The sequence below is a fragment of the Oncorhynchus tshawytscha genome, linkage group LG13 (genome assembly GCF_018296145.1).
Source record: "Oncorhynchus tshawytscha isolate Ot180627B linkage group LG13, Otsh_v2.0, whole genome shotgun sequence".
Classification (NCBI taxonomy): Eukaryota; Metazoa; Chordata; class Actinopteri; order Salmoniformes; family Salmonidae; genus Oncorhynchus; species Oncorhynchus tshawytscha.
In genome coordinates, this window is record NC_056441.1 from 31,507,695 (window position 1) to 31,568,833 (window position 61,139).

General features: G+C 39.2%; 2 protein-coding genes across 2 annotated transcripts; both read left to right on the top strand.

Annotated features, from left to right (window-relative positions):
- Window positions 1-28,759: 28,759 nt before the first annotated feature.
- LOC121839054 (GATA zinc finger domain-containing protein 15-like) lies at window positions 28,760-31,821 on the top strand. Its single transcript, XM_042295518.1, has 3 exons — window positions 28,760-28,932; window positions 30,575-30,641; window positions 31,293-31,821. The coding sequence occupies exon 3, from the start codon at window positions 31,300-31,302 to the stop codon at window positions 31,645-31,647; it is 348 nt and encodes a 115-aa protein (XP_042151452.1). The 5' UTR covers window positions 28,760-28,932; window positions 30,575-30,641; window positions 31,293-31,299; the 3' UTR covers window positions 31,648-31,821.
- Window positions 31,822-32,302: 481 nt separating this feature from the next.
- On the top strand, window positions 32,303-36,975 carry LOC121838941 (mucin-5AC-like). Its single transcript, XM_042294909.1, has 2 exons — window positions 32,303-33,969; window positions 36,630-36,975. The coding sequence occupies exons 1-2, from the start codon at window positions 32,414-32,416 to the stop codon at window positions 36,973-36,975; spliced, it is 1,902 nt and encodes a 633-aa protein (XP_042150843.1). The 5' UTR covers window positions 32,303-32,413.
- The last annotated feature ends 24,164 nt before the right edge of the window (window positions 36,976-61,139 follow it).

A 61,139-nucleotide genomic window follows, 5' to 3' on the forward strand; every position in this document is an offset into this window, starting at 1 on the left:
GTCCCAACCAAGAACCCAAGCCAACTGGCTAAAGTTGGCTAGTTTGCTATCAAGCTACTTCCAGACACAAATGAGAGAACACCTCACTGACCATTTTACTTGCCCTAGCAGAGCTGGTTAGGCTGTTTACATGTTATCTAGAGTGTTCGTGACAAACTATTCCTTTTTTTCTTACGTTTATTGACACCGGTCATATTCAGCAAATGTTGTGCGTTTGGCACCCAGAGTGCTCTAAAATCAGAGTAGATAGCCAGAGTGAATTTGCGAAAGCAAGAGACATGCTAACTGTATAACACAGTCATTCACGTTCTTGCTGGCTAACCAAATGACACCTGCATCTCCAGCCACTGAAAAATGATATTAGGGAAAAGTTGATGACCATATTTTGGGTACTGCTAGTGGCATTTTTTATTTAACTAGGCAAGTCAGTTAAGAACAAAATCTTATTTACAATGACGGCCTACACAGGCCAAACCCGGACGACGCTGGGCCAATTGTGCGCCACCCTTTGGGACTCCAAATCACAGCTGGTTGTCATACAGCCTGGATTCAAACCAGGGTGTCTGTAGTGACCCCTCAAGCACTGAGATGCAGTGCCTTAGACTGCTGTGCAACTTGGGAGCCAAAGTTTAAAGTTAGCCTAGGCTATTACCCCCTAAACAGACAGGATCCAAACTGAAAATATGTTAAAACATTAGTTTGATAAAGACAAAGAGCGTATTTATCAGAATCATTCATCCTAGGCCAACTAATCAAACAGATGTTGTGGCCATAATTCATCCCCATGCCGTGTTCACTGTAGAATTGTTAATCCATTTGCAAAATTCCAAGGAACAGGCAAGCTAAATTTGAACGCCTGTATATCAAAAGACGACATTTTGGTTTGTAACCCTGAAAAATGTGTCTTTCAACTTGCCAAATTAAGCCCCGTTTCATATGATCACTCTGAGAATAACTATTCAAGAAGCGAGATGCGAATCACTTCACACTGTTCTATTCCCTTATATTACATTATATTTTTACTATAAAATCAATGTCTTGTCTGTTATAAGGGCTCCAGAAATAAGTGTGTCTTGTCTGCTAAATTAACAAAACAAGGCTATGACATTGTACAGCCATAGGCTTCTACAAGCAAGCTCCACACTGGTGAGGTTACTACCTTTTTGTTCCAGGATATAACCAGTTGACATTACAGTTTCATTAAATTAATCTTCAATGGTACTCGTTTTTTCATGAAATTAATATATAGTACCAGTCAAAAGTTTGGACACACCTACTCATTCAAGGGGTTTTCTTCATTTTTTAAACTATTTTCTACATTATAGAATAATAGTGAAGACATCCAAACTATGAAATAACACATATGGAATCATTTAGTAACTAAAATATATTTTAGATTCTTCAAAGTAGCCTACCTTTGCCTTGACAGCTTTCCCACTCTTGGCATTCTCTAAGGAGGAATGCTTTTCCAACAGTCTACTGCCATTAAAAGTAACTTGTTACATTACACGGTTACTTACTGTGGAAGGTAACTCGTTAGTTGTTACATTACTTTTGCGTTACTAAAAAACAGCGGTGTAAAGTACTTCAGTAAATATACTTGAAAGTACTACTTAAGTCATTTTTTGGGGTAGCTGTACTTTACTATTTATATTTTGAACAACTTTTACTTTTACTCCACAACATTCCTAAAGAAAATAATGTACTTCCTACTCCTCCCTGACACCAAAAGTACTTGTTACATTTTGAATGCTTAGCAGGACAGGAAAATGGTCTAATTCACGCACTTAAAGAGAAAATCCCTGGTCATCCCTCCTGCATCTGACCTGGTGGACTCACTAGACACAAAATGCTTTGTTTGTAAATTATGTCTGTGTTGGAGTGTGCACCTAGTCATCCGTAAAATAAAGAATAATCATTGTGCTGTCTGGTTTGCTTAATGTAAGGACTTTAAATGATTTATACTTTTACTTTAGATACTTAACTATATTTTAGGATTTAATTTTACTTTTGATACTTAAGTATATTTAAAACAAAATACAAGTAGGATTTTTCTGTGTGACTCACTTTTACTTGAGTTATTTTCTATTAATGTATCTTTACTTTTACTCAAGTATGACGATTTGGTACTTTTTCCCACCAATGCCAAAAACAGAAAAACCTCTTAAAATGCCTTGGGGGTGTTAGTCATTGTTATGCCCAGTAGACCACCCTACCTTAGAATGGCTTGCCTACTTAGTACTCGCGGGGTATTCAAAGTGGAACGTTACGCTCAGCACCTAAAGGGTTGTCAATGCGCCACACTGTAGGCAGCACTGATGTCATCGGATATCACGGGAGAGCTCAAGACCGAGATCTCTGTCAGATTTCTCAATAGTTTTTTCAGTTCTATAAGTAAATTGAAATGTGTATTTTGCAAGAAACAATGTCATGTTTTCTTTATCTCATTATTATTTGGCATTTGTAGTTCAGCAGCCTATTGAAATGTAACTGTTCCACAAAAAATGTGTGATGGAGGAGTATACAGATTATGATAATAAAGAAAGATGTATGAATAATAGCCTTTGTCCAAGTGTTCTAACAAAATTCTACATTAAACCATCGACTGTCTGATGAATGCAAAGAAACGTGTTGCATCACAACAAAATAAATCTTGCAAAATCCAACACATCAAAGGAACATTGTCCATGAATCAGAAAACCCGTCATACTCAGCATCAACGTCAAACGGCTGGCGTGGGTCTTTCTCCAACAGTCTTGAGCTGTGCTTGGCCTGAAGGTGCTTCTTGATATTTGAAGTTGGTTTTATTGTTTTTCTCATTTTCTAATACCAATTAAAAATAATGTGAATACTTCCACGGTGTTAAGGCTGTTGTCTCTGCCATCTTGCTAGCTGGCTTCCCGCCACAGCGTTCTTGAAGAAACAGGAAGAGCGTGAATTTCAGGGAAAGGATAAACATTTTTGGGGGTCCAAAATAATAAAAATGGAAATCAGATTTAAAAGTAACTAGTTATTTTAAATGGTAACTAATTACTTAATTATGGCTTGAGTCCCGCTAACGGGATCGATATGACAACAGCCAGTGACAGTGCAGGGCGCCAAATTCAAAACAAAAGACATCTCATAATTAAAATTCCTCAAACATAGAAGTATTTTACACCATTTTAAAGATAAACTTGTTGTTAACCTCTCTGCGCACCAAACCCGTTAGCGGGATTAAATTTGACAACATATGGTGATCGCTACATAAATAGTCATATTAAACATTCATGAAAAAAACAAGTGTCTCACATGGGTCAAAAGCCTTGAATCTTGCTAATCCAACTCCGTTGTCAGATTTAAAAAAGGATTTACTGCAAAAGAATACGATGCGATTATCTGAGAACAAAGCCTCATAAAAAATAACTATTTCAACCAGCACAGGCGTAACATCACAAATTGCAATAAAATAAATTGTTTACCTTTGACGATCTTCCTCTGTGTTTTTGAAACACAACCAAACCTGATGGGTCAATTCGCGGGACGTATTGACTAAATTAATTTGATTGGAAGACAACAAGTAATGACATCATCGTGCACTAATGATATGACCGCTGTTTTCGTTGATTGGCTGTATTTTAACCCAATAACCACTGATGGTCTTGAAATCTAGCTGGGTAGATAGCCAATGAGCTGAGGTAAACAGCAATATGTAATGTTTATGTGTTGGAAGACCAACCTATGTAGTAAACTCTGGCATAAAGAGGTTCATTCGCCATTGTAGATTCATACCGGAAGGAGCCACGCATGTTACGCACAGCGTTGTTTTGGTAAAGCGCATCTTCAGCTGTTTATATACAGTGGGGCAAAAAAGTATTTAGTCAGCCACCAATTGTGCAAGTTCTCCCACTTAAAAAAGATGAGGCCTGTAATTTTCATCATAGGTACACTTCAACTATGACAGACAAAATAAGAAAAAAAATCCAGAAAATCACATTGTAGGATTTTTAATGAATGTTTTTGCAAATTATGGTGGAAAATAAATACTTTTTTGCCCCACTGTATCAATCAGTATGGCGACTAAGTCAGGGAAAGTTAAATCTAAGTCTAGATATACAGATGTACACACCATTTTAGAAGAAATTGATCGGTAAAGTGAGACAGATTGTTGGAGGACGATTAGTTTAGCGATTCCCAAATGGAGGAATATTTTTTGAACGGAGAGGACATCGTTTTGGACTGGTAATGCCGTTGTTTGAAATTAATAATATAAAATATTATTTGTGAAATGAAATAGCTTATTTGAGGCTGTTGAGAGGAGGGCAGGCCCACAACAATGGCCAAAGTGAAATGGAGACAGCTGGTCTGTTGTAATATAATAAAGACAGTTGATCTAGCTGGTCTGTCATAATATAATAGAGACCGTAGATCTAGCTGGTCTGTCATAATATAAATGAGACAGTAGATCTAGCAGGTCTATAATAATATATTCAACCTTATGATCCCTGTACTCTATATATATATCTGTTTATTATACCTGTTGATACAGGGCTCATATGTGAAACTATTCTAACTGAACATTTTCTTTCACAGTGACACCGACTCCAAATGGGAGCCCCCAGTGCCAAGGTGTCCATCCCCCACTGAAGCTGGTTCATCCAGCTCCTGCCACAAGTGGTGTTCATCTGCCCAAATGTATTTCTGCAGGCATGGATGTGCCTCAGGGCCAAAAGGGCACAGCATCGCTGTGTTCTTTTCAAAATGAAGTCCTCCATCACCTGCACCACATGCTTGGTGACCCTCTGCTTTACAGCAGAAAGAGACTGCTATGGCACCTGGCATCTGCAGCAAAATATTGTGTAGGGGGTCTTCCAAATATTGAAAGTGTTATTTTGTAAATGTATATATATTCTTTTCATGTTTTTTCTCCATTTTCTTTGGGAGGGGGTGTGTTAGAATACCATTTTGGTATTTCATATATAGTTATTCCATTCAAAATGTATAACTTCACCAATTTGGCCACTTGGGTACATTTGGGCTACTTGTGTGGGACACCTGGGTGACTTCATTATAAATGTCATGTAGCACACTCATTTTGGAAGTTATCATTCTGAAACTTTGCATAAGTACTGTTGCCCTCTTATGTTTTTCACTGAAACTGTCCCCATCATCCTATCGGAATGTTTGTTTTGTCTTGTTCATTTTAAAGATTATTCAACAATAGAAATGAAAAAACATATGTTTTTTTCATTGTATTATCTAAACCAGATCTATTGTGTTACATTCTCCTACATTCAATTCACATTTACACAAACTTCAGAGTGTTTTCTTTCAAATGAAATCAAGAATATGCATATCCTTGGTTCTGAGTCTGAGCTACAGGCAGTTAGATTTGGGTATGTCTTCAGGCGGAAATTGAAAAAAAGTAGAGGGGTTAATCTACCCATCGTGTCCGATTTTAAAAATGCTTTACAGCAAAAGCACAACATATTAGATTATGTTAGGTCATAGCCCAGTCAAAAAAACAAAAAGCAGAAATATAGATAAAATGAATCACTAACCTTTGATGATCTTCATCAGATGACACTCATAGGACATCATGTTACACAATACATGTATGTATTGTTCGATAATGTGCATATTTATATCCAAAAATCTCAGTTTAGTTTGGCGCGTTACATGTAGTAATGATTTGATTCCAAAACATCCGGTGATTTTGCAGAAATAATAAACATTGATAAAAGATACAACTGTTATTCACAGAATTAAAGATAGACCTCTCCTTAATGCAACCGCTGTGTCAGATTTACAAAAAACTTTACGGAAAAAGCATAATCTGAGAACGGCGCTCAGAACCCAAAACACCCAGAGGAATATCCGCCATTTTGGAGAAGTTAGAAATTACACCATAAATATTCACTTACCTTTGATGATCTTCATCAGAAGGCACTCCCAGGAATCCCAGTTCGACAATAAATGACTGATTTGTTCCATAAAGTCCTTCATTTATGTCCAAATAGCCACTTGTTGTTAGCATGTTCAGCCCAGTAATCCATCATCATGAGGCGCAGGCACTTTGTCCAGACAGAAACTCGGAAAGTTCCGTTACAGTCCTTTAGAAACATGTTAAACATGTTAAACGTAACTAGTCAGAAATAGCATTATAAATATTCACTTACCTTTGATGATCTTCATCAGAATGCACTCCCAGGAATCCCAGTTCCACAATAAATGTTTGATTTGTTCGATAAAGTCCATCATTCATAAATACCTCATTTTTGTTCGGGCGTTTAGCCCAGTGATCCAAATTCATGACACGCAGGCCAGACGAAAAGTAAAAAAGTTCCGTTACAGTCCGTAGAAACATGTCAAACGATGTATAGAATCAATCTTTATCATAAATCTTCAATAATGTTCCAACCGGAGAATTCCTTTGTCTGTAGAATTGCAATGGAAAGCAAGCTACCTCTCACGTGAACGCGAGTGGTCAGCTCATGCCTCTCTGGCAGACCTCTGACTCAATCCCATCTCATTCGCCCCCACTTCACAGTAGAAGCATCAAACAAGGTTCAAAAGACTGACATCTAGTAGAAGCCTTAGGAAGTGCAATATGACCCCATAGACACTGTGCATTTGATAGGCAATGAGTTGAAAAACTACAAACCTCAGATTTCCCACTTCCTAGTTGGATATTTTTTCTCAGGTTTTGTCTGCCATACTCACAGACATCTTTCAAACAGTTTTAGAAACTTCAGTGTTTTCTATCCAAATATACTAATAATATGCATATATTAGCAACTGGGCCTGATTAGCAGGCAGTTTACTCTGGGCATCTTATTCATCCAAGCTACTCAATACTGCCCCCAGCCATAAGAAGTTAAATTGAAAACTAAAGTGTTAAGTTACTTTGGAACATGTCACTCCAAACACTAAGAAACTTATATGAAGTAGTTCTAAAAATCCCTTATGGAAAAACGATTGGAACCATTTTCGGGCTTTCCCGCCAGGTTTAATGGGTATTATTATTCATACTTTGGTACTCAATTCAGATGTGCCTTTTGTTAAGTAAATCAGGTGTTAAATGAGGTGAAAAGGAGACTGGAGTGCTGTCGTGTATTGATGTGACGTACTGAGAGAGGATGCCAACACATCAGTAAAGGAATGTGAGGGGATTACACGAACATTGATGGAGTAAAGACATGCTGAAGTTTACCTCCGAGTCTTGTTGATTTAATTCAGTATAATATCTTAACTTAGCACGAGTTGTAAGTATAAGATTGAACAATAGCGATGAAGATAACGTTTGAAAACATTAGTCAAAACTGAAAATTCAGTTAGTGTCATCGAGATGGAAAACACTGTGCCAAAGTTTGACTGCTACAGTGAGCCTTCTACACTGGGTCCACGCTGAACCAGGTGTTTGATGGCGTTTGAGCTGTTCGCGGATGGTAAAGAATTAATACTGTCCGATGAAGTTGATGCGATCAAAAAACAACGGAGGAGAGCTTTGCTTCTACATCATGCTGGGACAGATGTTCAGGACATTTTCACCACACTCGCAGACGCCGGAGAACCAACGGACTATGTCAGGGCTGTGGCTGCGTTAAACGCGTGCTTTGTGCCACAGGTGAACACAGCGTTCGCGAGACAGTTTATCAACTGACATAGAAAACTGGTGAGACAGTTCAGCAATTTGTTTCTCATCTTAGACAAGCAGCTAAAGACTGTCCTTATCTCCAGCAAAGTCACAATCAGATTAGAGATGTCTTAGTGTACTACTGAATATGTGCGCCAAAAACTATTGGAGGAGGTCATTAAAAGGTCACATTAGCGTGGTCACTCGAGCTAGCCTCACAATGTGATAGAATTTAAGTGCAAATGGACACCATGAATGTGAGTACAGATGCTAAAGATAACGAGACCATGCATTATGTTTTCAAAAAGGAGAGGAAATATCACAAAAATGGGCTGAGACAGAATGCAGAAGGAAAGTACTTATCAGAAGGTGTAACAATCTTCATCTTCATCGGATGAGGAGTAGGAAGGATCGGACCAAAACGCAGCATGGTAAGTGTCCATGATTATTTATTATAACAGAACACGAAAATAACAAAGTGAATGTAAGAAATGAAAATCGAAACAGTCCTGAAAGGTGAAAACAGGAAACAACTACCCACAAACACCAGGTGGGAAAAGGCTACCTAAGTATGGTTCTCAAGCAGAGACAACGAGACAGCTGCCTCTGATTGGGAACCATACCAAACCAAACACATAGAACAGAAAACATAGAAAAACAACAGAATGCCCACCCCAACTCACGCCCTACCAAACCAAAATAGAGACATAAAAAAGGAACTAAGGTCAGAGCGTGACAGAAGGTGTGATATCGTTGTGGACATTTAGATCATCTTGCAAAGCCTCCTGCTTGTCCAGCACATTGGCAGACCTGCAAGAAGTGTAATGGGAAGGATAATTCATGTTAATTCAGAGGAACAAAACAGAGACTATGCATTTGTGGTAAATAAAAACTGGAACTCAGACAGGACCACTTTCTCAGTGGGAGGGGTCAGTTTATTCATGTTAATTGACTCTGGGGCAATGAGTAATATGGTAGATGAGATCACATGGGAAATGCTGAAAGCCAAGAATATAAGTTTCTGTTCATCACTGACTTATAAAAGGCTATATACATACTCATCAAGCGAGCCATTACCAGTAAAAGGGGTTTTCACATGCCATAAAAAGATAGGCAAGTGCAGCACACAGGCTGAGTTCACTGTGATATGTGGACGCAGAGTACCGTACCTAGGTAAAGAGAATGCCATTAAATTGAGTGTGCTAAAAGTTGGCATGACAGCAGTGACAGATGTAAAAACTCAGATCATACAACCTGAGGTATTTCTGTTTTAAGGGGTGGGAAGCTAAACACAAAACAGATCAACCTACATGTTGATAAAAACGTGACACCAGTAGCACAGGCCCTTAGGCGTTGTACCATTCCACCTGAGAGAAGCTGTGGAGAAACAGATAGAGGAACTACAAAACATGGACTTAATAGAGAGAGTGGAGGGCGCTTCACCATGGGTGAATCTAGTAGTGGTAGTTCCAAAGCCGTTGAGACATGAGACAAGCGAACACAGCAGTCATACTTGGCAGGTAACCAATCCCCACAGTAGAGGAATGAATTTTCGGAGATCATGTTCACAAACATTTTCAACAAGATACCACACACTGTGATCAATAAAGAGGGAAACAATGTGGTTGTTCAATCACCAACTGGAGCCAGGTATTCAAGGAATACAACATTTGTGAAGTGGTATATAATTGAGGAGCCGGATCCACAATCAAAGGACAACACACGGCTGAAAGAGATTGTGCAACAGAGTCCTAATCTGAGACAGTACATAGAATCCAAACAAGAGACCATCTGTGAGGGATCACCAAAAAGACCACAGATACACAAGCCAGTCAGGAGGCCTCACAGAAAAATTAAACTGCCACAGAAGTTAACAGACTTTGTCATTAAATAATTATCATGTGGGGAAAGGGGTAAAGAAAACCAGTATAAACTGAAAAATATAAAAGGACAAATGGGAAGACTGAATGTGAGTTATGTTGTGGAAAAAAAGGTGCAGAATGTTTTGTGGAAAAAAAAGGAAAGTCCATTATGAGAACAGAATAATAAGACATTGAACAGATTTCAGTTGTTTATTGGTAACATAAAGGTTGCTATACAGATAAAGAATAAGTGCTGTTGTGTATGTCAGGTTGACATTGAAGTTCATATCCAAGTAAAGGGGGGGATGTCGTGTATTGATGTGACGTACTGAGATAGGACGTCACCACGTCAGTAAAGGAATGTGAAGGGATCACAGACAGTGATGGAGTAAAGACATGTTGAAGTTTACCTCTGAGTCTGGTTGATTTAATTCAGTATAATATCTTAATTTAACACGAGTTGTACATTTAAGACTGAACAAGTGCCACTTTAACTCAGTCTCCTGAAAGGTTTATATGTGAAGAAATGGTGAATGTACAAAGACTGCCTCCATCAGTCTGACAAAACAGAATATTTCATCATTGTAGCCATATTTTGTCTCTACAGCAAGAGGGCGCCAACTAATCAGGATCTGGTGAGTTTGAAAAGTATTGGGACAGTGACAAATGTCTTGTTGTTTTATCTCTCTACTCCAGCACCTTGGATTTGAAATGATAACAATGACTATGAGGTTAAAGTGTCAGCTATAATTTGAGGATATTTTCATCCATTTCGGGTGAACCTTTTACAAAATTACAGACCTTTTTGTACATAGTCCCCCATTTTAAGGGACCAAAAGTATTGAGGCAAATTCACAGTAACACTTCCTTTTAAGGGGTCCTTAGAGTGTATCTACATGTGTATTACACTAACAAGTGTTGTAGCGACTCATTGTTACAATGTAATAACAACATGTACCTGGTAGTAATTGCGGTCTGTAATTACAGAAGTGTAACAACGAATGCTTGTTACCATGCTTATTACAAATGGGCAGTGTTCCACTAAATTCACCAACTTAGTGTTTTGCTTTTTCCCAGCTGCATTCGATCCATTAACAACTGTGACAAAGGTTTGGATATCTTGTGGATTCATTGGTTGTCTGAGAGATTATAGCCTATGCAGAGTAGGCTCTGATTACTTAACCATGAATGTGAACTGTTCAAAATCTATCTCCAGTCAACGTTGTTGCTAGCACTTTCCTCCAAAATAAGGCGTACCTTCTGGGTTAACTTGGTTGAGTGGTATGGGGAAAAAAATGTATATGAGTGTCATCCCAGATGAGGAATAAGACACTATTTTAAAGCACATGTAATGTTTGCCTAAGTAGAATGTACTACACAGGATTTAGCTAGTGAGAATTATAGTACATTACCTATCCTGGCAACCTGTCCCTCATTTTGAAGCTTCTGGAAGTGTGATCCAAGTGGGATAATAAACACATTTGCATAAGTATAACGTGATTACTAGTTGTTACACAGGATGTAGCTAGTTATAATGAAGTTTACCTTGAGGGGTACTTACTTGTAATTATAGTGTCCCAATAGTCATTGGTGGAAAAAGTAGCCAATTGTCATACTTGAGTAAACGTAAAGATACCTTAATAGAAAATTACTGTAAAAGGGTAAAATAAAAGGGTAAAGTCACCCAGTAAAATACTCCTTGAGTAAAAGTCTGAAAGTATTTGGTTTTAAATATACTTAAGTATCAAAAGTAAACGTATGAATAATTTCAAATTCCTTATATTAAGAAAACCCCATGGTAAAAATAACAAATATAAAATATTTTGGATAGCCAATGGCATACTCCAACACTCAGACATCATTTATAAGCAAAACATTTGTGTTTAGTTAGTCCGCCAGGTCGAAGGCAGTAGGGATGACCAGGGATGTTCTCTTGATAAGTGTGTGAATTGGAATATTGTCCTGTCCTGCTAAGCATCCAAAATGTAAGAGAGAAAATCTCAGCCATTTTCACGCACTGAGCGACGGGTATAGTGGGTACTGTTTACTAAATACGGTAGTAATGTTCTGCAAAGAGCCTATAAAGGGAAGGTTATGAGTGTAATGGAAAAAATGGGTTCACAAACGGCTCATATCAAAAAAGTTTCGATTGTCAAATAATTTAATGGGGGATTTGACAATGGGTCAATTGCTTTAATCATCAATAAAAAGTGACACATTACTAATAAACAGTTATGGTTACAATTCTAAGATAGTATTTGTGGTTGCCAAATTGCAAGCTTGGTTGAATAATGGTTTAAAAATGCACTTTAAAATGGTCATAAGACAAACTCTTATTCCATCATGTAACCTTGCAATGTTGAATAGCATTCTCGCTTTTGGATGTGATGCATTGGTGCAATTATTTATTTATTCCAGGCATGTCAAGTAATAAACGTTTAATGTCTCCCAATCTGTGTCACACTTTTAAAATAACAATGACCTCGAATGTTTGTAAAAGAACAGGGTCAAGAAGGTCAATTTGAAAAATCTAGACATGATAGATTTCCGCAAAAAGAAAAAAAAAAGTGTTGTCGACGAGACAAAAACATCAAGCCATGAGTACCCTTTCCATGCAATTTTTTGTTGTTGTTGAGTTTTTTGGGCGATACATTAATTCTGCTGGACAATTTAGCATAGGAAGTTACCCATCTAGCTGGCATTTTCCAGCCACCTATCCAAGTGTTGGTTAGCTAGCTAGCTAACTGCTGAGCCTTAGCTAGCTAAGTAGAAAACGTTAGCCGGTGTTTTTGTTAGTTATCTAGACTAGTTGATAGACCTAACAGTGAACAAAAATATAAACGCAACATGTAAAGTGTTGGTCCCACGTTTCATGAGTTAAAATAAAAGATCCCAGAAATGTTCCACAAGCACAAAAGCTTATTTCTCTCAAATTTTGTGCACAGATTTGTTTACATCCCTGTTATTAAGCATTTCTCCTTTGCCAAAATAATCCATCCACCTAACAGGTGTGGCATATCAAGAAGCTGATTAAACAGCATAATCATTAAACAGTTTCAACTTGTGCTGTGGACAATAAAAAGCCACTCCAAAATGTGCAGTTCTGTCATACAACACAATGACACAGATGTCTCAAGTTTTGAGGAAGCTTGCAATTGGCATGCTGACTGCCTAGAATGTCCGCTAGAGAATTTACCAATTTTATTTCAGAGAATTTGGCAGTACGTTCAACCAGGCTCACAACCACATGTAACCACGCCAGCCACGGACCTCCACATCCGGTTTCTTCACATGCGGGATCGTCTGATACCAGCCATCCAGACAGCTGATGAGACTGTGGGTTAGCACAACCAAAGAATTTCTGCTCAAACTGTCAGAAACCGTCTCATGGAAGCTCATCTGCTCCCTCATCGTCCTCACAAGGGTCTTGACCTGACTGCAGTTCGGCGTCGTAAGCGACTTCAGAGGGAAAATGCTCACCTTCAATGGCCACTGGCACCCTGGAGAAGTGTACTCTTCACAGATTCAACTGTACAGGGCAGATGGCAGACAGCATCCATGGCGTCGTGTGGGTGAGTGGTTTGCTGATGTCAACTTTGTGAACAGATTGCCCCATGGTGGTGGTGGGGTTATGCTATGGGCAGGCATAAGATAAACGGAAAACAAACACAATTGCATTTTATCGATGGAAATTTGAATCCACAGAGATACCGTGACGAGATCCTGAGGCCCATTATCTTGCCATTCATCCGCCTCAAGTTTCAGCGAGATAGTACACGGCCCAATGTCGCAAGGATCTGTACACAATTGCTGGAAGTGGAACATTTCCCAGTTCTTCCATGGCCTGCATACTCACCAGACATGTCACTCATTGAGCATGTTTGGGATGCTCTGGATCGACATGTACGACATCATGCTCCAGTTCCTGCCAATATCCAGCAACTTCACACTTGAAGAGAAGTGGGACAACATTCCACAATCGACAGCCTATGTGAAGGAGAAGTGTCACGCTGCATGAGGCACATGGTTGTCACACCAGATACGGACTGGTTTTCTGATCCACAACCCTACCTTTTTTTAAGGTATCGGTGACCAACAGATGTATATCTGTATTTTCCAGTCATATGAAATCCATAGATTAGGGCCTAATGAATGTATTTCAATGGACTGATGTCCTTACATGAACAATAACTCATAACATCTTTGAAATTGTTGCTTGTTTTTTCAGTGTAGTTAACATAGCACATTCTACAGAAAACACTTTCCATGCAATCTGTTGAGTTTTGTTTGGATTAGGTAGCATTCTAGCTAGGGAGCTAGATTTCTAACCTTGACAAGATATTTAAATTACCTAACCTAAAGCTGGCATATAGCTATGTTATGGTTCCTAATCCCTAGCTAATTAGCTGGCTAGCTGGGCTCACGTTTGTGTGAAGCTATCCACAATAACGATTAGCCACAACAGTATAATTTAAGGTAATTAATAGTAATAATTATAGTCCCCATTGAAAGTGATGTAATACCAGCATGTTAACGTTAGCTAGCTATGTGTGTCAACAGACACTATGAGTACCATTAGTTTATTTTCAATATAGCTAAACACTAGCTAACTTATCAGTGTTAGCACAGATAGAGCAATGGTCCAGATGTTTCACCTCAAGTATCAATGTGAAGCATCAGGTTGGAGTTTCCTCTCCCTCCAAATATGGTGGGAAGAAAGCTCAGTGGCCGGCAGTGGGAGAGTATGGAGCGAGATGGAACTGTGCTGACTGGAACTTGTAATGATTTTCTCATCTATGAAACATTTGATTTCAATACAGTTTTCTATTAACAAAACTGGAATATTTTACAAACAGAGTGGACTCCCTCTGCCAACTTTAAAAAAAAATGGCAATGTTTATTTAGAAAGAGTGCAAGGTCGAATAAAGTTATTGCACATGTGCAATTCACAGACCCTAATGTAAATATGCAAATACATGCTAGAATGTGCCAACAGGATCTTGCAAGCACATGCTTGGCTCTGCCCACCTCCTTGCTTGTTTTGTCCACTCAAATCACTAACTTCACATTGGAAACAACTGGGTGTGGTCTATCTTGGGTTAGTTGTACAAATCTTTGGCGTTAACATGCACTTTTATATCTAGCTGGATAACACAATAACTATCTAGGTAGCTAGCTAGACCTAACTAGCTATAGGCCTAAACTATAGAAACCATAAAGATGATAACTAGTATAGGGTAACATAGTCTCTAATGCTACATTTTCAAAAAGTCTTCTTCTCTACAACATATTTTCACAAGGTCTCAGACTCCAGGATTGGAAAATCCTGAAGACAGAGATTTACATTGTTACCTGTAATGTTAAAAGGGAGAAAGACAATCCTAGTTTTCCAAAAGATCTATTTAGGCTACTCAACATTCAATAGGTGTCAGGATGGTGTATTGGAGGCGAAGTCAAGTGCAGGAGAGCAGATTATAATGAATAGGCACACTTTTAATATAGTTCCAAAAAAATAGAGCACTGCAAGAATCAAATGGCTCAAAAAACGGAACATAAAAGTAGAGCGCGTAAACTAACACTACCTAACATGAAAACAATTACACACAAAACATGATGGGAATCAGAGGGTTAAATACAAGTAGCTTAATTGGGGAAATGAAAACCAGGTGTGTATGGAAACAAGACAAGACAAATGGATATACGAAAAATGGAGCGGCGATGGCTAGAAAGCTGGTGAACGTCGATTGCCGAACACCGCCTCGAACAAGGAGAGGGACTGACTTCAGCAGAAGTTGTGACAATAGGCTACAGATTTGAGTTACCACTATTGTAGTTGTAACTTTGTTTAATTTAATTTACCAAATGATCAATCCAACAATAACAATCCTTACTGTTTTGGAAGAAATGGTGGTGCAATAAAGTAGAAGCTCATCTATTGTTTGTAGGTATTTTCACTTGGTAATGAGTAGTAGCCCTAAGTAAATACATGGAAATTGCTCAATCCTGTGTAACGCCAAGTAAATGCATTGTTTTTATGCATGTTTTATAAATGTTTTATTACATTTATTCTGTAGTGTACTAGTGTGTTTATTTCTCACTTGGATGGCACTTTCAGAAGCTGAGAATTAGATTGTCAGGATGGGTAAAGTACTTTGTAGGTACACTATAATTATAAGTACCCCTCAACATACACAGGATTTAGCTAGTTAAAATTCACTGTAACAACTAGTTATTACATTTACTCTATGGTGTACTCGTGTTCTTATTCTCCCACTTGGATGGCACTTCCAGAAGCTTTAAACTGAGGGCCAAGTTCTCAGGATGAGTAATGTACTATATATGTACATATTAATACAAATAACTACTCCTCTAGGTGCACTTCATTTTAACCAGCTAAATCCTGTGTAACAACTAGTAATTACGCTGTACTTAGGCAACCATTACATTTGCTTTGAAATCGTATTAGATCTGTTTTCATAAACTCAACCAAGTTAACCCAGATGGTAGACTTAATTTTGGGGGTAAGTGCTAGCAACAACATATATTGGAGATATATTTTGAACAGTGCATACTCATGGTTGTGTAATTAGAGCCTATTGAGCATAGGCTATAATCTCTCAGACACCCAGTGCATCCACAAGGGATCCCAACCTTTGTCACAGTTGTTAATGAATTGGATGCAGCTGAGATGAATTGAAACAATAGTTGTTTAATTTAGTGGAAACCTGCCTATTTTTAACAAACATGGTAAGAAGCATTCGTTGTTACACTTCTGTAATTACTGACCGCAGTTACTACACATTACTTGTTGTTAGTACACTGTAACTATGAGTTGTTGTTGTCAACTACAATACTTGTTACAGGGTAATTACAGTGTATTGAGGACCCATTAAAAGGCAGTGTTAACAAATTCACTTATATGTTTATTAATAAAGAAGTAAATGGTTTATTAGTTGGTCCCATGCAATAATTACATCAAGCTTGTGACTCTTTAAATTAGTTGGATGCATTTTCTGTTTATTTTGGTTGTTTTTCAGAATATTCTGTGACCAATAGAAATTAGTGGTAAATAATGTATTGTGTAATTGGAGTCACTTTTATTGTAAATTAGAATAGAATATGTTTCTAAAAAAAGTCTACATTCATGTGGATGCTACCATCATTACAGGTAATTCTGAATGAATTGTGAATAATGATGAGTGAGAAAGTTTGATGCACAAATATCATACTCCTAAGATGTGCTAACCTCCCCCTAATTTTGGGGAGTGTGATATTAGTTAAAAAGACAACCATGGATTGGCATATCTATTGTTTTAGTTTCAAATTAATTAAATATAGCCATTGATTCTTAACACTTCTATATTAATGTGAGTGCTATCATGATTACGGATAATCCTGAATGAATCATGAATAATGATAAGTGAGAAAGTTACAGATAATAAATAATAATAATCTGTAAACACAACCAAAACAAACAGCAAATGCATCCAACAAATGTGTAGAGTAACAAGCTTGATGTAGTCCTTGCGTGCAATGAATATGGGACCAAATACTTACCTTTGTACTACTTTAATACACATAAGTGAATTTGCCCCAATACTTTTGGTTCCTTAAAAAGGGGTGGACTATGTACAAAAAGTGCTGTAATTTCTAATCAGACACTCCAATATAGATATAAAAATACATTCAAATGAAACCTTCCCTAACCTCAGTCATTGTATAATTTAATATCCAAAGTGTTGGAATACAGAGTCAAAACAACAAAATTGTCACTGTCCCAATACTTTTTGACCTCACTGTATAGGCCCAGACAACAAACATAGAAAATGCATTCTTAAATGTCTGAATTTATGAAAATTAGTATTAAAAGTTTTCAAAGTTCCATCCTGTACCATTACGTAGAGTGCAGGCGCTTGCAATGTCACTGTTGTTGGTTTGGTTCCTACTGGAGTGATCCACACAAAAATGCATGCATGCTCTACTGTATGTTTCTTTTGATAAAATAATCTACTAAATTATATTATAAACTAAGCACTAATACCATTTAACAAAGAGGATGTCCTTGTTATGGATGTTATAGAACAGATTCTAAAAGAAACTCAAACACCTTAAACGTCATACGAGACGTCAGGGAGACGTCAGGGAGTGATACAACTCCTAAAAAACATGCCATCTTATGATATGTCATCTAATGACAAACCAGACCAGTGTTTAATCAACCATGATTTCTTAGGGTGTGGCTAGTCACAGAACAGTGTAGTTATTGGTGGACAGCAACACCTAAGACAACAATAAATCATCAGAATCACAGTTCAAACATCCAAATAGGGTTAAGTGTAAGAGTAAGTTGTACAATTCACATCTGATAAATATAAGTTGTTACGATTGGGTCAATGCAAATCACTGATCTAAAGACTGAACCACGAAGCAACTTGCCAACACGCTCTGACTGGGGATTTTTCCCTCTGCAAGATGACAATACGTTTTCTCTAAACTGAATACATTTATACCAGTACATGTGTTAGTTTAGTTTACTATAGCAAGTAGCCATTGTATTAACAGGTTGGAGTTATATGAAAATAATCCACTTCACAGAGGTGTAAAGGAATGCATCAGGCCAATTTCGTTAGTTGAATAGTATAAATAAAGGTTATATATGCACCTGATTGGTTAAGTTTAAGGAAACATCTTGTATATCCTGTATATATCATATATTTGTATATGATTCTGACTCCAAATCTGGATGGGCAAAAGTTGTAAAACCGATAAAGGGCTTTTCACATTGCTGAGCTGAACAGAGCTGCACTCACAGCACTGTCTCCGTGAATAGGCTGGTGGAAAATGAGTCTTAAAGCTAGTCACACCCTAAAAAAGAAAACCACACCTTTGACGATAAACATACTCTCTAAAACCTGTGATGTGTTTACACCTGGCAGGTATAACTGTAAAACACATGCATACATTCATGGCAGTCAGTCCGTATTATTCAAGAAGGCTTGAGACAGTAACAATTAGACATGTTGAGTCAGGCATCACACCCAGGAATGTACATGTTCACAAGTGATACCCACATGCTGCTGGTTAGAATGAAGTGTAAATAAATAGTTTGTGTAACACTTTGTGAATGTTAAAACTATCATGCATAACAACCTTCATATTTTAACATCATTCACAAGGAACCTTCATTAGTTATTTTTAATTCCAGTAAGTAATTATTAAGTTAAGTTATTTTAAATCAGTATTGTGAACAGTATTGTTGCTGGTGTCACTGACTGGATTAGTGCTGTGCACCACAAGGCTGTATTAGTCTTTGCTGAGCTAAAGCCAAGGCATAAGCTTCTGGCTCGATGAGGTTTAGTAAAGCTATTCCCGACCATCACTGATGTGAAAAGGGTTTTATAAATGAAATGTGATTGATTTGATCTAATACATGTCTTCAGGTATCAGGCAAAGTTACTCAACACGTTACAATAACATCAATTGCTCTGACCTGGGTTCAAATAGTATTGAGCCTGTCTGGAGTGAGTGCCAGAAAGATGGGGTTTGCTCTTATGGGACTACTACAATATTTCCATTGTGCCGGTCAAGTTCAATCACCGATCACAGTGCGTTAGAATATTTGAAATATATTATTTACAGCCAGGTCTGGTTCCAACCCTTCTGCCTTTGTGGTCTTGAGCAAGGCACATAAACTGCTAAACTACTACCCGGGTACTGCTCTGAGACTTAGCTGGTGCTCCCAGACTGTTGTGTGAATCGTATGTCAGAGGGTTGGGTACTGTGACAGAAGAAATACAAATGTTATTTGTACTGATATATAAAGAGCTTTTCGAGGGGACTTATGTTTAACAAATAACTCATAAATGATGCTGACGAAATGTGTTATAATAGTTATGAATGTATATACAGTATATATATTTTTACCTTTATTTAACTAGGCATGTCAGTTAAGAACAAATTCTTCTTTACGTCGGCCTACACCGGCCAAACCCGGACGACGCTGGGACAATTGTACCCCTTCCCATGGAACTCCCAAATACGTCTGGTTGTGATACAGCCTGGATTCGAGCCAGGGTGTGTGTAGTGACACCTCTAGCACTGAGATGTAGTCCATTCAAATATATTATTTTTATTAATACAATTAATGAAGTCCAACTCCATGTAAAACTAGAAATCAGAAATCCAAGATAATTTCCTCCATTGTTGGGCTCACCATGTGGGGTCATTGTGACCCTCAATCATAGTTACCAGTTGATTACAACAATCACTTTTGTTAGAGATTTATAAACTGAATCTACCTTTAAAATAAATGTTGTGTAAAAAGATATGGGAAGTAGCACATGTGTGTGTGTAGGACTGATAAATAGAAAAAGGATGACTGCTTACATTAGGCCATTGACTACAATAAATGAATGGCTCAAAGTTAAGGCAATTAAGTACAATGAAGCACATTTCTGGCTAATTGTATTTGTCACCTAAACCATTTACAATAAAACAAGGTCAGTACATAACTGTTATTATACTCTCATTCTTTACCCCTCCCTTTCTTTCAATTATTTTTTGTCCTACCTACATTTTTTGTCAGAACACCTAACCAGTTTTCCATACCACGTCAGTACCTGGGGATATATATTTTTTTTAAGCTAAGTAACTCTGACATGCATTCCTCTGTCCCTCCCCTTTTTCGTCACCTTTATCTTATTATCTTTGGTGCCTCCCAAAATATTACGTCACCTGAAAGACAGACAATTTGTGGCATCAAACCAGCCCTATAGTAATATAAACTAGAAATACATTTTCATGACAGTATGCCTACTGTATCAACAATTGTAAGCTACCTCAACCCCATATTGTTATTTATATATATTTTTTTGTTGTTGTTGTTGCTTTTTTGTGTTGCTCTTTTGCACCCATTATCTCTACTTGCACATCATCATCTGCACCTCTATCACTCCAGTGTTAATGCTACATTGTAGTTATTTCGCCTCTATGGCCTATTTATTGCCTTACCTACCTAATCTTACTACATTTGCACACACTGTACATAGATTTTTCTATGACTGATTGTAAGTTTGTGTTGTGTTATTGATTGTGTTGTTTGTATTGTGTTATTGATTGTAAGTTTGTTTGTCCCGTGTGTAACTCTGTGTTGTTTTTGTTGCACTGCTTTGCTTTATCTTGACCAGGTCGCAGTTGTAAATGAGAACTTGTTCTTAATCGGCCTACTTCGTTAAATAAAGGTGAAATTAAAAATACATTTAAAAAAAGCTTGAAATGGTTAACAGAACTAGAAAGATAATGAGATTTTAGAGTAGATATAAGCTAGATATTGTGATTGGTTAAAGACAAACAAAACCTTCCTCAATTAATATTTGGAGAAATTACAGAAATAGAAGTGTTTGCTGTAGGTAAGTAATAACCTTTACTGTGTAATGGAATATATACATGGAAAGGTTTGATAACATTTAAAAAATTTAAAAAATTGCACACAGTACAAAACATAGAAATACATACAAATATATCAAGGTAAAATGGTCTTATAAGAAAGGATAAAAATCCCAAATTGATAATGTAAAGCAAAAACATTGAAACTTTGAGGATTATGGTTATTATGTATGTGTTATATGTGAACACCTTTACACTTTTGATGAACTACACCTACTATTCTGTCACAGAATATGGATAGGATTCAGAGTGACTTGCTGGCAGACCATTTGAAAACTTTAAATTACTTCCTCTTTTTTTAAAGTAACAGTTACATGATTTACAGTGCCTTCAGAAGGTATTCATTCATACCTCTTGACTTATTCCACATTTTGTTGTGTTACAGCCTGAATTCAAAATGGATTAAATAGAGATTTTACAACATTCTCAAACAGAGAATTAGTGAACATAAAAGTTAAATCAGGAGAAACAACAGTACATTTTAATGACCAAAAACATGACATTTCACCTTTAAATTTTGAGGCATAGAGAAAGTCAAGATATCAGACCAGGGAGTTGATATAAATAATACTCTGAGCAAAAGAGAATGTTTTGGGATTTTCACCCTCCAGATATGAAATGCCCATACATTTTATGTACATGTGAACATGAGATAATGACGCCACTTCAGATCACTCTGACGGTTTTTGTTGTTCAGTACCCAATGATTTATGAAAACGTCCTTGATAGGTCGATGTCCTCATTGTGGTTTCACAGTCTTGTTTAATACATTTTATGTACACACTTTATTAGAATTATAAGAATACTTATGAAATGCACATTGATATGTTTGCTAACATGCTTGTTTTCCTTAAACTCCAATCCCATTCAATGCATTGAACGGATGTGGGTGGAGCAAATTAAAAAAGTTCTGATCAAGGCCTTGAGGCCGATATGTACAGCTTAATACAGAGCAGTGATATTAGAAAGAGCAGTGTGCGGGTTTCTTATTTTTTCTCATCTTTTGAGGAATATAGAAATTGGATTGGTAAACTTTTGATAGCCAAGATTACTTATGTTTTTTAAGCAGTAAAATGCTGATATCTCTTGAAAAATTACAACTCTAATGTGGAATATAATATATTATTTTATGTATTATATTTTATATTTGAAACATCCACTTTGATGAACTACACCAATTACTTTCACAGAATATGTATAGAATTCAGAATTAGTTGCTGGGAGCTGGCAGACCATTTGAACATTTGAAATTACTTTTCCTCTTTTATGAAGCAACATGATTGACGTGATGCAGTAATAGGCTGATTTCTCATGGAAAAAATGCAATGCTACTGGATTTTACTCTGTAATTTCACTACGGTGCATAAATCCATGTTCACAGCAGTTATAGTGGCTATTGTGAAATTATTCACACCCTTGAAAACCTTTATTCAATGAGATGTCTTGCATCCATAGTTATTCACACCTCTTGATCTGGCACAACAAAATGAGTTCAAGTGCATATATTTGCTTAACAAGTGTCGTGGCATTTTTCTGCTTTACCAAATGAGGAGAGTTACAAACTACACACCAGTCAGTTATACTTAAATTACATATTTAATAATAATAAGAGCTTTGCAATAGCCTTTTTTCACTTTCAATGATGCGCTATCTCTAATTAACCATTAAAAAGTGACTACAGAAAATTACATTATCACACTGCTGTAACATCTATTAGTTGAATTATATTACCACACTACTGTAAAAAAAATGCGACTCAGGTGTGGTAATCGCAATAAGGTATTATAGGTAATATTATTAACAATTAAGAGAATAATTTCAGTATTTAATTTATGTAGCTATAAATTATAATTGTTTATTGTATATAATAAAGATGTAAAAAAACTGCACCATGTTGATGAAGGGTAATCTTGGAAATAATTATATTGTGCACAATAAACAAATTAACCTTTCATCTCATAAACCACAGTGTTTTTATGGTGGATTATCCTTGGAGTTCTGACCACAACTGCAGTTGACACATCTGTAGCTCCTACTACAACGGCCACAACTGAAGCTCCTACGACAACTGTAGCTACAACTACAACAACTATAGGTCTTATAACAACCACAACAGCACCTTCTACTGCAGATCCTACTACAACAACGGTAGATCCAATGACCACTATGAATGCAGTACCTACTACGAAAACTACAACTGCAGGACCTACAATGACAACTGCAGGTCCTACAACAACTGTATCTCCTTCGACCACTACGACTGAAGCGCCTACTACCAAAACTGCAAGTGAAACTCCTATGACAACCACAACTGCAGCATCTGCTACGACAACTATAACTGAAGCTTCTAAGACCACTACAGCAGAATAATCTACGGGTACAATGACAACTGTAGCTCCTAAAACAACTACAACTGCAGCACTAACTAATAACCAGTACAACTGCACATCTTCAGGACCGACAACGATCACAAGCCGGCGCCACACTGCTGAGGTTACCTTTCTGTTCCAGGATATAACTAGTTGATATTATAGTTTCATTAAATGAATCTTCAATGGCACTTGTTTTTTTTTATAAAAATGGATATATAGTACCAGTCAGAATTTTAGACAGACCTCCTAATTCCTGGGGTTTTCTACATTGTAGAATAATAGTGAAGACATGAAAACTATGAAATAACACACATGGAATCATGTAGAAACTAAAAGTGAAAATTACAGGCCTCTCATCTTTTTAAGTGGGAGAACTTGCACAATTGGTGGCTGACTAAATACTTTTTTGCCCCACTGTATATGATGTAGTTTTAAAATCCCATATGGAAAAAAAACATTGGAACCATTTAAAGGCTTAACCGCTAGGTTTTATGGGCATTATGACTCATACTGTGTTACTCAATTCAGATGTGCCTTTTGTTAAGTGAATCAGGTGTTAAATGAGGTGAAAAGAGGACTGGAGTGCTGTCATGTATTGATGTGACGTACTGAGATAGGACGTCACCACGTTAGTAAAGGAATGTGAGGGGATACAGACAGTGATGGAGTAAAGACATGTTGAAGTTTACCTCTGAGTCTGGTTGATTAAATTCAGTATAATATCTTAATTTAGTACAAGTATAAGATTGAACAATGGCGACAAGGATAACGTTTGAAAACGATAGTTAAATCTGAAAATGTCAGTGTCGTCAAGATCACAGTGGCAAAGTTTGACTGCTACAGTGAGCCTTCTTACAATAGGTCCACGCTGGACCAGGTGGTTGATGACGTTTGAGCTGTTCGCGGATGGTAAAAGATTAATACTATCTCAAGCCCATCAGACTACTAAGTAGCAATCACTAATTCAGAGAGGCTGCTGCCCATATTGAGACCCAATCACTGGACACTTTAATAAATGGATAACTAGTCACTTTAAACAATGCCACTTTAATAATGTTTACATATCTTGCATTACTCATATCACACGTATATACTGAATTTTATACCATCTACTGCACCTTGCCTATGCCGCTCGGCCATCGCTTATCCATATATTTATATGTACATTTTCTCATTCACTCCTTTAGATTTGTGTGTTGTTGGGGAATTGTTAGATTACTTGTTAGATTTGTGTGTATTAGGTAGTTGTTGGGAATTGTTAGATTATTTGTTAGATATTACTGCATTGTTGGAATTAGAACACTCACATTAACATCTGCTAACCATGTGTATGTGACCACAATTAGATTTGATTCATTTTCCTACTTGGATGGCACTTCCAGAAGCTTTAAAATTGAGGGCCAGATTCTCAGGATGGGTAATGTACTGTATAAGTACATATTCATTGCAAGTAAGTACTCCTCAAGATACACTTAATTTTAACCAGCTAAATACTGTGTAACAACTAGTAATTACATTGTATTTAGGCAACTCCTCAGTAAGGAAAGTAGCTATTGGCTGTCCTAAAAGTCGCTAAATGACGTCATCGCCTAATTTGCATAATTGGCCATGTAATTGTGATGGATGCTGTAGGAGAGAGGAATAACATCATGGGAGAGACAAAAAGTGAGTAAAAAACACCTGAAATATGTTTAGAACTACAAAATAACTTTCTTCTGTCGATTCTTGTTATTTCCAACCCTCCTCCTTTATCCGGCCTTGGGACTGGCAAAAGTGACCCTCTGGCAGAGTTACTATGTTTTTTACTTGATTTTTTTTAGTTCTTAATTTGGTTTGTTTTTTAACCTTATGGTCCACTTATGAGCCTAAAACAAGTCACAGTAAAACATGAACATTTTTAACCATAACATTTTTCACATTTTTGTTGTATACAATCTACATTAACAATCTACATGGACCAAAAAGAGACAATAGAAAAAACTGTCAATGGCAATGTGAGAAAATTATGGTAACTAGTCTGGCCCTAATTCAGGTTAATTGTTTTTTTTAATGCAAATCACTAGATTTTTTTGCTAGTTGCTTTTTTGAAAATGTGTTGCTAGAGGGGTCTGAATACTCACTAAATATAGCAACAAAGTTGCTAAATTGGCAACACTGGATTAGATCTGTTTTCATAAACTAAGCACTAACACCATCATCCATGTCATAGCATTCAAACATAAAACAAGGAGGATGTTCCTTGTTATGGATGTAGAGGTATGTTCAATAGAACAGATTCTACAAGAAACTCAAACACCTTTCAACGTCATGGGAGACGACAGGAAGACGTCAGGGAGTGATACAACACTTGAAAGAACATTCCTTTTTATCATATGTAATCTAATGACAAGCCAAACCAGTGTTTAATCATCAATGATTGTTTAGGGTGTGGCAAGTCACAGAACGGTGTAGTTATTGGTGGAGGGCAACACCTAACACAACAATAAATCATTAGAAAACATTAAATCACAGTAAATCAATATCCAAATTGTGTTAAGTGTAAATTGTACAATTCACATCTGATAAATATACATTTTTATGATTGGTTCAATACAAATCGTGAGTTGGTGTAATGTGGACGCTATGAATCGGGAAGCAAGTATAGGGAGTTAATTTAATAATAAATAAAAAATAAAAATAAACACAAGTAGCTTAAAGCCACAAAACACAGTAACAGAATCAAAAACACCTGGGGAAAGAAGGAAAGGGAGTGACAGATATAGCTGAGGTAATCAGGAAGGTGGCAGGTGTGCACAATAATGAATACTGGCGACGTCGAGCGCCGGAGAGGGGGAATGGGTGTAGACGTGACAGTTGGGATGTGTGCCCCAAAAATCACAGGTCAAAACACTGACACGTGAGGCACTTTTTGACTGGGGATCGTGCTCTCTGCAAGATGACAGTACATTTTCTTTAAGATTAATACAGTTCTACCAGTAGTTAGTTTAGTTTAATATGGCAAGTAGCCGTTATATAAGCAGGATGGAGTTCTATGGAAATAATTCACTTCAGAGGTATAAAGGAACGCATCAGACCAATTTTGATAGTACAAAAGTAAAAATAAAAGGTAATAAATGCGCATTGCTGGTTAAGTTTTAGGAAAAATCCAGTATATCCTGTATTATAACAGTCCTTATTAGTCAAGGCGGCATGAGATAGTAACATTTAGACATTTTTTAAAATTATTTATCTAGGCAAGTCAGTTAAGAACAAATTCTTAATTTCGATGACGTCCTAGGGCATGTTGAGTCAGGCATCACACTCCAAATCTCCATGTTCACAAGTGATACTCACATGTTGCTGGTTAGAATGAAGCTCCTCACCCAAAATGCCAAATAAGTCGTTTGGGTAACACTTTGTGAATGTTAAAAGTATCATGCATAACAAGCGTCATATTTTAACATCATTTGTAAGGAACCTTCAAAATAAGTGATTTTGTCATTACAGAAAGTTGTTAAGGTATTATGAAGTTAAATTGTTTTAGTTGAAATAGTCTGGTCTGAGTGAACAGTATTGTTGCTGGTGTTATTGACTGGGTTAGTCCTGTGCACCACAAGGCTGTATTAGTCTTTGCTGAGCTAAAGCCAAGGCATAAGCTTCTGGCTTGATGGGGTTTAGGTCGGTATCAGTAAAGCAATTCCTGACCAACACTAATTTATAAAGCCCTTTTTTTACAGCAAATGTGATTGATTGATTTGATCTAATAGTTTTCAGATATCAGGCAAAGTTACTCAACATGTTACAATGCCATCAATTGCTCTGACCTGGGTTCAAATACTATTGAGCCTGTCTGGAGTGAGTGCCAGAAAGATGGGGTTTTCTCTTTGGGACTACTACAATGGTTCCATTGTGCCAGGCAAGCTAAATCACCGACCATAGTCAGTTCGACTATTTGAAATATATTATTTACAGACAGGTCTGGATCCAACCCTTCTGCTCTTGTGGCCTTGAGCAAGTCACGTAACCCCTAATCTGCTACCTGGGTACTGCTCTGAGGCTTACCTGGTGCTCCCAGAAAATTCCCCTTGGTTGAGAGGAACTCCCTGAGGAAGACAGGAAAACTGTGCATCAAGGTTTAACCCTAAATAAAGTGATACTGACAGTCAGCTGGAGAGGGAAAGATCCACATTAATGTTGCCATGAACCTTGCAGACGTAAAATGTGCACCCAGAAATAGGTCAATACTATTATGCATTTACTTTTTGATAGCTTTACTAAAGATTTTAGTCCTTAGTCCCTGAGTCCTTAGTGGGGAAATCTGGGATTCAAACAACAACGCTGACACCCCACCACTTTAATAAACGTAATCACTCTCAAATTCATAGATGTAGCAATGGATGCAAGGACTGACCATCCATGATATCAAAATGATGAGGACCAAGGCACTCTTCAAAATACTGAAACACTATTGTAGTGTCATGTCAATGTTCAATAGAAAATATAAAAAAATAACTTGAGCATATTTCATTATCATAGATACAAGTTTTTAAATATGTATTTTTTTATCAAGTCACAAGATACAGATTTTTATTAATTTCTCCAAATATATCAACTGTAAAGTCCAAAAATGTAAGGTATTTCGCACACAATATTTTATCAGAAATTAATTTGTTATATTATTATACATTTCTTTCTTTCTTTTCAGCAGGTACACACAAATGTTTAGGTGTCATTCTTCATTGTAAGCAATCATTTAAAAATGATTTTAGCATCTGGAAAATGCTCCATCATCAAATGCTCCATCAGGAATTCCTCCATTGTTGGGCTCACCATGTGGGGTCATTGTGACCCTCAATCATATTTACCAGCTGATTAAAACAAATCTTGACATCACATTTGTTAGAGATTCATAAACTGAATCTACTGTTAAAAAGAAACAACTATGTTTTTAAAAAGATATGGGAAGTAGCACATGTGAGAGTGTAGAACTGTTAAATAGAAAAGGCTGACTGCTTACTTCAGGCCACTGATTAAATTAAATGAATGGCTCCAAAGTTAAGTTAAGTCAATTAAGTACAATTAAGCAAGATTCTGGCTACAGAAAATCTTTTAAAAAATGTATTTGTGACCTAAACAGTTTACAATAAAAGGTCAGTACATAACTGTTATTATACTCTCAAACACATTATTTTCCCCCCTCCCCTTTTTCAATTATTTTTAGTCCATCCCAAATTTTTTGTCAGGACACCTAACCAGTTTTCCATACTACGTCAGTCAGTACCTGGGGAAAAAACAAAAACATTTTGAAGCTAAGTACTTCCCACTTGCATTCCTCTGTCCCTCCCTTTTTCGTCACCTTTATCTTATTATCTTTGGTGCCTCCCAAAATATTACGTCACCTGAAAGAGACAATTTGTGGCATCAAACCAGCCCTATAGTAATATAAATACAAACTAGAAATACATTGGCCTGACAGTATACACGGGAACAGTTCAATTGTAAGCTTGAAATGGTTAGCAGAACTAGAAAGATAATGAGATTTTAGAGTAGATATAAGCTAGATATTGTGATTGTTAGTTGTCATTAACCAAGACCTTCCTCAATTGATATTTGGAGAAATTACAGAAATAGGTGACTGGCATTGAAGTATTTGCTGTAGGTAAGTAATAACCTTTACTCTATAATGGAATATATAAATGGAAAATACTTGATAAATATTTTTTTTAAATAAATTGCACACAGCACCAAAACAATTGAAATATCATATACAAATATAACAAGGTAAAATGGTCTTACAAGAAAAGATCCAAATCCAAAATTGATAATGTAAAGGCAACAACATTGAAACAATGAAGATTATGGTTATTATGTACACGTTATATGTAAACATCCATACACTTTTGATGAACTACTAAACTGTCACAGAATATGTATAGGAATATGTAGTTAATTGCTGGCAGACCATTCGATAACTTTAAATTTATATGATTTACAGTGCCTTCAGAAAGTATTCATACCTCTTGACTTATTCCACATTTTATTGTGTTACAGCCTGGTCTTAATGATGAAATGCCCATGCATGTTATGTAAATGTGAACATGAGTTAATGCCGCCACTTCAGATCACTCTGACGGTTTTCTTGTACAGTACCCAATGCTTTATGAAAACTTTCTTGATAGGTCGATGTCCTCATTGTTGTTTTACGGTCTTTTTTAATACGTTTTATGTACACACTTTATTACAATTATTAGAATACTTATGAAATGCACATTGTTATATTATAGGGGTGGCAGGTAGCCTTGTGGTTAGAGTATTGGGCCATTAACCGAAAGGTTGCTAGATCGAATCACAGAGCTGACAAGGTAAAAATCTGTTGTTCTGCCCCTGAACAAGGCAGTTAACCCAATGTTCCTAGGCTGTCATTGTAAGTAAGGATTTGTTCTTAACGGACTTGCCTAGTTAAATAAAAAATATAAATATTTGTAACATATGTTTGTTTTCCTTATACTCCAGGATTTTGTGAGTGTTTTTAATTTGCACCCTTATGTTGACATTGCTCCAGCCACATCCGTTCAATGCATTTTATGCTTGAGGCCTAAATTAGAATTTAATAGAGCAGTGATATTAGCAAGAGCAGTGTGCAGGTTTCTTATTTTTTCTCATCTTTTTAAGAATGTAGAAAATGGATTGGTCAACTTTTGAAAGCCAAGTTTAAATACTTATGTTTATTAAGCAGCAAAATGTGGATTTCTCTTGAAAAATTGTAATGCTAATTTGGATTTTACTATTTCATGTTTTATATTTGAAAAAACATGCATCTTTTGATGAACTACACCGATTACTTTCACAGAATATGTATGAATTCCTGGTCGCTCGCAGACCATTTGCAAATTTGAAATGCACTTTCCTCTTTTATGAAGTAACATGATTGGTGGGATGCGGTAATAGGCTGATTTCTGATGGGGAAAAATGCAACGCTAATCTGGATTTTACTGTGTAATTTCACTAAAGTGTATAAATCCATGTTATAGTGGTTATAGTGACCGTTGTGAAATTATTCACAGCCTTGCAAAGTTTTCACATTTTGTTTCCTTGTTTTTTACATTATTCTTCACAAGCTAATTTTGTTCGCAGCGATGTCTTGAATGAATAATTATTCACACCTCTTGATCTGGCACACCTAAATGAGTTGCATAAATTTGCTTAAACAAGTTACAGATTAAGTTGAAAAGTGTCCACCCCTGAACATTAATAGTGGCTTATGACCTGTCAATAAAATGTATATTTTCCTTTCTATTCAGAAAACAACTGCATCAACTGAGTCCAAAATGAAGACACAGAAACTGACAGCTACTTTATTTACCATGGGTATGTAGTACACTGAATTTCATTCTGTGTTCATGTTTCTAACTCATTTTTTACTATTTGCTAACTTCATGCCAACTCGTGTATTAATCCTGAATTAAAATATTAACAACCAAAAAGGCAAGATGGTGACAAAATAGACCATATACATTTGGATAATGTAATTAGAATAATGAGCAATGATGTACATGCTGTATGCATATGATGTTACAATGCTTATGATTTTTCTAAATATGTTTATTTTGACATTTCATGGGGGCAATTTTACATTTTGCCAAGGCTACTTTACTGTCAAATGTCTCCCCTCGATTAAATACGTTTCCAAAATATAAAAAGGAAAATGACTCAATTGTAAGCGGTAAACATTATCACACTGCTGTAACATGTATTACTTGAATTATATTACCACACTACTGTAATGAAAAATGTACCCTCTTTTCAACAACAACAAAAATAGAACTCAGGTGTGGTAATCTCAAGGTATTATACGTAATATTATTAACAATCAAGGGAATAATATGTAGCTATAAAATATAATTGTATATATTACATAAAAAAGATGTCAAAAACTGCACCATGCTGATGAAGGGAAATCTTGGAAATGTTGATATTGTGCGCAATAAACATATTAACCATTCATCTCATAAACCACAGTGTTTTTATGCTGGAATATCCATGGAGTTCTGACCACAACTGCAGCTCCTACGACAACTGCAGCTCCTACGACAACTGCAGCTCCTACGACAACTGCAGCTCCTACGACAACAACTGTAGCTCCTACTACAACAACTGTAGCTCCTACTACAACAACTGGAGCTTCAACGACAACCAATGCAGCTCTTCCTACAACTGTAAGTCCTACGACCACTACACCAGCAACCACAACTACAGCACCTTCTACGACAGCCACTGCAGCTCCGACCCCCACAACTGCAGAACCTACAACGACAACTGTAGCTCCTACGACCACTACACCACCTACTTCGACAACCGCTGCAGCATCTGCTAAAATAACTACAACTGACGCTTCTACGACAACATCTTTAGCGCCTATGACCACTACAACGGCAGCACCTACTTCAACAACTACAACTGAAGCTCCTACGATAACCACAACTGCAGCACCTACTTCAACAACTACAACTGAAGCTCCTACGATAACCACAACTGCAGCACCTACTACGACAACTACAACTGAAGCTGCTACAACAACTGTAGCTCCTACGACCACCACAACTGCAGCTCCAACTACGACAACTACAACACCTACTACGACAACCACAGCACCTACTACGACAACCACAACTGTACCTCCTTCGACAACCACAACTCCAACTACAACAACTGTAGCTCCAATGACCCCCACAACTGCAGCACCTACAACTACAACTGCAGCACCTACTTCAACAACCACGACTTCAGCACCTACTACAACAACTACAACACCTACTACGACAACCACAACACCTACTATGACAACCACAACTGTAGCTCCTACGACCACCACAACTGCAGCACCTACTACGACAACCACAACCGAAGCTGCTACGACAACCTCGACTTCAGCGCCTACTACAGCACCTACATTACCTACTACGACAACCACAACACCTACTACGACAACAACAACTGCAGCTCCAACTACCACAACTGTAGCTCCTACGACAACCACAACTGCAGCTCCAACTACAACAACTGTAGCTCCTACAACCACCACAACTGCAGCACCTACTACGACAACCACAACACCTACTATAACAACCACAGCACCTACTATGACAACCACAACTGTAGCTCCTACGACAACCACAACTGCAGCTCCAACTACAACAACTGTAGCTCCTATGACCCCCACAACTGCAGCACCTACAACGACAACTGTAGCTCCTACGACCACAACTACACCACCTACTTCAACAACCGCTGCAGCATCTGCTAAAATAACTACAACTGATACTCCTACAACCACATCTGTAGCTCCTGTGACCACTACAACTGCAGCACCTACTTCAACAACTACAACTGAAGCTCCTACGATAACCACAACTGCAGCACCTACTACGACAACTACAACCGAAGCTGCTACGACAACCACGACTTCAGCACCTACGACAGCTACAACACCTACTACGACAGCTACAACACCTACTACGACAACCACAACACCTACTACGACAACCACAACACCTACTACGACAACCACAACTGTACCTCCTACGACAACCACAACTGTACCTCCTACGACAACCACAACTGTACCTCCTACGACAACCACAACTGTACCTCCTACAACAACCACAACTGTACCTCCTACGACAACCACAACTGCATCTCCAACTACAACAACTGTAGCTCCTATGACGCCCACAACTGCAGCACCTACAACGACAACTGTAGCTCCTACGACCACAACTGCAGCACCTACTACGACAACTACAACCGAAACTGCTACAACAACCACGACTTCAGCACCTACTACAACAACTACAACACCTACTATGACAACCACAACACCTACTGTGACAACCACAACTGTAGCTCCTACGAAAACCACAACTGCAGCTCCAACTACAACAACTGTAGCTCCTACGACCACCACAACTGCAGCACCTACTACGACAACCACAACCGAAGCTGCTACGACAACCACGACTTCAGCGCCTACTACGACAACTACAACACCTACATTACCTACTACGACAACCACAACACCTACTACGACAACCACAACTGCAGCTCCAACTACAACAACTGTAGCTCCTACGACCACCACAACTGCAGCACCTACTACGACAACCACAACACCTACTATGACAACCACAAAACCTACTACGACAACCACAACACCTACTACGGCAACCACAACACCTACTACGACAACCACAACACCTACTACGACAACCACAACACCTACTACGACAACCACAACTGTACCTCCTACGACAACCACAACTGCAGCTCCAACTACAACAACTGTAGCTCCTACGACCACAACTGCAGCACCTACTACGACAACTGTAGCTCCTACGACCACAACTACACCACCTACTTCAACAACCGCTGCAGCATCTGCTGAAATAACTACAACTGATACTCCTACAACCACATCTGTAGCTCCTGTGACCACTACAACTGCAGCACCTACTTCAACAACTACAACTGAAGCTCCTACGATAACCACAACTGCAGCACCTACTACGACAACTACAACCGAAGCTGCTACGACAACCACGACTTCAGCACCTACGACAGCTACAACACCTACTACGACAGCTACAACACCTACTACGACAACCACAACACCTACTACGACAACCACAACTGTACCTCCTACGACAACCACAACTGTACCTCCTACAACAACCACAACTGTACCTCCTACGACAACCACAACTGTACCTCCTACGACAACCACAACTGTACCTCCTACGACAACCACAACTGCATCTCCAACTACAACAACTGTAGCTCCTACGACCCCCACAACTGCAGCACCTACAACGACAACTGTAGCTCCTACGACCACAACTGCAGCACCTACTTCAACAACTACAACTGCAACACCTCCTACGACAACCACAACTGCATCTCCAACTACAACAACTGTAGCTCCTACGACCCCCACAACTGCAGCACCTACAACAACTGTAGCTCCTACGACCACAACTGCAGCACCTACTACGACAACTACAACCGAAACTGCTACAACACCCACGACTTCAGCACCTACTACAACAACTACAACACCTACTACGACAACCACAACACCTACTATGACAACCACAACTGTAGCTCCTATGACAACCACAACTGCAGCTCCAACTACAACAACTGTAGCTCCTATGACCCCCACAACTGCAGCACCTACAACGACAACCACAACCGAAGCTGCTACGACAACCAAGACTTCAGCGCCTACTACGACAACTACAACACCTACATTACCTACTACGACAACCACAACACCTACTACGACAACCACAACACCTACTACGGCAACCACAACACCTACTACGGCAACCACAACACCTACTACGGTAACCACAACACATACTACGGCAACCACAACACCTACTACGGCAACCACAACACCTACTACGACAACCACAACTGTAGTTCCTACGACAACCACAACTGTACCTCCTACGACAACCACAACTGCAGCTCCAACTACAACAACTGTAGCTCCCACGACCCCCACAACTGCAGCACCTACAACAACAACTGTAGCTCCTACGACCACAACTGCAGCACCTACTACGACAACTACAACAGAAACTGCTACAACAACCACGACTTCAGCACCTACTACGACAACTACAACACCTACTACGACAACCACAACACCTACTACGACAACCACAACACCTACTTTGACAACCACAACACCTACTATGACAACCACAACTGTAGCTCCTACGACAACAACAACTGCAGCTCCAACTACAACAACTGTAGCTCCTATGACCACCACAACTGCAGCACCTACAACAACAACTGTAGCTCCAACGACCCCCACAACTGCAGCACCTACAACGACAACTGTAGCTCCTACGACCACAACTACACCACCTACTTTGACAACCGCTGCAGCATCTGCTAAAATAACTACAACTGATACTCCTACAACCACATCTGTAGCTCCTGTGACCACTACAACTGCAGCACCTACTTCAACAACTACAACTGAAGCTCCTACGATAACCACAACTGCAGCACCTACTACGACAACTACAACCGACGCTGCTACGACAACCACGACTTCAGCACCTACGACAACCACAACACCTACTACGACAACCACAACTGTACCTCCTACGACAACCACAACTGTACCTCCTACGACAACCACAACTGTACCTCCTACGACAACCACAACTGTACCTCCTACGACAATCACAACTGCATCTCCAACTACAACAACTGTAGCTGCTACGACCCCCACAACTGCAGCACCTACAACGACAACTGTAGCTCCTACGACCACAACTGCAGCACCTACTTCAACAACTACAACTGCAACACCTCCTACGACAACCACAACTGCATCTCCAACTACAACAACTGTAGCTCCTACGACCCCCACAACTGCAGCACCTACAACAACTGTAGCTCCTACGACCACAACTGCAGCACCTACTACGACAACTACAACCGAAACTGCTACAACACCCACGACTTCAGCACCTACTACAACAACTACAACACCTACTACGACAACCACAACACCTACTTCGACAACCACAACACCTACTTCGACAACCACAACACCTACTACGACAACCACAACACCTACTACGACAACCACAACACCTACTGCGATAACCACAACTGTAGCTTCTACGACAACCACAACTGCAGCTCCAACTACAACAACTGTAGCTCCAACGACCCCCACAACTGCAGCACCTACAACGACAACTGTAGCTCCTACGACCACAACTACACCACCTACTTTGACAACCGCTGCAGCATCTGCTAAAATAACTACAACTGATACTCCTATGACCACATCTGTAGCTCCTATGACCACTACAACTGCAGCACCTACTTCGACAACTACAACTGCAGCACCTATTACGACAACTACAACCGAAACTGCTATGACAACCACGACTTCAGCGCCTACTACGACAACTACAACACCGACTACAACAACCACAACACCTACTATGACAACCACAACTGTAGCTCCTACGACCACAACAACAACACCTACTACGACAACCACAACACCTACTATGACAACAACTGCAGCTCAAACTACAACTGTAGCTCCAACGACCCCCACAACTGCAGCACCTACAACGACAACTGTAGCTCCTACGACCAAAACTACACCACCTACTATGACAACAACTGCAGCTCCAACAACCATAACAACTGCAGCTCCTACGATCACCACAACTGCAGCACCTACTACGACAACCACAACCGAAGCTGCTACGACAACCACGACTTCAATGCCTACTACGACAACCACAATTGTAGCTCCTACGACAACCACAACTGTAGCTCCATCTACAACATCTGTAGCTCCTATGGCCACTACAACTGCAGCACCTACTTCAACAACCACTGCATCTCCTACTACAACAACCACTGCAGCTCATACAACCACTACAACAGCAGCACCTACGACAACAACTACAAATGCAGCTCCTACGACAACCACAACAGAAGCCCCTACAACAACAACTGTAGCTTCTACGACAACAAATATATCCCCAACCACTACAACGTCAGCAGCTACTGCGAAAATAACTTCAGCTCCTACTACAACAACTGTAGCTCTTACAACCACAACGACTGCTTCACATACTACAACGATAACTAAAGCTCCAACGATAACAACAATTGCAGCACCAATTACGACACCTACATCTGCAGCACCTACTACGACAACTACATCTGCAGCACCTACTACGACAACTACATCTGCAGCACTTACTATGACAATTACAACTGTAGCACCTACAATGACAACTGTAGCTCCTATGACCACTACAACTGCAGCACCTACTACAACTACAACTGCAGCACCTACTACAACTACAACTGCAGCTCCTACTACAACAACTTTAGATCTTTCGACCACAACAGCAGCAGCACCTACAACGACAACTGAAGCTCCTACGATAACCACAACACCTCCTACGACCATTACAACAGCAGCACCTATAACAACTTTAGCAACTACTTCGACAATCACTACAGCTCCAGCTACAACATCTTTAGCTCCTACGACCACTACAACTGCAGAACCTACTTCAACAACCACTGCAGCTCCTACTTCAAAAACCCCTGCAGCTCCTACTTCAAAAACCACTGCATCACCTACAAGAACATCTGTATCTACTTTGACAAACACTGCAGCACCTGCTACAATAACTACAACTGAAGCCGCTACGGCAACCACAACACCTACTCCGACCATTACAACAGCAGCACCTGCTACAATAACTACAACTGCAGCTCTTACAACAACCGCAACTGCAGCTAAAGCTACAACCATAAGTGCACCTCCTACTATAACATTTTTAGCTCTTATGACCACTACAACAGCCGCACCTACAATGACAACTGTTGCTCCGACGGCAACTATAGCGCCTACGACCACTACATCTACCATACCTACAACAACTAAAGCTCTTACTCCAATAACTGTAGCTCCTTCAACCAGCACCACAAAAGCTGCTATGACAATCAATTCAGCTCTTACTACAACAACCATTGGTCCTACCACCCCTACAACTGCAGCATCTACTACGACAACAACTGCAGCTTTTACGAAAACCCCAATTGCAGCTCCTACAACTGCAGCTCTAACAACTGCAGCTCCAACAACTGCGGCTCCTAAAGCTGCCACTGCAGCTCCTACAGCTGCAACTGCAGCTCCTACAACTGCAACTGCAGCTCCTACAACTGCAACTGCAGCTCCTACAACTGCAACTGCAGCTCCTACAACTGCAGCTGATAATGCTGCTCTAATTACAACAGCTATAGCTCCTACAACCACTACAATGGAAGCTCCTTCAACAACCACAACTCCAGCTCCTTCGACAACCACAACAAAAGCTGCTACAAAAACCACAACTGTAGCTGCTACGACCACCACAACAGCAGCACCCACAACGACAACTGTAGAAGCAACCACACCCCCTCCTACTCTGTTGCTGACCACTCCTTTCAATACCACAAGTGGAGGTTTTCCTGGCTGGGCTCTGGCCATTATCATCCCTTGTGGCATCGCTATCATTTTGGTACCTCTGTGGATCCTGCTATGTGTACGTATAGTCTTGTGTTCACTTGTGTACTGTGTATACTGTTCACATATTTATTCAAAAAATATGCTACATTTCTGCAATGATTTAATTTTACATGTGAATCATACTTCTCCATCTTGTTTTGCAGTGCATTTTATGTGGCGGATGTGCAGCTATAAGGAGACGCTGGCACAGACGCAGATCTTACAATGTACAGTACACCAGAAGAAACGGTCTCTTCTGAGGTGACAACGCTAACATCTGTGGCCAATTGTCATCACAAGAACAGCCAATCATCTATATCTGCTAATTTAATTCATGGAAAATCACTTGGCACTTTAAGATGCAAATGGAAAATCATGGAAAATCACTTGACTACATAGCAGCATCTGTGCAAATCTGATATCTGAAGACTCAAAAATCACTTGACTGAAAAAGATCAAGTGAAAATTAATAAGCTTAAAAGGACATATGTTTTTTGTGCAATGTACTACTTTTTATATTATGCATCTGATTGTTAATCAAAGTTACAGCTGAGCTGAACAAAGTATGTTTATATATTTATTAGTCATGTCATTTGTGGTTTCAAGCTGTGCTGTCCACTGACTAAAACGGTTATCATTTATTTATTTTATTTATAATAAGCTTCATTCCATTATTTATTTTTTGTTTGTTATTTCCTCTCTTGATTAACTATGAAGTAATTTATTTTGAACTGCAATACAGTACTTGTTTCTTCAACTTACAGTTTGACAAATGTAATGAAGATACAACCCAGTATTATTTTATGAAAAGGTTTGACTAAAGGGTGATTATAGACAGCACATCTACACATCAAATGTAGTCAAAATTGTCCAACCTGGCACCTTAATCTATGCAAACCTTATTAAAGACACAATTAATTCAAAAAACGTGATTTTTTTATGTTTTGTATTCAGTGCCCTCAGAATGTATTCACACCCCTTGACATAAAAATGGTGTTACAGGCTGAATTTGAAATGGATTAAATTGAGATTTTGTGACAAATGGCCTACACACAATACTCCATACTGTCAAAGTGGTATTATGTTTTTAGATTTATTTTTACAAATTAATTGAAAAAGTAAATAAGTATTCAACCCCTTTGTTATGGCAAGCTTACATAAGAAGTCACATAAGTTGCATGGACACACTCTTTGTTCAAAAATAGTATTTAACATGATTTTGGAATGACTTCCTGTCACGACTTCCACCGAAGGTGCCTCCTCTCCCTGTTCGGGCGGCGCTTGGCGGTCGTCGACGCCGACCTACTAGCTGCTACCGATCCCTTTTCCTTTTTCATTTGGTTTTGTCTGTCTTGTGTTCACCTGTGTATAGTTTATTTAATCTCACCCTACACGCTAGGTTTTGTGCGGGATTGTTTGCATTACTGTCGTTAGTTTGGGATGTGTTTTTTAAATTTTTTAAACTTTTAAGCAGGTGTATTTTCACAGGACTGTTTTGCCCACACGTTAGTTTAGCAGAGGAGTGTTACCTCCGTTTTGTTTACTAGACTGCGTTCCTGTGTTCTTGTGGCTACGTTTGTGGTCATGTGCCTGTTGTGTTGGTGGACAGTAATAAAACGCCCTTCTTGGATATTCTTGCTCTCCTGCGCCTGACTCTACACCCACCTCGTGGAGGGAGAATCTGACACTTCCTCATCTCTGTACAACCACAAACACCAGGGAGGTTTTCCAATGCCTCGCAGAGAAGGGCACTTTTTCATAGATGGGTTAAAGAAAAAAGACAGACATTGAATAGCCCTTTGAGCATGGTTAAGTTATGAATTACACTTTATATGGTGTATCAATGCACCCAGTCACTACCGAGATACTGCCGTCCTTCCTAACTCAGTTGCTAAAGTGAAAGGAAACCGCTCAGGAATTTCACCATGAGGCCAATCCTGACTAAAACAGTCACAAAGTTTAATGGCTGTGATAGGAGAAAACTTAGGGTGGACCAATAACATTGCAGTTATTCCACAATACTAACTAAACTGACAAGAGTGAAACGAAGGATGCCCGTAGAAAATGTAGCAAAGCAATTCAGTTTTTGTCCAAAATACAAGGTGTTATGTTTGTGACAAATCCAATACAACACATTACGTCAAGGACTTGGAAGTTTTTCGGAATATAACATAAATGGAATGTAGCTAAGCACAGGTAACATCCAAGAGGAAAACCTGGTTCAGTCTGCTTTCCACCAGACATTGGGAGATGAATTCACCTTTCAACAGGACAATAATTCGAAAACACAATGCCAAATATACACCGTCTCTTGGTGTCTTTCACATACATATACTGTACATATACATACAGTTGAAGTCGGAGGATTACATACACCTTATCAAAACACATTTAAACTCAGATTTTCACAATTCCTGACATTTAATCCTAGTAAAAATTCCCTGTCTTAGGTCAGTTAGGATCACCACTTTTTAGAATGTGAAATGTCAGAATAACAGTAGAGAGAATTATATATTTCAGCTTTGTCATGGTTTTCTTTAGGTGAAGTAGAGGCGGACCAAAATGCAGCGTGGTTGTTATTCATTGTACTTTAATAAAGAAACTGTACACGAATAAACTAACAAAAGTGCAAAAACCTAAAACAGTCCTATCTGGTGCAAAACACAGAGACAGGAACAATCACCCACAAACACACAGTGAAACCCAGGCTACCTAAATATGGTTCCCAATCAGAGACAATGACTAACACCTGCCTCTGATTGAGAACCATATCAGGCAAGTCATAGAAATAGACAAACAAGACATCCAACATAGAATGCCCACTCAGATCACACCCTGACCAACCAAAACATAGAAACATACAAAGCAAACTATGGTCAGGGTGTGACAAGCTTTTTATTTCTTTCATCACATTCCCAGTGGGTCAGAAGTTTACACACACTCAATTAGTATTTGGTAGCATTGCCTTTTCCTCCAGCATCTTCACAGGGTCCTTTGCTGTTGAACTGGGATTGATTTGCACTTTTCGCACCAGAGTACGTTCATCTCTAGGAGACAAAACACCCCCTTCCTGAGTGGTGTGACGGCTGCGTGGTCCCAAGGTGTTTATTCTTGCTGACTATTGTTTGTGAAGATGAACGTGGTAACTTCAGGCATTTGGAAATTGCTCCCAATGATGAACCAAACTTGTGGAGGTCTAAACATTTTTTTTATAGGTCTTTGCTGATTTCCCCAAGATGTCAAGCAAAGAGTTTGAAGGTAGGCCTTGAAATACATCCACCTCCAATTGACGAAATGATGTCAATCAGCCTATCAGAAGCTTCTAAAGCCATTACATAATTTTCTGGAATTTTCCAAGCTGTTTAAAGGCACAGTCAATTTAGTTGTATGTAAACTTCTGACCCACTGGAATTGTGATGCAGTGAATAATAAGTGAAATAATCTGTCTGTAAACAGTTTTTGGAAAAATGATGTGTCATGCACAAAGTAGATGTCCTAACCGACTTGCCAAAACCTATAGTTTGTTACCAAGAAATGTGTGGAGTGGTTGAAAAACAAATTTTAAAAGTGTAAACTTCCGACTTCAGCTGCATATAAACTCAGCAAAAAAACAAATGTCCCTTTTTCAGGACCCTGTCTTTCAAAGATAATTTCTAAAAATCCAAATAACTTCACAGATCTTCATTTAAAGGGTTTGAACTCTGTTTCCCATGCTTGTTCAATGACCCATAAACAATTAATGAACATGCACCTGTGGAACGGTCGTTAAGACACTAACAGCTTACAGACAGTAGGCAACTTAGGACACTAAAAGAGGCCTTTCTACTGACTCTGAAAAACACCAAAAGAAAGATGCCCAGGGTCCCTGCTCATCTGTGTGAATGTGCCTGAGGCAAGCTGCAAGGAGGCATGAGGACTGCAGATGTGGCCAGGAAAATAAATTGCAATGTCCGTAATTTGAGACGCCTAAGACAGCGCTACAGGGAGACAGGAAGGACAGCTGATTGTCCTCGCAGTAACAACACCTGCACAGGATCGGTACATCCAAACATCACACCTGCGGGACAGGTACAGGATGGCAACAACTGCCCGAGTTACACAGGAACACACAATCCCTCCATCAGTGCTCAGACTGTCTGCAATAAGCTGAGAGAGGCTGGACTGAGGGCTTGTAGACCTGTTGTAAGGCAGGTCCTCACCAGACATAACCGGCAACAACGTCGCCTATGGGCACAAACCCACCGTTGCTGGACCAGACCGGACTGGCAAAAAGTTCTGCACTGATGAGTCGCGGTTGATGTGATGGTGATGGTCGGATTCGTGTTTATCGTCAAAGGAATGAGCGTGACAGAGGCCTGTACTCTGGAGAGGGATCGATTTGGAGGTGGAGGGTCCATCATGGTCTGGAGTGGTGTGTCACAGCATCATCGGACTGAGCTTATTGTCACTGCAGGCAATCTCAACGCTGTGCGTTACAGGGAACACGTCCTCCTCCCTCATGTGGTACCCTTCCTGCAGGCTCATGCTGACATGACCCTCCAGCATGACAATGCCACCAGCCATACTGCTCGTTCTGTGCGTGATTTCCTGCAAGACAGGAATGTCAGTGTTCTGCCATGGCAGGTGAAGAGCCCGTATCTCAGTCCCATTGAGCATGCCTGGGACCTGTTGGATCTGAGGGTGAGGGCTAGGACCATTCCATCCAGAAATGTCCATGAACTTACAGGTGCCTTGGTGGAAGACTGGAGTAACATCTCACAGCAAGAACTGGCAAATCTAGTGCAGTCCATGAGGAGGAGATGCACTGCAGTACTTAATGCAGCTGGTGGCCACACCAGATACTGACTGTTACTTTTGATTTTGACCCCCCTTTGTTCAAGGACATATTATTAAATTTCTGTTAGTCACATGTCTGTGGAACTTGTTCAGTTTATGTCTCAGTTGTTGAATCTTATGTTCATACAAATATTTGCACATGTTAAGTTTGCTGAAAATAAACACAGTTGACAGTGAGAGGACATTTCTTTATTTGCTGCGTTTTTATATATACACTGCTCAAAAAAATAAAGGGAACACTAAAATAACACATCCTAGATCTGAATGAATGAAATATTCTTATTAAATACTTTTTTCTTTACAGAGTTGAATGTGCTGACAACAAAATCACACAAAAATGATCAATGGAAATCAAATGTAACAACCCATGGAGGTCTGGATTTGGAGTCACACTCAAAATTAAAGTGGAAAACCACACTACAGGCTGATCCAACTTTGATGTAATGTCCTTAAAACAAGTCAAAATGAGGCTCAGTAGTGTGTGTGATCTCCACGTGCCTGTATGACCTCCCTACAACGCCTGGGCATGCTCCTGATGAGGTGGCGGATGGTCTCCTGAGGGATCTCCTCTCAGACCTGGACTAAAGCATCCGCCAACTCCTGGACAGTCTGTGGTGCAACGTGGCGTTGGTGGATAGAGCGAGACATGATGTCCCAGATGTGCTCAATTGGATTCAGGTCTGGGGAACGGGCGGGCCAGTCCATAGCATCAATGCCTTCCTCTTGCAGGAACAGCTGACACACTCCAGCCACATGAGGTCTAGCATTGTCTTGCATTAGGAGGAACCCAGGGCCAACCGCACCAGCATATGGTCTCACAAGGGGTCTGAGGATCTCATCTTGGTACCTAATGGCAGTCAGGCTACCTCTAGCGAGCACATGGAGGGCTGTGCGGCCCCCCAAAGAAATGCCACCCCACACCATGACTGACCCATCGCCAAACTGGTCATGCTGGAGGATGTTGCAGGCAGCAGAACGTTCTCCACGGCGTCTCCAGGCTGTCACGTCTGTCACATGTGCTCAGTGTGAACCTGCTTTCATCTGTGAAGAGCACAGGGCGCCAGTGGCGAATTTGCCAATCTTGGTGTTCTCTGGCAAATGCCAAACGTCCTGCACAGTGTTGGGCTGTAAGCACAACGCCCACCTGTGGACGTCGGGCCCTCATACCACCCTCATGGAGTCTATCTGACCATTTGAGCAGACACATGCACATTTGTGGCCTGCTGGGAGGTCATTTTGCAGGGCTCTGGCAGTGCTCCTCCTTGCACAAAGGTGGAGGTAGCGGTCCTGCTGCTGGGTTGTTGCCCTCCTACGGCCTCCTCCACGTCTCCTGATGTACTGGCCTGTCTCCTGGTAGCGCCTCCATGCTCTGGACACTACGCTGACAGACACAGCAAACCTTCTTGTCACAGCTCGCATTGATGTCCCATCCTGGATGAGCTGCACTACCTGAGCCACTCATGCTACCACTAGAGTGAAAGCATTCAAAAGTGACCAAAACATCAGCCAGGAAGCATAGGAACTGAGAAGTGGTCTGTGGTCACCACCTGCAGAACCACTCCTTTATTGGGGGTGTCTTACTAATTGCCTATAATTTCCACCTGTTGTCTATTCCATTTGCACAACAGCATGTGAAATGTATTGTCAATCAGTGTTGCTTCCTAAGTGGACAGTTTGATTTCACAGAAGTGTGATTGACTTGTGTTGTTTAAGTGTTCCCTTTATTTTTTTGAGCAGTGTATATATAGTCTCAACGTCAACAGTGAAGAGACGACTCCTTGATGCTGACCTAGGCAGAGTTCTTCTATCCAGTATCTGTGTACTTTTGCCCATCTTAATATTTATTTTTATTGGCCAGTTTGAGATATGGCTTTTTCTTTGCAACTCTGCCTAGAAGGCCAGCATCCCGGAGTTGCCTCTTCACTGTTCACGTTGAGACTGGTGTTTTGCGGGTACTATTTATTGATGCTGCCAGTTGAGGACCTGTGAGGCGTCTTTTTCTCAAACTAGACACTCCAATGTACTTGTCCTCTTGCTCAGTTGTGCACCAGGGCCTCCACTCCTCTTTCTATTCTGGTTAGAGCTAGTTTACGCTGTTCTGTGAAGGGAGTAGTACACAGCGTTGTACAAGATCTTCAGTTTCTTGGCAGTTTCTCACATGGAATGGCCTTCATTTCTCAGGACAAGGATAGACTGACGAGTTTCAGAATATAGTTCTTTGTTTCTGGCCATTTTGTACCTGTAATCGAACCCACAAATGCTGACGCTCCAGATACTCAACTAGTCTAAAGAAGGCCAGTTAAATTGCCTTTTTAATAGCACAACAGTTTTCAACTGTTAGCCTTTTAAAATGATAAACTTGATTTAGCTAACACAATGTGCCATTGGAACACAGGAGTAATGGTTGCTGATAATGGGCCTCCATACGCCTATGTAGTTATTCCATTAAAAAATGGACCATTTCCATCTACAATAGTCATTTATCAACAATGTCTACACTCTATTTACGATCAATTTGATGTTATTTTAATGGACAAAAATGTCCAAACCTTTGAACGGTACTGTACATATTACCTCAACTAACCGGTGTACCCCCCTGTATATAGTCTCGCTATTGTTATTTTAATGCTGCTCCTTCATTACTTGTTACTTTCTTATTCTTATTCATATTTTTTTGAAACTGCATTGTTGTTTAGGGGCTCGTAAGTAAGCATTTCACTGTAAGGTCTACATGTATTCGGCGCATGTGACCAATAAAATTTGATTTGATGACAACATTTTTTACTTGAAGATGTACCAATACTCCAGTTTAACATGTGTGTAGATGTTTCTGCATCATTTGAGACAAAGAGGACAAGTCGGAAATGGGAAACATGACACCGGTAACCTCGCTGCCGGATCCGCTTCTTGCCCGAGCTAAACATGAGCAGATTTACTGCCTGCATTTTGAACCCTGCCTACCCAAACTCTTAATTTGTTGAGAGTTATCTGTCTGAAGAGGATCCTCCCTAAAATATTTTTTTCCCCCATTTCGAATTGTCAGAGAGCAGCCGACATCCTCTCCAGACCTTCTGCCGTTACCTAGCTTACGTTGCCTGACGACTCATGCTGAATTAATTTCTACTGCTCTATCGATTGCTACATACATTCTACATTCAGTCTCAACCTGCTATCCTAGAAGTCAAAATCAGTGGCATGGTACAAAACAAACTCATCAGCGACTGGATGGTCTTTCAGACTCATAGAGAAGAAATGTCAGTTGGCCGGAAAGATGTGGATGGGTAACCAGGCAATAGCTTACGATGCTACAAGGTCTAGGATATCCGAGACTGTCATCTCAGGTTTTGTTGAATGTGAAATGTCATATTACCACAATGATATTCTTTCCTGCACTGTCTCTGTGAATAGGTTGCGCAATATGAGCCATACACGCTATTGCTGTCACACCCTAAAAAACTACAGCCTAAAAAAAAACACGTTCTCTTCGTCTAGCAAGTATAACCAGAATTGCACACACTTTACATCCACGGCAACGTTCCTTATTAGCCAAGAAGGCTCTGAGTTGAACAACTTGGCAGGTTGAGTCAGCCATCCCTCTCAGGGAGCATGTAGAAGTTCAGAAGCGATACATGATGCTGGTTAGAAACAAGTTGCACAAAATCATTTGTTTTTAGATCAACTATTGTATTGATCACTTTTGGGCATAGTGCCCAGCTAAAGGGCACAATCTTCAACAGCAAGCTCCATTTTTGCAACCCATTACTTCGTCTGGGTTATAATAATAATAATAATAACAACATTTAATTTGTAGAGCATATTTCCCAAGCTCAATGAACATAAGGTATAAAACAAAAACAAACAAAAACAGCATCAGTACATCAGAAAGTAGAAACAACTAGCACAAGACAAAAACATGACCTACTAATGAAAAACATAGATTTTAATCAAATATTAAAAGCTAGCCTGAATAGGTGGGACTTTAGTTGTTTTTTAAATGAGGAAATGTAAGCTGCCTCATTGACATGTACAGCTAGAGTGTTGTCACTTATGCTGTGCAGGTTTGTGGCCGGTATGACCAGGCTGTTTGAGCCTTATGATCTTAGGTTGAGTGCTGGTGAATAGTTCTCTAGAAGTTGGCGTATATATTTAGGTGCATCACCCTTGAGGGCCTGAAATGTGAGCAGAATAATCCTGAATTTGATCCTATATTGAACAGGCAGCCATGGAGGTTAAATAAAACAGGGGTGATGTGTTATTTTTGGGGTGGTGTGTGAGAATATTCTGGCAGCTGCATTCTGGATAATCAGAGTTGAGACAGGAGCCTTACTGAGATTCCTGTCAGCAGTGCATTGCAGTAGTCAAGATTAAATCAAGATTATATCCAATTTTATTAGTCACATGGCCCGAAGAGGACAGTTGTAGACCTTACAGTGAAATGCTTACTTACAAGCCCCTAACCAACAATGCAGTTTCAAAAAAATATGTAAAGAAGATCACACAGTCTTCCAGAACAGCTAGTGCTCTCATGCATGTTTCAGTGTTATTTGCATCGAAGCGAGCGTAGAAGTAGTTTAGCTCGTCTGGTAGGCTCATGTCACTGGGCAGCTCTTGGCTGTGCTTCCCTTTGTAGTCTGTAATGGTTTGCAAACCCTGCCACCTCCGACGAGCGTCAGAGTCGGTGTAGTACGATTCGATCTTATCCCTGTATTGACACTTTGCCTGTTTGATGGTTCGTCAGAGGGCATAGCGGGATTTCTTATAAGCTTCTGGGTTAGAGTCCCGCTCCTTGAAAGAGGCAGTTCTACCCTTTAGCTGAGTGCAGATGCTGCCAGTAATCCATGGCTTCTGGTTGGGGTATGTATGTACGGTCACTGGGGATGACGTCACTTATTGATGAAGCCAATGACTGATGTAGTGTACTCCTCAATGCCATCGGAGGAATCCCAGAACATATTCCAGTCTGTGCTAGCAAAACAGTCCTGTACATTCAATAACAATAGAACAAAAGAAAGTCTATATATAGTGTGTGCAAATGGCGTGAGGAGGTAAGCAAATGAATAGGCCCTAGTAGCGAAGTAATTACAATTTAGCAGATTAACACTTGAGTGATAAATGAGCAGATGATGTGCAAGTAGAGATACTGGTGTGCAAAAGAGCAGAATAGTAAATAAAAACAATATGGGGATGAGGTAGGTAGATTAGGTGGGCTATTTACAGATGGACTATGTACAGCTGCACCGATCGGTTAGCTGCTCAGATAGCTGATGTTTAAAGTTTGTGGGGCAAAAATAAGTCTCCAGGTTCAGAGATTTTTGCAATTTGTTCCAGTCACCGACAGCAGAGAACTGGAGGGAAAGACGGCCAAAGGAAGTGTTGGCTTTGGGGATGACCAGTGAGATATACTGTGTACTGTATTCTATACCATCTATTGCACCTTGCCTAAGCCGCTCGGCATTCGCTCATCCATATATTTATATGTACATTTTCTCATTCACCCTTTTTAGATTTGTGTATTAGGTAGTTGTTGAGAAATTGTTAGATATTATTGCACTGTCGGAACTAGAAGCACAAGCATTTTGCTACACTCGCATTAACATCTGCTAACCATGTGTATGTGACCAATACAATTTTATTTGGCTTAAGGTTAACGGTCTGGTTAAGGTTATGGTAAAAGTGGAAATGACGGCATTTTAGGAAAATCAAATCTTATTAAAATCTGTTCATAAACCCACCCCCAGGAAGAATATGACAATATATATATTTTTTTACATTTGTTGACAAGCAAGCACTTAGATATGGTCATTTTCACATTTTCATAAATTCTTAGAATGTTTGGGAATGAAGTATACTAAGGTATTTGTAAAGATTCTATAGCAATATAGTGTGGGAAAGCGGCCGTGCGTTTGGACAATTAATAGACGCTGTGGTAAATAACACCTAATAAAAACATTTATTTTCCAGGACCAGAATCTATGCAGACCGGTGTGCCATAGCCAATCAGAGCTACAGTAAGCCTTTATGCAAACAAGCCATTTGCCACACAGGCCTGCCATCATTCACTTTGAACTGGACTGTGTGTTTACAGGCAGTTGCAACAGCGTGACTTTAGATCAAAAGCCAAAAGCCACAAAACAAACCTGAATGGATTTCTGCAAATACGTCAATACCATGGGAGTCCTCTTACATTTGAACTTTACAATCCTATTGATCAAACAAACATGAAAAGCTAGGCTCTCTCTCCTGAGTTATGCAAATCAATAACAAGATCAACAACTAATGCTAGCAAGAGCAAGATTACCTAAAATCTAACTCAGGAACATTAGATAAAACTTCTTAAACTTTTTCAGCAAGTTGGCTGTCAAAATTGCCCTAATAAACAAATGGGAATTGTAGCCTACTCATCCTTCTGCAGCTTGCCTTGTCCCAACCAAGAACCCAAGCCAACTGGCTAAACTTCCAGACACAAATGAGAGAACACCTCACTGACCATTTTACTTGCCCTAGCAGAGCTGGTTAGGCTGTTTACCTGTTATCTAGAGTGTTCGTGACAAACTATTCCTTTTTTGCTTACGTTTATTGACACCGGTCATATTCAGCAAATGTTGTGCGTTTGGCACCCAGAGTGCTCTAAAATCAGAGTAGATAGCCAGAGTGAATTTGCGAAAGCAAGAGACATGCTAACTGTATAACACAGTCATTCACATTCTTGCTGGCTAACCAAATGACACCTGCATCTCCAGCCACTGAAAAATGATATTAGGGAAAAGTTGATGACCATATTTTGGGTACTGCTAGTGGCATTTTTTATTTAACTAGGCAAGTCAGTTAAGAACAAAATCTTATTTACAATGACGGCCTACACAGGCCAAACCCGGACGACGCTGGGCCAATTGTGCGCCACCCTTTGGGACTCCAAATCACAGCTGGTTGTCATACAGCCTGGATTCAAACCAGGGTGTCTGTAGTGACCCCTCAAGCACTGAGATGCAGTGCCTTAGACTGCTGTGCAACTTGGGAGCCAAAGTTTAAAGTTAGCCTAGGCTATTACCCCCTAAACAGACAGGATCCAAACTGAAAATATGTTAAAACATTAGTTTGATAAAGACAAAGAGCGTATTTATCAGAATCATTCATCCTAGGCCAACTAATCAAACAGATGTTGTGGCCATAATTCATCCCCATGCCGTGTTCACTGTAGAATTGTTAATCCATTTGCAAAATTCCAAGGAACAGGCAAGCTAAATTTGAACGCCTGTATATCGAAAAGACGACATTTTGGTTTGTAACCCTGAAAAATGTGTCTTTCAACTTGCCAAATTAAGCCCCGTTTCATATGATCACTCTGAGAATAACTATTCAAGAAGCGAGATGCGAATCACTTCACACTGTTCTATTCCCTTATATTACATTATATTTTTACTATAAAATCAATGTCTTGTCTGTTATAAGGGCTCCAGAAATAAGTGTGTCTTGTCTGCTAAATTAACAAAACAAGGCTATGACATTGTACAGCCATAGGCTTCTACAAGCAAGCTCCACACTGGTGAGGTTACTACCTTTTTGTTCCAGGATATAACCAGTTGACATTACAGTTTCATTAAATTAATCTTCAATGGTACTCGTTTTTTCATGAAATTAATATATAGTACCAGTCAAAAGTTTGGACACACCTACTCATTCAAGGGGTTTTCTTCATTTTTTAAACTATTTTCTACATTGTAGAATAATAGTGAAGACATCCAAACTATGAAATAACACATATGGAATCATTTAGTAACTAAAATATATTTTAGATTCTTCAAAGTAGCCACCCTTTGCCTTGACAGCTTTCCCACTCTTGGCATTCTCTAAGGAGGAATGCTTTTCCAACAGTCTACTGCCATTAAAAGTAACTTGTTACATTACACGGTTACTTACTGTGGAAGGTAACTCGTTAGTTGTTACATTACTTTTGCGTTACTAAAAAACAGCGGTGTAAAGTACTTCAGTAAATATACTTGAAAGTACTACTTAAGTCATTTTGGGGTAGCTGTACTTTACTATTTATATTTTGAACAACTTTTACTTTTACTCCACAACATTCCTAAAGAAAATAATGTACTTCCTACTCCTCCCTGACACCAAAAGTACTTGTTACATTTTGAATGCTTAGCAGGACAGGAAAATGGTCTAATTCACGCACTTAAAGAGAAAATCCTGGTCATCCCTCCTGCATCTGACCTGGTGGACTCACTAGACACAAAATGCTTTGTTTGTAAATTATGTCTGTGTTGGAGTGTGCACCTAGTCATCCGTAAAATAAAGAATAATCATTGTGCTGTCTGGTTTGCTTAATGTAAGGACTTTAAATGATTTATACTTTTACTTTAGATACTTAACTATATTTTAGGATTTAATTTTACTTTTGATACTTAAGTATATTTAAAACAAAATACAAGTAGGATTTTTCTGTGTGACTCACTTTTACTTGAGTTATTTTCTATTAATGTATCTTTACTTTTACTCAAGTATGACGATTTGGTACTTTTTCCCACCAATGCCAAAAACAGAAAAACCTCTTAAAATGCCTTGGGGGTGTTAGTCATTGTTATGCCCAGTAGACCACCCTACCTTAGAATGGCTTGCCTACTTAGTACTCGCGGGGTATTCAAAGTGGAACGTTACGCTCAGCACCTAAAGGGTTGTCAATGCGCCACACTGTAGGCAGCACTGATGTCATCGGATATCACGGGAGAGCTCAAGACCGAGATCTCTGTCAGATTTCTCAATAGTTTTTTCAGTTCTATAAGTAAATTGAAATGTGTATTTTGCAAGAAACAATGTCATGTTTTCTTTATCTCATTATTATTTGGCATTTGTAGTTCAGCAGCCTATTGAAATGTAACTGTTCCACAAAAAATGTGTGATGGAGGAGTATACAGATTATGATAATAAAGAAAGATGTATGAATAATAGCCTTCGTCCAAGTGTTCTAACAAAATTCTACATTAAACCATCGACTGTCTGATGAATGCAAAGAAACGTGTTGCATCACAACAAAATAAATCTTGCAAAATCCAACACATCAAAGGAACATTGTCCATGAATCAGAAAACCCGTCATACTCAGCATCAACGTCAAACGGCTGGCGTGGGTCTTTCTCCAACAGTCTTGAGCTGTGCTTGGCCTGAAGGTGCTTCTTGATATTTGAAGTTGGTTTTATTGTTTTTCTCATTTTCTAATACCAATTAAAAATAATGTGAATACTTCCACGGTGTTAAGGCTGTTGTCTCTGCCATCTTGCTAGCTGGCTTCCCGCCACAGCGTTCTTGAAGAAACAGGAAGAGCGTGAATTTCAGGGAAAGGATAAACATTTTTGGGGGTCCAAAATAATAAAAATGGAAATCAGATTTAAAAGTAACTAGTTATTTTAAATGGTAACTAATTACTTAATTATGGCTTGAGTCCCGCTAACGGGATTGATATGACAACAGCCAGTGACAGTGCAGGGCGCCAAATTCAAAACAAAAGACATCTCATAATTAAAATTCCTCAAACATAGAAGTATTTTACACCATTTTAAAGATAAACTTGTTGTTAACCTCTCTGCGCACCAAACCCGTTAGCGGGATTAAATTTGACAACATATGGTGATCGCTACATAAATAGTCATATTAAACATTCATGTTCATTCAAGCCTTGAATCTTGCTAATCCAACTCCGTTGTCAGATTTAAAAAAGGATTTACTGCAAAAGAATACGATGCGATTATCTGAGAACAAAGCCTCATAAAAAATAACTATTTCAACCAGCACAGGCGTAACATCACAAATTGCAATAAAATAAATTGTTTACCTTTGACGATCTTCCTCTGTGTTTTTGAAACACAACCAAACCTGATGGGTCATTTCGCGGGACGTATTGACTAAAAGAATCCGATTGGAAGACAACAAGTAATGGCATCATCGTGCACCAATGATATGACCGCTGTTTTCGTTGATTGGCTGTATTTTAACCCAATAACCACTGATGGTCTTGAAATCTAGCTGGGTAGATAGACAATGAGCTGAGGTAAACAGCAATATGTAATGTTTATGTGTTGGAAGACCAACCTATGTAGTAAACTCTGGCATAAAGAGGTTCATTCGCCATTGTAGATTCATACCGGAAGGAGCCACGCATGTTACGCACAGCGTTGTTTTGGTAAAGCGCATCTTCAGCTGTTTATATACAGTGGGGCAAAAAAGTATTTAGTCAGCCACCAATTGTGCAAGTTCTCCCACTTAAAAAAGATGAGGCCTGTAATTTTCATCATAGGTACACTTCAACTATGACAGACAAAATAAGAAAAAAAATCCAGAAAATCACATTGTAGGATTTTTAATGAATGTTTTTGCAAATTATGGTGGAAAATAAATACTTTTTGCCCCACTGTATCAATCAGTATGGCGACTAAGTCAGGGAAAGTTAAATCTAAGTCTAGATATACAGATGTACACACCATTTTAGAAGAAATTGATCGGTAAAGTGAGACAGATTGTTGGAGGACGATTAGTTTAGCGATTCCCAAATGGAGGAATATTTTTTGAACGGAGAGGACATCGTTTTGGACTGGTAATGCCGTTGTTTGAAATTAATAATATAAAATATTATTTGTGAAATGAAATAGCTTATTTGAGGCTGTTGAGAGGAGGGCAGGCCCACAACAATGGCCAAAGTGAAATGGAGACAGCTGGTCTGTTGTAATATAATAAAGACAGTTGATCTAGCTGGTCTGTCATAATATAATAGAGACCGTAGATCTAGCTGGTCTGTCATAATATAAATGAGACAGTAGATCTAGCAGGTCTATAATAATATATTCAACCTTATGATCCCTGTACTCTATATATATATCTGTTTATTATACCTGTTGATACAGGGCTCATATGTGAAACTATTCTAACTGAACATTTTCTTTCACAGTGACACCGACTCCAAATGGGAGCCCCCAGTGCCAAGGTGTCCATCCCCCACTGAAGCTGGTTCATCCAGCTCCTGCCACAAGTGGTGTTCATCTGCCCAAATGTATTTCTGCAGGCATGGATGTGCCTCAGGGCCAAAGGGCACAGCATCGCTGTGTTCTTTTCAAAATGAAGTCCTCCATCACCTGCACCACATGCTTGGTGACCCTCTGCTTTACAGCAGAAAGAGACTGCTATGGCACCTGGCATCTGCAGCAAAATATTGTGTAGGGGGTCTTCCAAATATTGAAAGTGTTATTTTGTAAATGTATATATATTCTTTTCATGTTTTTTCTCCATTTTCTTTGGGAGGGGGTGTGTTAGAATACCATTTTGGTATTTCATATATAGTTATTCCATTCAAAATGTATAACTTCACCAATTTGGCCACTTGGGTACATTTGGGCTACTTGTGTGGGACACCTGGGTGACTTCATTATAAATGTCATGTAGCACACTCATTTTGGAAGTTATCATTCTGAAACTTTGCATAAGTACTGTTGCCCTCTTATGTTTTTCACTGAAACTGTCCCCATCATCCTATCGGAATGTTTGTTTTGTCTTGTTCATTTTAAAGATTATTCAACAATAGAAATGAAAAAACATATGTTTTTTCATTGTATTATCTAAACCAGATATATTGTGTTACATTCTCCTACATTCAATTCACATTTACACAAACTTCAGAGTGTTTTCTTTCAAATGAAATCAAGAATATGCATATCCTTGGTTCTGAGTCTGAGCTACAGGCAGTTAGATTTGGGTATGTCTTCAGGCGGAAATTGAAAAAAGTAGAGGGGTTAATCTACCCATCGTGTCCGATTTTAAAATGCTTTACAGCAAAAGCACAACATATTAGATTATGTTAGGTCATAGCCCAGTCAAAAAAACAAAAAGCAGAAATATAGATAAAATGAATCACTAACCTTTGATGATCTTCATCAGATGACACTCATAGGACATCATGTTACACAATACATGTATGTATTGTTCGATAATGTGCATATTTATATCCAAAAATCTCAGTTTAGTTTGGCGCGTTACATGTAGTAATGATTTGATTCCAAAACATCCGGTGATTTTGCAGAAATAATAAACATTGATAAAAGATACAACTGTTATTCACAGAATTAAAGATAGACCTCTCCTTAATGCAACCGCTGTGTCAGATTTACAAAAACTATACGGAAAAAGCATAATCTGAGAACGGCGCTCAGAACCCAAAACACCCAGAGGAATATCCGCCATTTTGGAGAAGTTAGAAATTACACCATAAATATTCACTTACCTTTGATGATCTTCATCAGAAGGCACTCCCAGGAATCCCAGTTCGACAATAAATGACTGATTTGTTCCATAAAGTCCTTCATTTATGTCCAAATAGCCACTTGTTGTTAGCATGTTCAGCCCAGTAATCCATCATCATGAGGCGCAGGCACTTTGTCCAGACAGAAACTCGGAAAGTTCCGTTACAGTCCTTTAGAAACATGTTAAACATGTTAAACGTAACTAGTCAGAAATAGCATTATAAATATTCACTTACCTTTGATGATCTTCATCAGAATGCACTCCCAGGAATCCCAGTTCCACAATAAATGTTTGATTTGTTCGATAAAGTCCATCATTCATAAATACCTCATTTTTGTTCGGGCGTTTAGCCCAGTGATCCAAATTCATGACACGCAGGCCAGACGAAAAGTAAAAAAGTTCCGTTACAGTCCGTAGAAACATGTCAAACGATGTATAGAATCAATCTTTATCATAAATCTTCAATAATGTTCCAACCGGAGAATTCCTTTGTCTGTAGAATTGCAATGGAAAGCAAGCTACCTCTCACGTGAACGCGAGTGGTCAGCTCATGCCTCTCTGGCAGACCTCTGACTCAATCCCATCTCATTCGCCCCCACTTCACAGTAGAAGCATCAAACAAGGTTCAAAAGACTGACATCTAGTAGAAGCCTTAGGAAGTGCAATATGACCCCATAGACACTGTGCATTTGATAGGCAATGAGTTGAAAAACTACAAACCTCAGATTTCCCACTTCCTAGTTGGATTTTTTTTTTCTCAGGTTTTGTCTGCCATACTCACAGACATCTTTCAAACAGTTTTAGAAACTTCAGTGTTTTCTATCCAAATATACTAATAATATGCATATATTAGCAACTGGGCCTGATTAGCAGGCAGTTTACTCTGGGCATCTTATTCATCCAAGCTACTCAATACTGCCCCCAGCCATAAGAAGTTAAATTGAAAACTAAAGTGTTAAGTTACTTTGGAACATGTCACTCCAAACACTAAGAAACTTATATGAAGTAGTTCTAAAAATCCCTTATGGAAAAACGATTGGAACCATTTTCGGGCTTTCCGCCAGGTTTAATGGGTATTATTATTCATACTTTGGTACTCAATTCAGATGTGCCTTTTGTTAAGTAAATCAGGTGTTAAATGAGGTGAAAAGGAGACTGGAGTGCTGTCGTGTATTGATGTGACGTACTGAGAGAGGATGCCAACACATCAGTAAAGGAATGTGAGGGGATTACACGAACATTGATGGAGTAAAGACATGCTGAAGTTTACCTCCGAGTCTTGTTGATTTAATTCAGTATAATATCTTAACTTAGCACGAGTTGTAAGTATAAGATTGAACAATAGCGATGAGGATAATGTTTGAAAACGATAGTTAAATCTGAATATTCAGTTAGTGTCACCGAGATGGAAAACACTGTGCCAAAGTTTGACTGCTACAGTGAGCCTTCTACACTGGGTCCATGCTGAACCAGGTGTTTGATGGCGTTTGAGCTGTTCGCGTATGGTAAAGAATTAATACTGTCCGATGAAGTTGATGCGATCAAAAAATAACGGAGGAAAGCTTTACTTCTACATCATGCTGGGACAGATGTTCAGGACATTTTCTCCATTTCTCCTTTATACTCGCAGATGCCGGAGAACCAACGGACTACGTCATGGCTGTGGCTGCGTTAAACGCGTGCTTCGTGCCACAGGTGAACACAACATTCGCGAGACAGTTTATCAACTGACATAGAAAACTGGTGAGACAGTTCAGCAATTTGTTTCTCGTCTTAGACAAGCAGCTAAAGACTGTGCTTATCTCCAGCAAAGTCACAATCAGATTAGAGATGCCTTAGTGTACTACTGAATATGTGCTCCAAAAACTATTGGAGGAGGTCCCAAGGCTAACATTAGAGTGGTCACTCGAGCTAGCCTCACAATGTGATAGAATTGAAGTGCAAATGGACACCATGAATGTGAGTACAGATGCTAAAGATAACGAGACCATGCATCATGTTTTCAAAAAGGATAGGAAATATCACAAAAACGGGCTGAGACAGAATGCAGAAGGAAAGTACTTATCAGAGAAGGTGTAACGATCTCAGTCTTCATCGGATGAGGAGTAGGAAGGATCGGACCAAAACGCAGCATGGTAAGTGTCCATGATTATTTATTATAACAGAACACGAAAATAACAAAGTGAATGTAAGAAATGAAAATCGAAACAGTCCTGAAAGGTGAAAACAGGAAACAACTACCCACAAACACCAGGTGGGAAAAGGCTACCTAAGTATGGTTCTCAAGCAGAGACAACGAGACAGCTGCCTCTGATTGGGAACCATACCAAACCAAACACATAGAACAGAAAACATAGAAAAACAACAGAATGCCCACCCCAACTCACGCCCCTACCAAACCAAAATAGAGACATAAAAAAGGAACTAAGGTCAGAGCGTGACAGAAGGTGTGATATCGTTGTGGACATGTAGATCATCTTGCAAAGGATCCTGCTGGTCCAGCACATTGGCAGACCTGCAAGAAGTGTAATGGGAAGGAGAATTTATGTTAATTCAGAGGAACAAAACAGAGACTATGCATTTGTGGTAAATAAAAACTGGAACTCAGACAGGACCACGTTCTCAGTGGGAGGGGTCAGTTTATTCATGTTAATTGACTCTGGGGCGATGAGTAATATGGTAGATGAGATCACATGGGAAATGCTGAAAGCCAAGAAAATAAGGTTCTGTTCATCACTGACTTGTAAAAGGCTATATACATACTCATCAAGCGAGCCATTACCAGTAAAAGGGGTTTTCACATGCCATAAAAAGATAGGCAAGTGCAGCACACAGGCTGAGTTCACTGTGATATGTGGACGCAGAGTACCGTACCTAGGTAAAGAGAATGCCATTAAATTGGGTGTGCTAAAAGTTGGTGTTGACGTGACAGATGTAAAAACTCAGATCAAACAACCTGAGGTATTTCTGTTTTAAGGGGTGGGTAAGCTAAACACAAAACAGATCAACCTACATGTTGATAAAAACGTGACACCAGTAGCACAGGCCCTTAGGCGTGTACCATTCCACCTGAGAGAAGCTGTGGAGAAACAGATAGAGGAACTACAAAACATGGACTTAATAGAGAGAGAGGAGGGCGCTTCACCATGGGTGAATCTAGTAGTGGTAGTTCCAAAGCCGTTGAGACATGAGACAAGCGAACACAGCAGTCATACTTGGCAGGTAACCAATCCCCACAGTAGAGGAATGAATTTTCGGAGATCATGTTCACAAACATTTTCAACAAGATACCACACACTGTGATCAATAAAGAGGGAAACAATGTGGTTGTTCAATCACCAACTGGAGCCAGGTATTCAAGGAATACAACATTTGTGAAGTGGTATATAATTGAGGAGCCGGATCCACAATCAAAGGACAACACACGGCTGAAAGAGATTGTGCAACAGAGTCCTAATCTGAGACAGTACATAGAATCCAAACAAGAGACCATCTGTGAGGATCACCAAAAAGACCACAGATACACAAGCCAGTCAGGAGGCCTCACAGAAAAATTAAACTGCCACAGAAGTTAACAGACTTTGTCATTAAATAATTATCATGTGGGGAAAGGGGTAAAGAAAACCAGTATAAACTGAAAAATATAAAAGGACAAATGGGAAGACTGAATGTGAGTTATGTTGTGGAAAAAAAAGGTGCAGAATGTTTTGTGGAAAAAAAAGGAAAGTCCATTATGAGAACAGAATAATAAGACATTGAACAGATTTCAGTTGTTTATTGGTAACATAAAGGTTGCTATACAGATAAAGAATAAGTGCTGTTGTGTATGTCAGGTTGACATTGAAGTTCATATCCAAGTAAAGGGGGATGTCGTGTATTGATGTGACGTACTGAGATAGGACGTCACCACGTCAGTAAAGGAATGTGAAGGGATCACAGACAGTGATGGAGTAAAGACATGTTGAAGTTTACCTCTGAGTCTGGTTGATTTAATTCAGTATAATATCTTAATTTAACACGAGTTGTACATTTAAGACTGAACAAGTGCCACTTTAACTCAGTCTCCTGAAAGGTTTATATGTGAAGAAATGGTGAATGTACAAAGACTGCCTCCATCAGTCTGACAAAACAGAATATTTCATCATTGTAGCCATATTTTTTCTCTACAGCAAGAGGGCGCCAACTAATCAGGATCTGGTGAGTTTGAAAAGTATTGGGACAGTGACAAATGTCTTGTTGTTTTATCTCTCTACTCCAGCACCTTGGATTTGAAATGATACAATGACTATGAGGTTAAAGTGTCAGCTATAATTTGAGGATATTTTCATCTATTTCGGGTGAACCTTTTACAAAATTACAGACCTTTTTGTACATAGTCCCCCATTTTAAGGGACCAAAAGTATTGAGGCAAATTCACAGTAACACTTCCTTTTAAGGGGTCCTTAGAGTGTATCTACATGTGTATTACACTAACAAGTGTTGTAGCGACTCATTGTTACAATGTAATAACAACATGTACCTGGTAGTAATTGCGGTCTGTAATTACAGAAGTGTAACAACGAATGCTTGTTACCATGCTTATTACAAATGGGCAGTGTTCCACTAAATTCACCAACTTAGTGTTTTGCTTTTTCCCAGCTGCATTCGATTCATTAACAACTGTGACAAAGGTTTGGATATCTTGTGGATTCATTGGTTGTCTGAGAGATTATAGCCTATGCAGAGTAGGCTCTGATTACTTAACCATGAACGTGAACTGTTCAAAATCTATCTCCAGTCAGCGTTGTTGCTAGCACTTTCCTCCAAAATAAAGCGTACCATCTGGGTTAACTTGGTTGAGTTTATGGGAGAAAAAATGTATATGAGTGTCATCCCAGATGAGGAATAAGACACTATTTTAAAGTACATGTAATGTTTGCCTAAGTAGAATGTACTACACAGGATTTAGCTAGTAAGAATTATAGTACATTACCTATCCTGGCAACCTGTCCCTCATTTTGAAGCTTCTGGAAGTGTGATCCAAGTGGGATAATAAACACATTTGCATAAGTATAACGTGATTACTAGTTGTTACACAGGATGTAGCTAGTTATAATGAAGTTTACCTTGAGGGTACTTACTTGTAATTATAGTGTCCCAATAGTCATTGGTGGAAAAAGTAGCCAATTGTCATACTTGAGTAAACGTAAAGATACCTTAATAGAAAATTACTGTAAAAGGGTAAAATAAAAGGGTAAAGTCACCCAGTAAAATACTCCTTGAGTAAAAGTCTGAAAGTATTTGGTTTTAAATATACTTAAGTATCAAAAGTAAACATATGAATAATTTAAAATTCCTTATATTAACAAAACCAGATGGTAAAAATAACGAATATAAAATATTTTGGATAGCCAATGGCATACTCCAACACTCAGACATCATTTATAAGCAAAGCATTTGTGTTTAGTTAGTCTGCCAGGTCGAAGGCAGTAGGGATGACCAGGGATGTTCTCTTGATAAGTGTGTGAGCATCCAAAATGTAAGAGAGAAAATCTCAGCCATTTTCACGCACTGAGCGACGGTTATAGTGGGTACTGTTTACTAAATACGGTAGTAATGTTCTGCAAAGAGCCTATAAAGGGAAGG

Bases quoted from the DNA above. Each gene is read 5' to 3' on its own strand.
- LOC121838941 (XM_042294909.1), top strand. From the start codon at position 32,414: ATGACAACCACAACTGTAGCTCCTACGACAACCACAACTGCAGCTCCA. The intron at 33,970-36,629 runs TACGACAACCAC...CCACAATTGTAG, and splicing joins ACAACCACAACTGTACCTCC to CTCCTACGACAACCACAACT.
- LOC121839054 (XM_042295518.1), top strand. From the start codon at position 31,300: ATGCTGGAATATCCATGGAGTTCTGACCACAACTGCAGCTCCTACGAC.